Genomic DNA, 53,163 nt, shown 5'->3' with positions numbered 1-53,163 from the left:
TAGCCGGTTTTTATTAAATCTTCCATTAGAGCCATTAGCGCGATCTAATTTCCCGCCCAACTCACGCGGTGCTGCGCTAATTAACTTGTCAAGGTGCGCTAGAGCCGATGGCCGAAGGAAATACGCGGCGGCCGGCGTAGGTAAATAGGCAAACGGGAAACGTCGGGATTTCAATAAATTTTCATCCGAAGGACTTCAACCTACACACGTACGTACCTAAGCTTAGAGCTATAATGTCATACCATCACTACCATCACTACCATAGAAGAAATTGATTCATATGCAGTTGACACTTGACGGACATATACATTACTTGGTCGGATTATGTGCTGGGTTTGACAAAACTCGACCAACATACATAAGGACCATGACCCATGTTTTTTTTTTATGAAATAAGGGGGCAAACGAGCAAACGGGTCACCTGATGGAAAGCAACTTCCGTCGCCCATGGACACTTTTTTCTTATGGCCCCTTATACGGGACCTCTTGTTCCCCCTTCATAAAAAAGGGACACTTGTTTACTAGCCTAAGAAAATTAAGCCAAAAATGGACGATCAGCGGAAATAATTCGTGTAGTTTTGAAAATCGCTACAGTTATTCCTTGAGATATCCAGATAAACATATCGAAAATCCCCAAGGGTGGGGGGTGAGCTAAAGGTGTAGAGGGGGGTCAAAGGACCCTTTTTTTAGATTTTAGCTCATAAGTCTAAAACCTGCACAAATAGCGTAACGGTTACTTCTAGGAAAACATTCTACATAAAATTTCCTTTAAATTTGATCCTATAATTTTTTTTGTATGGTCGATACTTTAGAAGTTACAGAGTGTTCAACTTTATATAGGTATAAAAAATGAGACGGTTTTATAAATAAAATAAAATTGGTATGTTTTCAAAATGTATTCAAAACTAGAAAATAATAATTAGTCAGTCTTAATTAAATCAATAATTTTCTTCTATTACATCATCATCATCTTCACCTTCTATTCTATATCTACCAAATCTACAGGTACGCCATTTGTACACGAACCCAAGCAGCCGTTGCATACTAGACTGCACGTGATACCAGCTTTTCGGCATCCACAATTACCAGTGCAATCACTTTTGCAGCGACAAAATATTGACTTCAGCACGGTGTCAGGAGCTGGAGGATCATGAGTGGTAACAGGCTCGAGGTTTCCATCAGCTCCTCGCTTCCATCCCCACATTTCAGGAGGCAGTGCGTTACCTAACCACTCTTGTACTTGGTGGAACACTCGGAATGAGTGAAATTTTGCTGATCCTTTTGTAGGTGGGAGAGAGGAAAGATCTGGTTTGGATTTGACAAAAACTGAGTATCGATGTCTGTTAAGATCAAGCTGATCAGTGGCTGCACGATACATCGTCAAAAACATCCTTTATTATTGAAATTAAATAATATTAAACTAAAGCAGGAAAGCGCAGTATTAAAACATGTCGTTTATATAATATTTATGCCTTATTTTATCGTTTTCTACGAAAAATGCTTTTTTCAATTTACTACCAATGTATTATCGTATATTTTACATGGCAATTGTGCGAAAGGGACAAACCAAGAAAATCGATTTCTCGCTCGTGCTCGCTACTATAAGGAGATATTAGTTAATAAAAATAATAATTTAGCACATGGAAGTAAGGTTCATTTTAATATTTCAAAATGATGAAGTAAGCGTTCCAGCTGTATAGTACTTCCTAATTCCATGGTGTCTAACGTTTTGTAATAATAGTAGCTAGGACAAATAATTATCTGTGAATAGCAGGTATTTGAATCAAAATAAGTTGTTTTCTTAGTCTCGGACGTTCGATGCGTGTTATTTTCGCGATTCGCACTTTTGACGAATTTGACCCCCCCTGTAGTTCCTAAAGTATCGACCGTACAAAAAAACTTATAGGACATAATTTAGAGGAAATTTTATGTAGAAAATTTTCCTAGAAGTAACCGTAATGCTATTTGTGCAGGTTTTTTACTTATGAGCAAAAACCTAAAAAAAGGGTCATTTGACCCCCCCCTACACTCTTAGCTCACCCCCCACCCTTGAGGACTTTTGACATGTTCATCTGGATATCACAAGGAATAACTGTAGCGATTTTCAAAACTACACGAAATATTTCCGCTGATTTTATTAATTTGATCGTATTATACATGGTTTTTGACATTTCTACTTACCTAACAATAATTTTTTATGTTTATTTACAATATAAGTACATTCTTGCTCACATATTCCCATTCCGTCTCTAGTCACTCGGCTCTTTTATATTACAATTTTTTATCATGTTTATATTTTGGACACTCGAAGCATCAGAAGAGCTGCAGGTGCGTTGCCGGCCTTTTAAGAGGGAATAGGGTAATAAGGCAGGGTAGGGATGAGAAGGGAAAGGAATAGGGAAGGGTAGGAAAGGGAATAGGGTAGGTGATTTTGGGCCTCCGGTAAACTCACTCACTCGGCGAAACACAGCGCAAGCGCTGTTTCACGCCGGTTTTCTGTGAGTGGCCATGTAAGGCCACTCTAACGGGAAAATGCTTTTTATTCGTTTATTAACTAAACTAAGTAGCTATTTGACCGAGCTTCGCTCGGTATTCGATAAAACAGGAATAAAATGACATTTTCTAAAAATGATTCCTAGCTAGTTGGTTTTATCGCCCCCTAAACCCCCTATAAGTACCTACACTAAATTTCATGAAAATCGTTGGAGCCGATTTCGAGATTCTAATTATCCTACAATATTATGAAGGCGAAAGTTTGTTTGGATGTATGGATGTATGGATGTGTGGATGTATGGATGTATGGATGTTTGTTACTCTTTCACGCAAAAACTACTGAACGGATTTTAATGAAACTTTACAATAATATAGCTTATACATCAGAATAACACATGCCTATGTGTTATTCTGATGTATAAGCTATATTATTGTAAAGTTTCATTAAAATCCGTTCAGTACAATTTTAACCGACTTTCAAAATGGGGGAGGTTTTATGTTCGTTTTCTTATGTTCAACGATTACTCCGTCGTTTGTTAACCGATTTTCAAAATTTTTCTTTTAGTATATAGGAATAGGGGAGGGTAGGAAAGGGAATAGGGTAGGTGATTTTGGGCCTCCGGTAAACTCACTCACTAGGATATCATCCCAATTTGGTATTACACTCGTATTCACAAAAGTGGTGATCTGATTGAGAGTTTGTTTGCTTGAACGCGCTATACTCAGGAACTACTGGTCCGATTTAAAAACTTATTTCAGTGTTAGATAGCTAATTTATCGAGTAAGACTATAGGCTATATATTACACGCTAAGACTAATACGACCGAAGAAACTCAGGAAAATGTGGGAAAAACGGGGGAAAAATTAGAAATTACGAACTACTGGAGCAATTTTTATGGCAATATTTGGCACAGATATAGAGTAAACCAAGTGAAGGGAGTAGGGAGCGTAGAGGTCCCCCCAGTAGAAGGAGGATTGTCAAAGGCTAAGAATAAGCCTTTCACTAGAAATAGGAAAAAGGCGACTACGGAAGCGGCAGGGCCGTCACAGGCTTCCACAGGAAAGGAAAGGAAAGGAAGAAGAGAGGGAAAAAGTCGTTGGCCGCACGAGAGGCCGAACAGGCGAGGGTACGTACACCCGTCCCGTCTGCGACTGACCCTTCGTGGTCCACAGTGGAACCGCGGGGGCGAAAAAAGAAGAAGGAAGAGGGAGCTGCCAAAAAGGCAGCCCCAAAGAAGAAAAAGAAGAGGAAGCTGCGTTCATCCAAGACCGCTGCCATCACTCTAACGATGGAGAAGGGGGTAGACCATAGTCGTGTGTCCTACGCCTCCATTTCGGAAGAGGCGCAGAGCCGGATCGACCTTGAAGAGGTAAGAATCTACCAGAGAAACAAGGTTCGATTCCTTTTCGATTTCGATTCGATACTCGAAGTGACCGGGGAGGACGCCCTCGCCAACAGGATGAGAGAAGTCCTTGACAGGGACGTCGTTAGAATAGCCTAGGGTCGCGCGGAGTTTGTGGCTCCACGTCCCCATGGCTGCTGCCAAGAAGCTGATGGCTTCTGGGCGACTGCAGGTAGGCTGGGTCATGACGAAGGTGGTGCTGCTGGCCGCGAGACCAACACGGTGCTACCGATGTCTTGACACCGGCCACTTGGCGCCGAACTGCCAGTCCCTGGTGGACCGTAGCGGGAATTGCTTTCGCTGCGGTAAGCCGGGGCACAAGGCCACCGACTGCGCGGAGAAGCTCAGATGCTTTCTATGCGTCGAGCTCGGCAAAGAGAGCAACTACGTGCTGGGGTCTAACGGCTGCATCACAGTAGCCAGCAAGTCGCCCGGCACGAAGAACAAGCGCAAGGCAAGGCTTAGCCGCGTAAGCGGTCTGGAGCCGATAAGGCCGGGGCCAGTGAAATCGCCCCCGCCATGGAGATTGAATCCTAGACCGTTGATCGGGGGATCACCGCCCACAAAACATTGACCCCGAGGAGATAGGCTCCCCCGATGTCCGGGGAGCCTATCTCCTCGGGGCCTCAGCTGCTGCAGCTGTAGAGATGCCGGAAGCGGCAAGCGCTGCGGAGGACGCGGTAGAATGCGTAGCGATCCCGCTCCTCCCCGTAGCGTTGATGAGGGGCGAGGGCATGGGGGTTTTAGTCGGTAAACCTCCTCGGAGGGAGTCCGAGATACCCCTGCTCCTTCCCCCGAAGGGGCAGGGGGTGCATAATTTTCCCCTCCTCAAACAAAAAATGACCGCATTGCAGTCGAGACCGACTGCAAGATGCGGTTGCCGTACGGCGATCTGCAGTAGTCCGTTAGTAAGAGCGTAGACCGTTCACCGTAGTAAATTCATATCCGCATTCTGCAATACACGGACCGCTCGAGCAGTTCTTAAGCGGGCGGAGCAGTCGCTCTGCGGTAGAGTTTCGCCATGCGGTCGAACAACAAAGGTAATTTTCGAAAGGAAGTGTTCGATTGCATGATGCGGTCGTGTTGCAGTCGTGTACGACTTCAAGTTTCAACTCGACCGCTCTAGAGCTGATGTCGGTCCCGACTGCAACTTGCGGTCCGTCTATGGCCGGCCTAATACATAATATTTATATAGAGGGTAGGTAAGTATCTAACTGTCTCTCAGGGCCCCCGCTACCATATGTGTGTGCAATGCATACGGGCGCCATCCTCTAGAGGCGCTAAATCACCATCTTTAGGGGCGCCAAAACCAAGGATCCAAAAAATTTGCCTAAAGGGGCGCCAAAATCTTTTTTTTGCACACAGGCGCCAGTAGGTCTTACGGAGGCCCTGCTGTCTCTTGGACATTGTAATATAATATGAACCGGTGTCATAACATAACTCAAAGTAACTCTAATACAACAAATTGCATTTGATAATTTCGACATGCCTGCCAAGTTTAATCACTTGTAAAAACAATAATTTTGTGGGTTGTGTAATTGATGAGACGGTAAATATTTAAAATTGCACTGCATTTATTGCTCAACATAAGTACATAATTTTATTACTGTTAAAATGTATTTATAACTGTAATGTAAGCCATACATGCTACGGTCTACTGGAAAGGTCCACCTGTGCAGTGTGCAGGTATACCTGCGCAGGTAGACCGTAATGTGTGTGGGAATAGACCTGCGCAGGCGACTGGTGCAAAATCGAAAATCAATTCTTTCGACTGACAATAGGGATGATGACAAGGTCAAAGATTAGCGAATTTTGTTAATAAAATAAAGAAATCACGGTAAAAATAACACGACACACGACGCGTCGCGGCGACAATACTGTCATGCAGGATTTTTATAAAAAAAAATCCCTCCGCATCTAGACATGTAGCTAGTTAGGGAGTTTCAGATAACAGACATAAGTCCACCAATTTAAAAATGAATAAATTTCTTTGAACTAAAGAAATACAACACTTATTAAAATTTCTACAGTTCTACAAAATGTGTAGGTACTAAGATATAATCATAAGATCGTAATTTGTGTGTAAAACAAGTCAATTACAAAATATTTCATAATCACATAATTATAGAAACTTCATTTTTTAATCAATGGTTTTGAATGACTAAAGAATTATAAATAACATTTAATAATGTACTGGCTGTTCGAACTCATCTTTAAGCACTAAAATTCAATTACTCAAGTTGGTAATTTTTTATACTTACTTAAAATTAATTTTTAGAAAAATATTACACCTAAAATTACTAATCTATGCGAATTTTTAATTTACAATAATTTCGTGATTTTCATTACAATAAAATAATTTGAATGTCACCTTTAAAAACATTTGCTAAACTTTTATCTAAAATTACCGCTTACAGTACAAATTACTTGTTATGTCGTTTATTTCGACCTGCAATATTATGCTGCAAATCAGTGCAGTTATCATCAACTAATACAAGTAACTTTACTTGAACGAGGACTATCTTCTATGGAGGTAGACTTATCAACATCATCGTTATCCGGTGTATATAAAGCCAGGTTGCGTCGTTTGAATGTCTTTTTAGTAGTGCTCGGCTCGCTGCAGTCTGAGGTATCTAGTATCGAGTCAACACTGTTGTAAGGAGTAGTCGGCGTTCCCTGAGACTCAATGTGACTGTCGGGTTCACTCGGCGTTACTGGAGCAGGTAAAGACAATTTAGAACACTTTATGGGAGTCCTTTCTGGGGTTTCATTCTTCATTTCACAATGCTGCCTCAGTTCTTTCCCTGAGCGTGCCATCACCACTTGTAGGGGATCATCAATACCAAGTATCTCACATAGGCGAGCTGTTTGTGGGTTCTGAATCGGCTCTCCCAGTCTTCCCCGAGGAGCCCCAGGTTTGTATACAGGAGCAGTTTGTACAAACTGGTCTTCCCTTATTACCAAGTGGTCCATTAAATTCTCTATGTAGCTGGTTTCTTCTTTTGTTGGAGTAAAATCATACCTGCAACAACATTTTGTTTGTTTACATTTTAGACAAAATTAATAATTTTTGCAACTACAAAAACTGAAAATAAAAAATGTTGATTATTTTTAGTTTTATTGAGAATTTTTTTTACTCTCAATGAAATGTTTTACTTTTTTATACTACAAAATATAGTCTCATATTATCTTACCGTTCATTACCGCCTGGCCCAGGCAAATAACAATCAACATTTTTGACACTGAGCAAGTGATTTGTACTCTTCAGTACTGCCAGCCACTCTGCGTCATGTTTGAGAAGCTTGTCTCCATCATACTCCTCAGGTAAATCTAATATCTGTAAGTGCCTTCTCTTTGGCAAGCACTTGTCTAAGGCAAGGAACTTAGTTTCTTCATTATTGTCATGTTTTACAAGTGCTGCAAACTGACAATGCATATGTGCAGCAAACCAGTAGTCTGGCTTCAATGTCTTTAGCAGCTTTTCAGCAGGTGGACTTCCCAGTTGATTTGCCTCTATTTCATCTCTGTAATTTTTTTTGAATAATGTGAATGCTCAGTAGTGATAGCAGCAAGGTGATATGAAAAAAAAAGTTTATCTACCAAGTGGTAAACTAGTAATTATGATGTTAAAATATTTTATATTTCAGGCAGGAAAAAAGAACTTGTGATTAAAAAAAAAATTGATGAAATCAAATTTTTAAAAATCTTTACCAATACCTTAGAAACGGTTTTCTTTTCAATAATTGCTCTTTATTGCCATAATCCGTTATTCCTCTTGGCCAGTCATGCGAGAGCATGACGTGTACTTTATCCTTCAACTGACTGAGGCGGAAGACGTCCAGAGACCTGATGTGATATACAGATCTCAATGAGTTTGGGGTGTACGGTGGACACTCCCAGAGGCCCTGCAAATAATCACGTCCCTTAAATATTCCTGACAGGCCTGAAAAGAGAAAACAAGTAATCTTAGTTAGAGCTACACCTCCTAGAGTCTTTTGATTTGGTGTCTCTTATAATTTTGACACTACTTTGTACTATAAGAAGCTTATTTGTTTAAATATTTACCTCCAATTCTTAGATTTCCAAATTGAATGACTCCAGCTCGCCCCATGTAGTATATTTTAGGTGCCACCCAGCCACCATAAGGCAGTTCTTGTAAATAATTAGAAGCTTCATGATTTCCGCCAATAAAAATAGTCAAAACTGGTGCTACTTTCTCACCACTATAATATCTGGAAATATTTGGTAATATTTTAGAAAGAAATATATATGGGTAGTTACATAGGTCATATTAATTTTATTGTACTGTCTTCATAATAAATAATAATAAAGAATTTATTATTAAAAGAATCTGAGTATACTAACTTATAAAATGTGCAAATGTTTAGATATTTTTCTGGCACTGCCATTGCCCGGAGATCATCATTGTTTCTTACAGATTGGAAGTCACCACAGCAAATAAGTAAATCAACCTGAATTCCCTCCCTGTCTTGTAAAGTTTCTATGCATTCATATATCTTATCTAACTCTCCATGAGCGCAACCTTCTACTGCTATTTTCATTCTATAATTTAATGCAAAAGACATCCAATTTAGATCGAAAAGAACATTTAAAACACATGATAACATTCAACGAGTGATATAACGTATTTTTTTGGGTATATTACTCGCAGCAAAAACATACTTACTTTTTAAATAAATAGAAATGATTGTATTCAATAATAGCAGTTACTTTTAATTCAAAATGCTGGCGTAATACCTACTTAATATATTTTATTGTCGAGAACAAGTCGAGAACAGATTACTAGTATATGGTCGAGAATTCAGCAAGCATCACGAATTTACGAAAACATATTTTTGACATTTGACAACTGACAAAACAAATCACCACTGCATTCCTTCTTCTTCTAAGCTATAAATAAAGAAATGGGTATTTGGCCTCAGCTATAGTCTGTCAAAAAAGTGAAGAAATTAAAAAGTGGCAACATCGTAGTGTCATCCCTTTCAAATCAATCTAAGGAAAAAGGGATGATCCCTTTTTCCTTAGATTGATTTGAAAGGGATGACACTAAAACTATAACAGAAAAATAAGGTCGTACCTTTAGGCTGGGAATACACGTCAAATTTTTTCATCCGCTAGTCTAGTCTGATGACTGATCCGATTGTCTGATCAGACAGTCTGAAGGCACTCGTGCCATACATTTATTTGAATACAGTAAGTAATACACATCCCATCCGATAGTCGGATCGGACGTCCGAGTCGGAAACAGTGCTGAAGCGTTTACTACCTACTTTACTGCCGTTCCGATTGTCTGAAGGTGCGGTCTGCATACTTTTGTACGGAGACCCAATAGACGTCCGATTCTTTCTTCCGACTTGCCAGTTGATTCTCTAGCATGACACTGAAAAAACGTATCGCATGGCTGTGGTTCGGACTGAATTTCACTTGTAAACATTAAAGATAAAAGGAATCATGTATGATGTAGGGTGAATAATATGCCCAATACCAGCCTCCCCTCAAAGATGTTTCAACTTTGAATCTCTGTTTTTGACACAATTGCGGCCTTAAAAATATTGCTTTCAATACAGTTTCAGTCTGCTTTAGGTAGGTTGATTATTCTTCAATATGTAACTAGATGACGGGCGCAACTCCGTTGCGCCAAAATTCGTTTTTCGCGAAGGAACCGTACATTTTTCCGGGATAAAAAGTATCCTATGTCCTTTACCGGGACTCAAAGTATGTCCAAGCAAAATTTTAGCAAAATCAGTTCAGCGGTTTGAGCGTGAAGAGGTAACAGACAGACAGACAGACAGACAGATAGACATACTTTCGGATTTTATAATATTAGTATGGAAGTATGACAGTATGGTGGTATGGATGGTCTCGTTAGATTGAGTTTTTTCTTCTTTCTCGCTAACATGAGCGAATATGCCATAAGTACCTAACATTAGTTCGTAGTCCATCTTCTAGCAGTCAAGCTCGCAGATAGCTCGAGAACGACTGAGTTCAGAAAAAGTCTAGCGCAATAATCGGATCAGATTATCTGATCAGACAAACGGAAACAAAATCTAACGTGCCTTTCCCAGGCTTAAGGTCGCTATCACAAAAAATATTACAAAAATTAGCAGGTCAGTAAGAATATCGACGTTAAGTATATTCAAATATCATTCAATATCAGCGCGCCTTGTACAGTGGCGGTTACGACGCTCTTGATAGGGCGAAAATGTATGAAGAAATTTGAGAGCGTTTCTTATTTTTCTTATAAATGGAAATGGTATTTATTTTTTAATAAAATATTTAGCTATTCGTACAGGGGACTGAATAAGCAATATTTTTTTTGTATATTTATTTTCCTTAGTTCAGTGTATTTAGCTATATAATGGTACCTAATCAAACCCCATTTTTTAAGGTGGGATTTCACCAAACACACACAAAACTTAGTTTTATAAAACTTAGTTCCCATTGAACGCGTTCCTGCTGCGACGTAAATCTCGTTTTGTTTCGATTGGATTTCACAAACTTCTTTTGATCGCGATTATTAAATCTAAGTTTACGTGACGTCACGCGATTATTTTACATGTTTTCATCATTTTAAAGCCTTTTCACGTTAATTTAACCACAAAATAGCAAGAAACAATACATAAACTAACAAACTCATGTGTCAAAACTGTCATCTTGACATTTCTTTTGTCTATGTTTTTATGACGTTAAACTTCGGACTTTGGGCGTTCAAAAGATAAAACTCGGATTTGCTGTGAGCGCGTTCAGTTTATGCTGGTGAAATGCATTTCGATGCTATAATCGCGTTTATACGTTTTGAACCGGTTCAGAGTGCTTTGAACGCGTTCCATTTCTTTGGTGAAATCGCCCCTTAATCTTTTGCGATTATCGTGATGGTTAAAACTTATTTTAAATGAGAAAATTTTGTGTGCGGCTTTAAAATTTTTATGGTGTAGACGTGGAGATGAATATATTATCTTTCATTTGAAACCAAAATATCTTCGCAGTGTGACTCCTAACTCTTTAAAATGGTACTTACTTGAAAATCGCTGATATTTGTGAAATAATGTGATAGTGTCCTTAACCTATGCTATCAATAAAAAAGACGGGTTGCACTCCGAGCGTGCCGGCAGAAGTGAAAACTTGATTATTAACGTTGTGCAATTTTTTTTTAACCCATTTTTTATGAAAATCTATTTTTAAAATATCGATTTTTTTAATTAATCGAAACCCTTACAATTTTTTAACCCATTTTTTATGTAAATCGATTTTTAAAAAATCGATTTTTTAATTAATCGAAACCCTTACAATCGAACAAAAAATATCGTCAACACTACTCTCCAACTGTCTTACAGTTTTTCGATTAGCATCTGACGCGAGTTTCACAGTTTTTACCATAAAGTTAATATACCTAGCGGAATAGAGCAACAATCTCGAGTTGTCAAACGAAACCGAAATTGGTTTCATCTGTGTATAAAAATATGTGTACGTATACACTTACACAAGCATGATTGAATATGATTTCTATGAGATTAAATTCTTCTTCTTTTAAGTCAACGTCTGCAAGTGCTGCAGCTGTCATGTATCACACGTCTCTTTTTTTCCACACAGTGTTACTGATAGTGATATCTCTCTTGCTCAGGCCTTTGTTTCTCTATTCCGCTAGGTATATTAACTTTATGGTTTTTACCCATCCCACAAAAGTGCTCAACGCCGCTAAAGAAGTTTTCACTTCAAAAATTATAAAATAAAATAATAATATTTTCGTGTCATGGGCCATGATCTATGGCCCATGGGCCATGGCATGAATCATGGGACGATTATTAAAATATTTTGTCGACTATCTATAGTCTGTCAAAAAATTGAAGAAGTTAAAAAGTGGCAACATCGTAGTGTCTTCCCTTTTTTCTGAAAGGGATGAGACTACGATGTTGTCACTTTTTAATTTCTTCACTTTTTTGACAGGATATACATCCTAGGTCAGCTATCCACAACCCGTGGTCCGCGTGATGTTAAACCATTTTAAAATTCACGCCCACCCGCCGCAAAATAATGTTAAGTCATCGTGAAAGTCGTAATTTTTTTTTTCACTTTTAAAACTTTATTTTTTAAACCTAAAAATTTTTGTTGCGGCCCGCGTCACCAAGACCAAAACATGTTTGTGGCCCGCAAGGAAAAAAGGTTGGGGATCACTGTCCTAGGTCCTAAGAAGTAACAACTTATTTTTCTAATTTCTACAAAATGTCTGATTGGCGATTTACGATGGAGATATTTTTTCGAAAAAGAAGATGACAAAGAACTGTCTACAAAAAAAACTATTTTCTTCCGCGAAACTCGAAAAGGTATTTTAATTTACAATATTCTACAGAAAACTCTGCTTATTTAGAACCAAGAATACTTCGGCAATTTGAAAGTGCTTTCAAAATGAGTAAAAGAAATTATAAATCGAATAATGAATCTTCTTCATTGGCTAAACAACCAAAAAAGCATTGGTCTCTCGGCCTCTTGGATACTATGAAAGATCCAAAATATGTTTACAAGGACTCAGAAAGAGTAGTTGTAATAAAGGATAAGTATCCTAAAGCCAAGGTGCACTATTTGGTGTTGCCCCGTGAGCAGATTAGTAGCATTTTTAGTCTTAATAAAACCCATCTTAGTCTCCTTGAAGAGTTTGGAACTTTTGTAAAAGATATCAGGCAGGAGCATAAAGATGCTGATATAGTCGCTGGTTTTCACGCTGTGCCAAGTATGCATCTTATGCACATGCATGTCATTAGCAAGGACATGATATCTGACTGTCTTAAAACAAAAACACATTGGAACAGTTTTACCACCAAGTTTTTTATTCCATATGAAGGTAAGATTCTAAAAGTTTAGTATTTCCTATATTAAAATTAGTTTTGTTGTTAAATGTATGCATGCTGTAAGCAATCCATGCTTTGATTCTTTTGCTTTATTGAGCTCTTTTCTCAAAAAATTTAACCGTCTAAGTATTTTTGCCTTCTAATCTTATGAATAATTTTGTTACAGAAATACTAGAAAGAATTAGAAATGATGGAGCCGTAAAAAGAATCTCAGATGAAACTCATAAACAATTACTGGCAATGCCGCTTAAATGCAACCAATGTGAATTTGTGCCAAAAAATTTGCCTATTTTAAAACAACATTTACTCACACATAACTCATGACCATGAGTTACTGAATTATTCTGGATAATATTCATATTATTATATTATGAATTAAAAGTACAGTATTTTTTAAACTAATTCATTGCTATCTGTCTTGTACATGTTAAAATAGTTTTCGTTGATCCCAATGAATCCTGATTATGACTATTAAGGCAATCTGTGATAAATAATAGAATATATATTATAACAGACATTTTAATATTAATATGTCAAGATTTTAATATTTTGGAAAATGAATATTTTTTAACACGTCTTACACAGGAAGCAATTCTTTATTTAAAAGTTAAAAGAATAAAAAAAGAATTGTGGGTATTGCAGACACAATAGATTTTCAATTTGGGGATTGATAGGTTAAATCAGGGTTTCTAAACTTTTTTACTCAAGGCACACAGTAAGTTGCCTGAGAAAATGTTATTTTATTTATCCAAACACAAAATAAATCACACCTTATACATTCTTAAAATGTTTATTTAAAATTACAATACTTTGAGAGTAAAACATTAAAGCTTACTAAATGCTAAGAATTATTTGGCTATCACTTATGATGGTCATGACTGAAAAAATGTTCAAGTCACTGTAACTTTTGATTTCTCAGTCATAAGATCAATCCTTATTTTAATAATAAATAGTAGTACTTAATCTAGAGGTAACCTAAGGCAAGTAGACATTGCTAAGTGTTGGGAAAAGTATGAGGGTAAAAACTAATTCAGACTTTCAATATTTAAAATATTTTTTTTCATGTTTGTATTTTTAACTTCACAATGTTGTTGTCTGGTTATATATTATAGGTAAGAGTACTGGCTCTTGAATTCTATGAATTATCATTGCCCAAGAATTCGGTCAAACTTAACTTAGACTATTTTCTAACTATAGGTAAAATAAACAGCTACATTAATAAATTAACAAGTACACAATCATTGTCCTATCACTCCTATCCTTCTGTGTGTCACTGCACTGTAGGGCGGCCAGCGTAGCCGGTTTCTGGTAGGTTGTGGTGGGCAAGCTCTCGCAAAATCTGTTCAAATCCCTTCCCCGTTGGCCCCTGCAGGCTGCTGTTTTTCAGCAATGTTGAGTTTAGTTTCGTCGCGAGGTAGCACATCTGTAAAAATATTTTTTTTATTAAAGTTTCACGAAAATGCAAAAATGATATAAAATTTTTTTTAAAATGTTTTATTCATTTGAAGTTAATTTTTATAGCAACTTTAAAAAATAAATATTTAAAAATTATAATATGGTGACAAATCGAACATGTTTCACTTTAAAAAATTGTCATAAAAATAGCTATGAGCATTGCTATATAAGCAATGCATATAGCAATGGATGAGTGGGAACAAGAGAGGTCATAGAGGATAATGTTCTAATTGAGAAAGGTAGTATGACCAATCAATGTTTGACAGACAAAATGTGTTGCATTTAGGGAAAGGAAAATTAAAAAAATAATTACCAGGAGCGCAGACATAAACAGCAAAGCGCCAAGCGCGACCGCGACCATCATGGACGTGGCGCAGGTGCCTTCTATCGGCGTCCTGTGGAACAGCTCTCCCGGCATCACTACGGTGTACTCCAGGTTCTCCTTGAACCGCGTGAACGGAGTGGAGCCGTTGTCGGCAACCAGAGAGTAGCTGGTCAGGTTGTGGTCGCTGTGAGGTACCGATCTCCTTCGTCGTCCATGTCCTGTAGATTTCCAATTACTGTTTGATTGTGATGACTTGACGAATGCGAGTTATAATTGCATAACTTGATAAAAAATACTATGCTAGCTTTACCGCGGCTGTTCCCGAGTGCCACACGTATTTTTGTGTTTTTTTTCGGTGAAATTGTAATAGCTCTGGTCGTTCAGATGAACCATGAAATCTTTATAGGAGGGGAGGTGATGCTATTTTTTGCAAAGTCATTTCATACCGACTAAATTTTTGTCCAGTAGTAGATTAATATTTAATAATCAACATAGTGAGCGTCAGTTGCCGCACCCGTGGTGGGTTTGTACATTGAGAGCGTCTCAAATTTGTCGAAAAATTTTTTGCTAAAATTAATTTTATACCCTATGAAAGTTTGATGGATACGGCTGACGGTGATTTTTTGGTTAAACATGACCTAAATAACAGGTCATGTTTAACCAAAAAATCACCGTCAGCCGTATTGCGGATGAGGATTCAACGTCAGTCGCCTTACTGATATTATGTAATTTTTTTTAAATATCTATAAAGTCATTTCATACCATACAAAATCTATACAGGCGAATGTTTCTACTTTGTAAATAATAAATAAAATCGTCAGTCATCATTATGACGGCGGAGAAACCGTCAGCCAGCGATATAACCAATTATTACCATACTTCGAGCTCAATGTAACTGAGGGCTTCGTGTAGAGTCTACACGACGCCCTCAGTTACATTGTTGTGGAAATGTCGTCTACACTGTAGACGAAATTTCCATCAACAAACATTCAGCTGACGACGATTTTCGTTTGAATTAACTATAAAATTGTATCATATTATAGCAATTGTATACGGTAGGTAATTAATTCGATAGTCAATATTAGTTAGGGAGGCGAATAGGGGAATTTTCGGTAAAACACGAGCGTGGCAGTTTAAGATATGAGAGATACCTTGGCCCTAATAGAACAACCTTGTAAAGTATTTAGCTCTATATGTAGTGACGCGCGCCTACGATAGACGATCAGATTAGTAAAAAAAATCGATAGTCTGAAATACTCGAGCGCGTCAGATTAAGATATTGGGGGGTTGATTTTAGTGTTTTAAGACTAAATTTAACTAATCTGACGATAAGTCCTTGACGCCGCCGAGTTATAAGGTCGCAAACTTGTTAAAAAAATCGTTAATCCGGCATTCTCGAGCGCGATTTTTATTTTGAAGAATATATTCTAAAACTTATTAAAAATACAAAATCTGCCGGTTTCCTCATGACCGGAAGTGTGGAGGAGCCATTTCGTCTTCCGAAAAACGCGTTGCGGCATATAAGTCGCGAACGATACATTTTACAAAAAAAGGGTTAAATAAACAAAAAAGGTACTTAATTTTATTTTACACAAAAAAGGTATCTTTACATTTTTGTCCAAAGTTAAAACTTTTTGACTTGAAGCATCATAAAAACTCAAACTCCCGGTTTTTTGAGTATATAATATATATCTCGAAAACAGAGGGTGTTAAAAAATTGATATGAAATAACGATGATTAAATTATGTGACTTTTGTTATATCTCAATTTTTTTTTCTAAAGCTTCTCAACAATTTTCGTGGACTCGGAAAAAGTTACGCGTATCTGTATACGATAAAAGTATTATTAACATGTACAGTTTCATTTATGTATATTATTCAATAGCCTGTTGGACCTCAAATTGTTTTTTGGACGTACCGTAAGCAAAACGAAGTGAAGAATAGAAGCAAAAAGAGGAATTTGTAATAAACATGCAATACAGACTGAGCGCTTCGCGGAAATATGCCGTCCTACCAGTAATCAGTCAGTTATTCTTAAATTCCCCGTTTTATCAAGGAGAAAGAAAGGAAAAAAAGAACCCACCAACATATTTGTCAGATTAAGAAAATATGCTTTCAGGATACCGAGATAAACCTCCCCTATGAAAATCTGACGCGCTCGAGTATTTCAAAAATCCTTTTTTTTTGCATTTTCAAAAATTCATCGTAACTTATCGTCACGCCGAAATCGCCAGTTTTTTTTAAAGGGGCTTCCTTGGGGCCTACTTAACACCCCTTCCGAAAATCTGACGCGCTCGAGAAATTTTTTTTTTTTTGCATTTTTGACTACTTTATATGCCTACCCCCACCACGCAAACCGGCAGATTAGTATACCGATGTTATCAGAGGCACTTGGGGCATACGTAGTATGAATATCTGACGCGCTCGAGAATGCCCAAGTAAGACTGGATTGCACCAACTAACTTTAACTTTAACTGTAACTTTGACTACAGTGCAAAATGTCAAATCTTTGGGTAAAGTTAAAAATGGACGCCATCAAGACGCCATATTTAACTATAACCATAGAGCTCGACAAGGTTTTAAATGCATGTGGCGAAAAAAGGAACTAACGCTGTCATCATACAAAAACCGCCATTTTTGACAGTTCTCCTTTACCAGCAGCGCCCCCGCCCACGCGCATGTATAACCTTGTTGGATCAGCTGTCATCTGTCAATTTCTCCGGGCAAAGTTAAGGGTAAAGTTAAAGTTAAAGTTAAATTTACCTTAACTATAACCATAACTTTAACTTTACCCACGCCTCTGGTTAGAGATGGGCGATGGGTAAATACCCAATCTACCCACCTGGGTATTTACCGGGTAGATTGGGTAAATACCCAAAAATGGTGGGTATTTATAATTTAGCGTACGTTTTCACATATTTTTTTTTAGTAAATCCTTAGTAAAACCTCCATTAAATAATGCAAATTTGGTCACTAGTTCGTAACTGTTCGAATAAGCCCCTTTAAGTCTTAAACTAATGTATGTTTGCAATACAAAACCATGTTTTTCATTAATTTCGGCCGCATGTCACGCTGTGTTTTTGAACTTTTTTCCTAAATTTTGGTTTTGTATGTGTGATATTAATATTCTTTAAAGTATACTGCCTTTTAATGGTGATAAAGTTTTGGGAATTGAGTAAATCGTCTTAGTGGACCCCTTCATCGTTAAGGGAAACACGCGTGCGAAATTTCAAAACATTCATCCCTCCTTTAGGCTAAACTTTGAAAAATTCTAATATACATAGGTTCTCGTAATTCAATATTTGTTAGTAATTGTAGGTACTTAATACGAAATATTGTTGTGTAATTGTGTCTAAGAAATTATAAGGTTCCACTAACTAACCTTGAGCCTATACTATTACAACCTCAAGGTATAAAACCTCTTTGAGGTAAGAATTTTGTGAAATACAATTATAGTGGATGCCTACTTTATTAGAGGAACACGTGTGCAAAATCTTTTCTCCTATATAACCAGTACACAATGTCACGATGACCCACTGCAGGCCACGCCATTGCCCGCCACGCCTGAAAATCGTCCGCCATCATACACCATTACTCCGTTTACACAATGGCGATGGCTAGTAGTGGGCCAGTATGGTCAATTGTGAAGAGGCACCTTTACAGTCTTGACACCTATATATTATGTACATGCAAATTAATGTATTATGTAAATGAGTACTGTTTTTGTATAAACGCAACTAATGATCAAATATAAAAAGTTCTTGGCCTGTGCGTTACTTAAAAGAAAAAAATTCCCTTTTAACCGTGGGAGAGCGATTCTTCGGTACGAATGGGTCGACTCCGAAAAAACCGGCGTGAAACAGCGCTTTCACTGTGTTTCCTTCAACACGCAAAAGAGAATGCCGATCTTATGACATGTCCTGATGTCGTCCAACTCGACTCTTTATGATGAGGGCGGAAACCGCCAACCGGTATGGTTGGTTATGGTAACGAAGTATGAGCGTCATGTCGGATATTCGGTTTTATCAGCGCTCAGTGCAAGTAGCTCCAGTGAGTGCTCCAGAGTTGGCTCCGGTCTTTACGCGTCTTTTTTGGCTCAACTATCCTACTCACATAGTTTCGGCTTCTTGAAAGACAGCTTTTTGAGAACCCGATACTTAAAAAATGTGACCGTTCCAATTCTTCCAACAGCAGATCAATCGCTATAACCTTCTCGAAGATGATGGAGTCCATCATCAATAGCCAGCCCCTTCGACACTTGGACGCTCAGGGATTACTAAGGCTCGGCTCGGCTCTCTTGGCGTACCTAACTCATCGTTGGCTCAGGCGATTGAAACTATGGGTATTAGCTGTCAGTTTGGATATATACAATTTCACTATTATCCAAGATTCCATACATCCAAGAAATAATGCAAGAGGGTCACAAGTTTCTTAGCAGTCGTAGTTGATGGTGAATGCTCTGATACTCTATCTGTTGACGCTGGTATCCCTCAGGGCTGTGTGCTATCGCCTACCCTATTCATACAGCATATCAATGACATGTTACAGACCAACGGCATTCATTGCTATGCAGATGATAGTACAGATAATGTGACTTCTCGCATATTTCTCGGGGTGGAATGGGGTAGACGTAACTCAGTCTAATTTAACCGCACCAAAACACAAGTCAGCGCGTTCACCACAAAAAAGTCACCAATGGTATATCCTCGTTTAAGGGAACCACTTTAACAATCTTCCCCAGCATGAAAATTGGCGTAAACATTTCACCAAAAATACTAAAAGAGCTACCAGAAAGTAGAATCAAATATCTCACACAAATCCGCGTGTATTTAAAAAAAAATTGTCCCCCCGCAATGTAAAGTAGAGATTATAATATTAATCCCCAAACCCGGAAAAGATCCATAGGATGAAAAATCTCACCGGCCAATAAGTCTTCTGCCAGTGCCCTCCAAGGTCTTAGAAATACTCTTCCTGAAACGCATGATGCCAGAAATCAGAGGGAGTAAACTGTTATCCGATCACCAATTCGGGCAAGCCAAGCGCATGGGACCGTGGAGCAGGTACACAGACTGGTAGAAGAAATTCAAAAAGCTTTTGAAAGCAAATCTTACTATTTTTCTGGACATATCACAGGCCTTTGATCGATTATGGCATCTTGGACTGTTGTATAAAGTTCGTAAAAAGCCACCCTTAAACTTCTACCTCTTTATAAACGCGTACCTCAGCAATAGATATTTCTATGTTGAGTACGGAGATAGTGTCACATGTCTCCATGAAATCGAAGCAGGAGTGCCGCAAGGCAGTATATTGGGCCCTTATCTCTACCTTCTAAACACATTAGAACTTCCAAGTACTGATGAAGCTCTGACATATACATACGCAGATAACACAGCAATCCTCGCAGTAGACCAAATAGCCCATGGAGCATCGGCAAAATTGCAAAGAACCTTAAACGAAATATCATAGTGGTTAAAAGATTGGAGGATAAAAGCCAACGAGAATAAATCTGTCCACGTAACTTTCACATTAAGACACGAAACATGTCCAAAAGTAGAACTTAATCGGATAAAAATACCACAGTCAAAGGATGTTAGATACCTAGGACTTTATCTCGACAGGCGATTAACATGGAGAACATGGAGAACACATATATGGAACAAAAGAAAGGCTTTAGACAAGCAGCTACGAAAGCTTTACTGGCTGATAAAATAAACTTATTTTGTATAAAAGCATACTCAAACCCATCTGGACCTATGGGATGCAGTTGTGGGGCACAACCTCCACATCAAACACAGAAATTCTACAACGATTCCAATCTAAAACCCCGCGTTCAATAACTGGAGCCCCATATTATGTTACGAATAGCCAAACCTACAATGATCTAAAAATCAAGTATGTAAAAGAGAAAATTAAAAACTGCCTCCAAAACTATTATAAAAGGATAAAATGACATCCCAATATATTGGCAAAAAAAATGATAAAAACTCTACCAAACCAAACATTCAAAAGATTAAAACACGAGCCCCACAAAATCTTCTGTAAATAAAGATAAATAGTAAATATATAGACGCATCAATGGATGCGTGCCATACAAAGAAGAAATTCAAAACGACTAGTTCAATGTCTAGAAGTCAGATCGCTAGCAGAATGAGAAGTTAAAAAAATCAGAAGCAAATCAAAGCAAATCAGATTTTATATAAGATAGGACGTGTTATATGTATAAATAATAAAAAATTATACCTACATATTTTTTTATATAATTTCTTTAACCAGGTACTTATACATTGTCTATTTTAAAAGTAATTTTCAAGGGTCTTCTAATATTTTTTCTAATATATTTTTTTAATATTTTAAAGGTTTTTCAAATATTTTAAATTATTAATAAAATAATAGAATGTAAATAAAAAAAATCGGCCAAGTACGAGTCGGACTCGCGCACGAAGGGTTCCGTACCATTATAGAGAAAAATTAGGACAAAATTTGTGTTTTTTGTATGGCAGCCCCTCTTAATTTTTTTATTTTATATTAATATTATTATTAAATATTAAAGTTAACATCCATCTAAAGACTGTGTAAAAATTCAAGTACCTACATTTTGCTATTATTGATAAGATAGCAGAAAAGGCCAAAAAAAACACGTTTGTTGTATGGGAGCCCCCCTTAAATATTAATTTTATTTTGCTTTTAGTATTTGTTCTTATAGTGGCAACGGATATACACAATCTGTGAAAATTTTAACTCTCTAGCTATTACCGTTCTTGAGGTGGTTGTGACTTAAGTATTGAATTTTATCTACCCGCCCTTTTGGGTAGATACGGGTATTTACCGGGTACGTGAGGGTAAATACCGGGTAGATGGGTAAATACCCAGGTACGTGCCCATCTCTACCTCTGGTGCAACCCAGTTTAACTGTTTTTTTTTTAACATTTTTGAAAAACCGTACACGCCAAACCCACCGCTAACATGGTTTTTACCATACGAGCTTTTCTTTTCGAAATTATTTTATCTTTCGATTTTGATAGGTCTCGACAGCGCTGTTGAATTACGCCATTTAGCTACCTCGCCTCCAGTGGCGAAGGGTGAAATTTTCGGAAGAAAAGCCGGAGTAAAAAATCTACTTACCAAAACGCTCAGCACTGATGTTCAACAATGTTCGAGTTTCAAGTTTGATAATGATGCCTTTGAAAAATGCCTTCTGAGTTAAGTTGTATGCGTGACGGCACATACGGTCATTCAAAACTAAGTTTGGAAAACGAAGTTTTCTTCGACAGTAAATAATCTGTCAGACAACAGTCTCAGCTTCACTCAGCTGTACGAGTCACAATTAACAAATCACAATACAAATTAATTTAAATTCGCGACACTGCACTCTTCTTAACGCTTTAAAACAAATGACATTCAAAACAACACAAGTTGCTTACAAACACTCATCCGCTATTTGACTCATAACAATTTTACTTCATGAGTCATGACTCATCTTTCTCGCTCGCACTTGTGCGTTGCTAATTAACCTTTCTCTGTAATAACTCGCCGAGTATCGGCTTATTTCCGAGTATATTGGCGCGTGGTAGAACGAGACAGAACATAACGATCAGTCCACAGGAATGAAAAGGACAGATGCTTACTATGAAATATCGTTGTATGAAGAAATAACCCGCTAATTTATCGGCTTCTATCGGAGATGGCCTGCACGTTGCAGTGCCTACCTATATAAATTTGTAGGCGATTAATTATTAATTCAAACTATTTCAAGTGAGAGAAAAATTTATTGCATATAAAATTTTGTAGGCGTTTAGTGAATTCAAAGTTTTTTAAGTACTTATGTAAAATATTTGTTAGATAAAAATGTATATTTTGGCCCATAGATTCGATTTTCCAAAAGAGAAGCCGACGGGAATCGGGTTATATGGACTCTTCGCCACTGCTCGCCTCCCTAACTATATATTTTGTGAGGAAAAATTATATAGACTTTACTTTTAAAGCGCCATCTGTTATTACATAATAAAACAAAAATAACACCTATCGAACCTAAATGTCTATAATCTACATATAATCTAGATATGAAGTATGAACCTTTATTGGGTGCGAATTGGGATCTTCATAATGTCAATACAATATTATGTATTCCTAACAACAACTTTGAGATAATTAGTACTCTCAATTTTTATTCCACCCGTTCTGAAGCATCTGACGATCAAAACTCCTATGTATGCAGGGGTTCCTAATGTATGGGTGGAATACTATTTTTGTAACGATTTTCGCTCGGTATGAAATGACTTTTCAAAATGAGCACCACCTCCTCTACTATTAGCTTTAACAGCTATCAGCGTTTCTTCAAGAAGTGGTTCTATTCTAATTGGATACACCTTAACATCTTATCTACACCTATTTCTTTCTTCGTTTGTTACAAATGTTCTGCGTACCTATTTAAGTAAAATCAATAGGTTTCCGTACCTGATGGCTCGAACAAGTCCAAGCAGTAGTCTGGTTGGCAGTCAGCAGCGTCCATGCAGGCTTTGATCTGCGAGTGGATCCACAGCGTAGACCGTTCCTTCATCGACGCCAGCAGGAAGGCTTCGAAGTCTAGGAACACCTCGTTATGTCTCTCCCTGTACCTCGCGGGCTGGTGGGGGATTATCGAAGCGAAGTCGCGATTGCGGCAACTGAAATGTTAGAATTATAGATGTAGTTGGGTGTAGCTGTAAGGCTTGTGTTTATTGCTGTACGTCTTAAATGACAAGTGCGATAATGTCCCCTGTTATTTTAAATGTATCACTTATGGACATAAGGTACAAAGCAGCTATTGAAAATAGACGTTCACCAGGTCTGGACAAGTGTTGTAATACATCGGGAATAGTCCGACAAATGAGGTTTGGGTGAAATGAGCTTATCCGCTGACTTCTAACTTTGCTATTGTTTTTGCGGTATATGTTAGGGTAGGGGGACACCGGTACTTCTTGCGGTCAGATACGTACCCGTCTTTGACGAGCAGGACGGAGCCAGACGCGTGTGGTCTGTCGGGATCCGGCGACACAGCCACCTCCAGCAGCTTGATGTGTCTCCACGCGGAGTCGGGGTTGATACGCGCGCGCAGTTGTAGCTTAGTTCCGATTGGAACCGCCTGCAGCAAGTAATTTTCACATTTACATACCATGGCATATTTAGTAAGTTTTTGAAATGTTACAGGGTCTTAAGCTCTAAGGACATTATAAGGACAGTAGAACGGACTATATTCCAATCTAGAAGTAACTAAAGATTTTTAAAATATTTGGTAAAATCAATAACAATAATTACTTCACTTTATAGTAATAATATGTTGGCTGTACCTAGCGTCTAGAGTCTAGATTTTAGTCAGTAAACCTAGGGGCTAGGCTAGGCGCTTGTTTATCTGTTGCCCTAGAACTAGTGATCCTAATGATAGCTTGAAGCGCACCTGGCGATTATCGCTAGAATTTAAGTGCAGATAATTACTAAGATGTAAGTGAACCTACGGCCAGTGATTATTTGATAAATATCTTCAAACTAACTGACTATTTTTATCCTAAGATCCGACCGTAAAATCCTGCATGAATCGTTTTTTTCGATCAAATATATTTTAAAATAATCTTTAGAACGTATAGAATGGATTAATGTTGGGTTGCCTTGTTAAAAGTAGCCGCAAGTACCTCTAATTGAGCAAAATGAAAGCCCGTAATACAAACTTGCGTGTACCTATTCAATAGAAAAGTAAGAACTATAGTTTGTGCGTTTCAAGATGATATGGGTGACAGTTTTCATATTCCTTGCTACGGGTTTTTTTTACAAGAAAACAAAAAAAATCAAAATGTAATAAATTATATTCCATCTACAAAAACAAATATTTCCTATTATTGTAAATGAATAAAAATGAAAAGTTGCTAAATGCTAACTTATTAATATAAAATTATAAATATCAACTGTGAAATAGGAGTATAAAATTATTGTTACGAAAACATTTCGACGGCCGCTACTTACAGTATCGAATCTGCAAAAATGTCATTTTAGTTTTATTACATATTTAAAAAGATATAATGACGGTGCATTATCTGTATAAATTTTATTTTATAGGTACTTGCGGCTACTTTTGACAAGGCAACCCGACATTAATCCATTCTATACGTTCTAAAGATTATTTTAAAATATATTTGATCGAAAAAAACGATTCATGCAGGATTTTACGGTCGGATCCAATACTATTTGCTTTATCTAGATAGATTTTAGATAAAATATCGTACCCTTTTACTAGCTAGATTTTTTATTTATTTAACTAAATCGATATTGATAGAAGAAATAACTCCGATATTCATACTCTCGACCATCTATTTGTTCGTTTATTTTCTAAAATCGGAATGTGTTACAAAATTCATTATTTCTTCTTATATGTATACTACCAACTACCTATATAGAACTTTCACATTCCCCTCGTTAAGTTTACTCGTCGGCAAATGGCAATGGGCATTATACCTACTAGGTAGGTACCAACTACTAAACAAGTAACCGCTAAAACCTAACCTACATTCGTATAGGAAATGCCTTTATCGGTCTCACTTTCAAACGGGAATAAAATAGGCTTATCTCTACTAGTAGATACTTAACTACATACTGCAAAAGTTGTTGAACTGAACTGTTCTTATAGTTCGCAATAAGATGGGGGTAAATGCAGTGAGTCGTCAATCCAAAAGTCAAAAAGCTTTCTGGAAAGTTACGACAATATGGTAAAGTTTATAACATAGCTATTGGTAAAGGAGATGGCGAAAACCTACGCGAATACGCTCCATTTTGATGAAACTAAAAGTGCATTACTCTTTTCCCCAAAATTTATTTCCATAGCCGAGAATCGAACCGGCTCTTCAATCATGAGGCTATGTGCTATGTGCTATCATTAATTACGAAATTTAAAAGCAGTACAATTTTTGTCACAACATACCGATTTCCAAGTAGATCTCATTTTCACGGTTGTAGGTAACATTTCGTCGAAAGCAATAGGAAGAAATACGCCAAACGTGTAACGGTGGAGTCACGTAAACGTCCTAATTTACTGAACTCTAACCTTTCTATCGCTTCATCGCTTCCGAAGTGGGCTTATCGCTTCATCGCTATCAAATTAACTGTTTTGGGAAATGAAGCCTTCCCAGCCCAGTTGGAGATTTTGTCTTTAAAGTCGTAGGTACACGTTCAATTTGTCATCAATCTGGCGTCAATCTGAGATTGACGTCAGATCGATGGTTATAAAAAGTACTGGAAGTATAAAAAAAATGATCAGTCCATCAAGCCGTGGATTAGACATTTAGTTCGCGTCAATCTTTACCAGATTCATGAGAAACTGAACGTATAACCTCCGAAATACACATTTAGGGAATAGGGGAGTTGTAAAGTCTTAAAATTTACTCTATTTACATAATAATTATGAAGATAGCTCACGATTTCGTTGCGTAGAAATTCGTTTATCGCGCGGAAACTGTACATCTTTCAGCAATTATAACTACATTTAGGTTTCGGGGAAGAATTCGGTTTAGGGGTTAAAGCGTGATTAATGAATATGTTGAAGAATATGCTAACTTCCTACTTCTATTTTCTTCTTATTAATTTCATTGCGGGTCCCAAGACAGCTTTAGCATGTTCCTCGAGCTCCCTGCTATCATATCAAAGGTTTTCGTGGTTGGATACCGCTACCGGTGAGAATGAGTAATGGGGCAAAGCCCTTTAAAAAAAGCAAAGACCGTAAATTGGAATCAGTCGATGGAAAGATAATCTCTACTTAGAATAGACTGTGCTATATCTTAATCAGTGATCGCTATATCTCGGCCTCCAAAGAAGCCCTCATTACCTGGTCAACGGGCATGTCGACAGAGTGGTTGGAGTGTCGGGACACAGGCGGTGCCTCCTTGTACAGAGCCACCTCGTACTCCAGCCGTCCCGGGGTCTCCTCCACCACGCCGGACACTCGGGCGCCGTGGGGGCTGAAACGGTGATAGAGCTAATCAAATTGATAAAGAAAAGATTTCAATCGAGGCTTTAGGTTAGCATAAATTATTACCAGGGAAATTGGTGCATATTTAGCAGTACCGCCGAAACTCGTTTGTGACTCGGTAATTTTTATACCTAAGCCTTATTTGCAACAATAAAAGTATGTCATGGAGGCACTTTATATGGCTATTTGTTGCATTTGGCAAAATTATTGACGTATGTACATTGTACACAAACATGCAAATAAAGGCAAATACAGACTTCCACACATGGACGTCAAATACCAAACTTTTACTTGATTTTGTTTACTTGCCTATTTTACTCTTTTGATGTGCGCCAAAAACCGACAAAGATACGGATACGTGTATTTGGTATTGGTCATATTTGTCAAATAGGCAAATAAGGCCAATAATTTTCAAACATACCGTCTACACATGGTGATTGTTTGGCGAATACATCAAATACGCAAATACAAATAGCCATCTGAAGTGCCTCCTTAAGAGCTCTCCACCTTACTCAAAGTGTATAACGAAGTGCATTCAAATCAGTTCAGTGGTTTTCATAGCGTGATTAGGTGGGGAAAAACGGAAACTCACATTTTTGGACATTTATAGGTGTGGTGTAAAGTGTAAACCACATAGAGATTCTCCAAATTTAAATAAGACTTTTTTTTTTCAAATTTAACTGTGCTTAAAACTCTCAAAAATAATTACACCATCACTAACCTTAATCTACTTTTTAATTTAGTCAATTACACTGTCCAAATGGGTTCCTTTAGTACAATAATGGCCGTTTAAGGCGGTACCGTTGCTCCTTATCCCTAACGACCGGTATAAATGTGACTGCGTTTTCGCCTCACCCACTTGTGCGAGCTTTCTCAGCGGCTATTTCTATGTAAATCCATTAAATAGACAATCTAGGAACTCGGATATTCAATGAAAATATCTATGACGCTAATGGATATCGAACACGACCGCTTTCCTAGGCCTACATAGCTGGAGATTTCACAGTGAAGAGTTTTTGTAGGTAAGTTTGTAAAATAAAGGCTTTGTAAAATTATATAATAAAAAATTAGGGTTTTTAAAATCATATTAAGAACCACTGGCTCAGTTTCTTTGCAACTTTGTAAAGTGCGGACATGGCGATACTTTAAAACTTTATTCCATCTAAGTATGTAGAGTTTATAAATTTCACATTTATTCTTTTCTTGTTTATTGCTAATAATTTGTTAAAGTAAGTATCAAGATTCAAGACTTCTCTTCAAGGACATCGCCAGCCGATGGCGCAGGGGGGGTGGGGGCAAGTTGACTTTACCTATTACAATTCATACTTTTCTCATTCTCTATAAATGAGAAAAGTAGGTATGAATTATAGGTAAAGTCGGCAGTCGAAAGTCGACATGAAGCTTTTCACTTGTACCAAACTTGTACTACGAGCCTTACATAGTAAATGATCTACAGCGATTGTATATATTCTGTGACAGTACAGAGTCCAATGTGGAAAGCTACACGAGCACGAGCTCTTGACTATGCAATAAAAAACTTGTAACTAAATAAGTTATAATATCATTTATTAGAAAAATAGAATACGAAGGAATTTGAATTTGAATAAGTGTACAGCGTACAGCGTATTTTTTTACCAGATTTTAATATTATAGTGGTCGTTGTTTGCATTAAGTATATTTGGCAACTTTTTTAGAATCTCTAGGGGGGGGGGGGGGGGCAGCTGTCCCTCCCTGCCCCCCCTTGGCGACGCCCTTGCTTCTCTTTTATATACAATACAAAAACACTTTATTGCACACCAAAAAAATACAAAATAAAAACAATTTTACATAAAACAACAATGTATAATGAATAATGGTGCACAAAAGGCGAACTTATTGCTAATTTTATAAATATGAACTATGAACAACCAGTAAGATAATATTTAATCCTCGATTAACTTAAACCCAAATGGTCGCAAGAAGATAAGCTTTAGTAATTGCAATTTTTGGCAATCGATATAACTTTAAATTGAAATGAATGTAATCTAAATTCTAATGTAAAAGACCATCACAAACAGCTAAGCAATAACATACAAAACATCTAAGTGTGAAATGCTACTATATTGGAACCTTTTTAGGCTTTGGTTATGATGGAAAGCGTGTCATGCCTTTAGCTTCGCCGTATTCTAAAACTCGTGCATAGATAATCCAACTCACAAGCTGCCCGCGAAGCCGGCGGCCTTGTTCTCGATGATGGTGGGTTCCGGGGGCTTGCACATGATGATCAGCTCTTGGTCCGACTGCATCACCACGCCCGGGAACTGCGGGAACCAGATGCGGACGTGCACGAAGCCCTGGAGGAAGTTGGACGGTTAATATAAGTCCTTGATTTGCATATAGAACAAAACACACAGTGGCAAAAACAATAGAAATAACCATAAATTAACAAAAACAAGTTCCGTAGTACCGCTAGTTTTTGATAATTTTTGTATAGTCAATGAATGTACTACCAGGAACTTGATTCCTAGCCAGATGGCGGACCTAAGTAATTTGGTCGCGTTAAGTCAAACCCATCCGGCCGATTACCTACTGCAGCTACAGCCTACCATACAATTATTGACATAAGCGGACCAAATTAAGTAGGTCCGTCAACTGCCTAGGAATCAATTTCCTCGATGGTACATAGAACCAAACACACATAAGTCGCAAAAATAAAAGAAATAACCATAAATTAACAAAAAAAGATATAAATTAAGAAAAGGCCCTACTGCTTTAGGGTTTTTAGGGTTCCGTACCCAAAGAATAAAAACGGGACCCTAATACTAAGACTTTGTTGTCTGTCCGTCTGTCTGTCTCCAGGCTGTATCTCAAGAACCGCTATAATTAGCTAGACTTCTGAAATTTTTACAAATTGTTTACATCTGTTGTCGCTATAACAACAAATACTGAAAACAAAATAAAATTAATATTTAAGAGGGGCTCCCTTACAAAAAACATGATTTTTTCGGCCTTTTACGCTCTATATCAATATAATGGCAAGAGGTAGGCATTTGAATTTTTCACACCTTCTTTTGTTATACATATTATGTGTACTTTAATATTTAATAATAACATTAAAATAAATTAATAGTTTAAGTGGGGCTCCCATACAAGAAACACATTTTTTTGCCTATTTTTGCTCTGTATCGGTACGGAACCCTTCGTGCGCGAGTCCGACTAGCACTTGCCCAATTTTTTTAGACCATCACTGCTTTTTACCGTTTTCACAAGATTGCAATTTTACCCGATAGGGTTGAATTATTTGCTGTTTTTATTTAAGTACATACAATCACTGCAAATATATAACGACACGATCACGATCATATAAAATTCCGTAAAAATCTATTAAGTCTTGCCGCGTAACAAGACGGCAATATTTCCGTCATTAAAATAGGCTGAGCGCTAACGACGCGAATAACAGAACATTCTAAACTATATCGGAACAATCATTACTGAACAAGACGTCAGAACTGGCACAATGACGATCGATATAATATGTTGTATGACATACTGACTAGTGACTGAACGAGGCAAATTACAGTGGCGTACGGTTTAGTTTTCACCTCGATACTGTCAGTCATCGCCTTACAAAGTGCGCGGTTATTATAACGGCTTGGACTACGCGTTAAATATAACGCTTAGCCACAATGCCTGTGATCAGACAATCCTAGCGTGTAAAGGTGAATGAGGTAGCCGACAGGCTGTAGTAATGTCGGTATTTTGGCTAAGCTAACAAATGCCGGGGTGGGTTGCACCAACTTACTTTAACTATAACGGAATATCTAATGAACTGTCAAATCTCTAGTAAAAGTCAGTAATGGACGCCATATTTGACGATAACTTTAACCCTATAACAACGCCTCTGGTGCAATCCGTGGGTGCAACCCACCGTGTTTATTAAAAAATAAACAAAACCAGGCCCGGCTGTGACCAATATATTATGTATATTATGTATTAATTAAGTTACCAGTCTTAAAGATTTCAAAACATTTAGATTTTAGAGCATTGCAAAATGCAACGTGTTTGTGCCAATATACATAATGACAATATTTAGGGACAAGGGTCTGTATGTGTCCCTTACATAGAAAATAGCCAGTAACTACGTAAATAGGGCGGTGCCACCGTGCCCAGGCACAGGGCGTAGACTCTGGGGGTTCGTAAGAATGGCCGGACCAGGGAGGACTCTTATTTTTTCGGTTTGCTCAAAATAAGTTCCCGCTGCGCCCCAGAGATGTTTCCCAATGTAGTAAAAAATATCCACAGCCTTACATAATATAATCTCCTCGTTTTTTGAAGTCTGTTAAAAGATAATGGTGCAGTTATAGAAGCTCGCACAGGGCGCAAAAAAGACTATTTACGGCACTGAAAATAGCAATGCGGAAACAGCAAGATAAAAGATACCTACTTATTTGATATTCCGAAAAATAATGTAACGATAAATCAAACTTACATTTCTCTTCAACACTCCGCACTTGGAAAAGTCAGTGATCTTCAGCCTGTATAACAGGCCAGTGGGGTCTTCAGCCTCCGGTCGGATCTGGCACACGGGGTCCGCGATGGGGTCCGTGGCGCGGTCGTCGGCGAACAGGGGTCCGCCCCGGAAACCCTCCGGCTTCCGGAGTAACGCCGACACGGAATCCCGGATTCCGGAGCCCCCGCTCGAAAACGTGCACTGGATGTCCGTAACTGCAATTAAAATTTCCGTACCTACAATGTCAATAAATCCATACTAATATTATAAATGCGAAAGTGTATTAGCTTGTCTATCTGTCTGTCTGTTACCTCTACACGCCCAAACCGCTGAATCGATTTTGATGAAAGTCATGGAGATACTTTGATACATAGGATACTTTTTATCCCGGAAAATGTACGGTTCCCGCGCGGTAAACTAATTTTGGCGCAACGGAAATGCGGGCGTCATAATTAGTTAAATGTACTAAATAGGCCACATTAAATATGTAGGTACTAAATAGGCCACATTTAGATTCGGTAGTTTATTAAAAACACCACAAATACTACATAACAAATGGAATGCATGTGTATTAGACAAAGATAAAGAAGGCGAAGCAGCATTGCCTATAACTGAGACTTGAGAAGTCAACGCATGGCAAACCCAGTGGCAGTGCGCAAACTTGAAAGCTTAATGCACACAATATGTTCCTCTTATGATCCTGTGGCGGTACCCACAATTCGCCTAACATTCCTGCATCGCGCTATCGAAGTTTCGGAGAACGGCAAGATATATACAACGTCTGAAATGACGTCAGTGGGCTTCGGCCTGATCGAGCATGCTATCTCGCTCGGTCGGAAGATCTTCCTTTTCGGCCGCCACGAACAACGTTAAAATCCGATAGCTTTTCATCCAATTCCACCCGATGAGCTTATACAAGGTGTAACAAAAGTAAGTGATAATACTTAAGTGTTTGAATGTGTCCCTTACATAGAGTTCACTGTGAAACTATAGCAGCACTGAAAGATCATTTTTTGTGAGTTGTATGGGCAAGCGCCCAAGCGAAATGAATTTTCCCATACAAAAGTAAAAAACAAAGTTACTCTTTCGGCGCTGATACTTTCACAGCGAACTCAATATAGGATACCCAAACACACCCTTAAGTATTATATCATAGTTTTGTTACATCCTGTGGGTAATGGGTGATGAAAAATTAGGATTTAGGAATAACATTTCTCCCAGGCGAAGCATTGGGACAAAGCTAAAGACAATGAAAACGCAAGGACACACCGATGACCTATTTTAGAAACACTTCCTGCTGATGGGGTACTTACCATCGTAGTCTTGCGCGGAGATCAGTTGTACCTGCAACAATGAACAAGTAATTATCCACTTTGTTCTATTATCTCATTGTTCGCACTGATTAACGATGTGTTTTGTCTTAACTGTTAACATATGGGTCAAGTAGGGTTGCCAACCATACTGTTTTAAACAGTATTATACTGTTTTTCATTAAATTATACTTTTTACTGTTGAAGAAAAATAAAGTATACAAAATACTGTTTTCAGCATCAAAATGTCAACACTTTATTATGGCGTATTAAACCAAGACGCTCAGACTTTTTTTTTAATTTCAAGTTAGTTTTGACAGAAGCTCTAATTAATTCCTCGATCGTACTGTTCATTTTACTAAAATACTGTTGAAAATACTTCAGAGATCTGAATATACTTTATTTCTTGCCAAACAAGATGGCAACCCTAGGGTCAAGGTTTGAAGAGCTGACTGCTATAAATTCATATTTCATAGCTATAGTACGCTGTACGTTATGGCAACTATTATCTATTCTGTGGTTATGGGTAGGCGATAAGAAAACTTTTTGATATACCTACGCTGTTACAAACAGGACCTTACAATTAATAAATAAAATCGGCCTAGTGCGAGTCGGACTCGTGCACGTAGGGTTTCGTACCGTTGTAGAGCGAGAGTAGGGAAAAAATTGTGGTTTTTGTATTGGAGCCCCCCTTATTTATTTATTTTATTTATATAAGTAATATAATTAAGGATTTTGTGAAAATTTTAAGTGTCTTAGACATGTTGCCATTATGGATCACGAACAAATAAGGCGAAAAAATCACGTTTGATGTATGGGAGCTCCCCTTAAATATTAACTTTATTTTGTTTTTAGTATATGTACTTTGTTGTTATAGCGGCATCAGAAATACATAATCTGTGATTTGTAAAAATTTCAGAAGTCTAGCTTATCTAGCTACGGCGCGGCGGTTCTTGAGATACAGTCTGGAGACAGACAGAAAGACAGACATCGAAGTCTCAGTAATAGGCTTCCGTTTTTACCCTTTGGGTACGGAACCCTAAAAGAAACATCCACACTAATATTATAAATGCGAAAAAGTGTCTGTCTATCTGTTACCTCTTCACGCCGCGCGCCGCTACTGAACCTATTTTGCTGAAATTTGGTATGGAGATACTTTGAGTCCCGGGAAAGGACATGGATACTTTTTATCCAAGTAAAATGTAGGTACTTACGGTTCCCGAAAACGAATTTTGGCGCAACGGAGTTGCGGACGTCATCTAGTTATCAATATGTATCAAAATCGGTCCAGCCCTTTCGAATTGCAAATCTAAACCAATCTTGAACCAGGTTTTCAACATTTTATTTAAAACCTGACTAAAATCGTTGAATCAATTTTCACCATCTCAAAGACTCAATGTAGTGAAATCTATGATTCCAAGATATGCCTCGCTTTTACTTATTAAACGGATATAAAACCGCAAATCGCTTCTATTATAATAATAATATTTAGAATTGAGGTTACTCACTATTGAGATTCAGGTTTTTACTTGCATTTGTAATTTAATTTAGCCATCGTGACTGTACGTGAATCATTTACTCGTAATATACTTTTTATCTATTCTGTGCTTATGGTACCTACTCTCAGGGCCGGTTTAGCACTACCAGTGCCGTGGGCGACATTTCTTTGGCGCCCGGGGTGCTGGTGCCTGGTAGTGTTAAAAAAAGGCGGCACCCCTTTGGTTTGCGTAGATCAACTACAAAAACGAAAAGGGTTTCTACTTTCTTTACAATATAAAATAAGTGCCGAAGAATAATCTTATCACAATGCAATGTAATATGAAATAACTTAAATATCGACAAACATTGACTACAAGATAACTCCAGATGATAATATCTGAACCTGCTAAGTATAATATTATGTACTAACTAAAGTCAGTAAAGACATTGTATTACGCGTCAATGTGGATTAACCATAATTGCCAGTTTCCACCATCAGAGCGAAGCTACCTATAGCATGGACAATCGGTGATCATGGGCAATCATAATAATTCGGTACTCGTTCGTGATCGCCTGTATTTGTCCATCGTGGGTCAACATCAGCAAGAGTACCTTAAGATACTTATTTCAATATAAGTATTCTGTGGAGAGAAGCCGCGTAGCAAATACTTAATAGAGCGAGTTTCTTACTTTATCTTTTCGTCAGGTTAGTTCCCAAACCGGTGGTAGGCATCGTAGACTTTCCAAAAACAGTTACTTTGTAACCTATTCGGAAAAATAAAACTCTTTTCTTTTAATATCCATTGAACATTTGTGATAGTACTCACTAGTAGGAGTTCTTTATTTTTTTCTGCGGTAGTACAAAGCGATAGTGAACGCTGACACGATGTTAGTTAAACGATGCGGTTACCAGTCGTTTAATTTAACCGACTGACACTTAACCTCCGGGTTAAGCGGTTAGCGCTGAGGTTAATGTGGTACTTTAGTAGTAACGACTGTCGAATGTGTACACAAAAATCATAACAGAAAAATAATGTAATAACTTCGTGGCTGAAATAACTTTTTAAATAATAATTAATAACTAATTTTAGAACAGAATTTAAAAAATATTTGTAAGATACACATTGACATATTAGCTGTATAAGTCTTTGAAGACAGGTTTACCGTAACTTTAGTCTTTGTACAGAGATTATAAAATTTTCCTTTAGTTTCAGATTTTGCATACCATACTGACCGTATGCATGATCCGAAAGAAGGCGTCTGAATAGCGAAAACGTTTAAAATTTTTGCGTGCTTGATTCTAAAACAGTCCAAGTTTAACTTTATACTTGTCAGAAAATCGATTTGTCTTGCAGGGATTAAATGGCTCATTTAAAAATATACTCACCGTATTATACTTACTTAATATACATAAGTAATAAAAAAAACCTGGAAATTAATATAATCCATGAATCTCAACTTTGCTACACAAATCGATTAGCTTTCGTGGAAAACTAATTCAAAGTCATTCTAGCAAAGTATCTAGTAGGAATTACTCGGTTTTTGGTAGATCGGTCGGAGTTATTTTACCCATGACTAGACCGTTATTCCGACCGCATAAGGTTTAAAGAAATTCAGCGGTAACTGAACGGTTAAAAGCAATTTAATTCCGTTACCGAATGTATGTAAATTCCAGCAGTAACGTTCCTACCGCAGTTGCGCTCTGATTCGAAGTTCGTAATTAAAATACTTTTAAGTTTTAACACGACTATTTTCTAAAATTTTGTATTCGGCTATAATTTAAACAAAAAATTTCTAGAGAAAATTTCATAAATGTGAAATTGAGAAGGGAAAATATAGAGTTCTTATGGTTTTATAAACTCGGAACTTTCTTTACGTGTTTTAATTTTCAATTTTATAACCTTTTTTTCACTTTCGTAGATAATTTAAAGGTACCTGTAATTTTTTATTTTCTATTAAGTAATTATAATAGCTCCCACACCGGTTTCGGTGACGGTGGCCGGTTTCATTGAAACCAGGCCAGCTACGCAGGAGTAATTTTATAGTGCCCAAGTGTGTGCGCAGTACACAAGAGCACTCTCTATTCCTTTACTCTCATAACCCAGTGGGACGGAAGACCGACACGACCGGCGAGAGATCAGGCGCAGGACCGACTTTTTACATGCCCATCCGACGCATGGATCATCTTACTTGTCAGACAATCAGGTGATCAGCCTGCATTGTCCTAACCAAACTTGGAAATAACATGTTTCCAACGCGGGAATCGAACCCACAACCTCCGAGTCAAGAGCCGCGCTCTGTACCAATTAAGTAATTATACGTGTAATTTCCAGAAAGCCAACATTAACCAACTTCCAAAAAGGAGGAGGTCATAATATGTTCTTCTGTATATTGTTTTGTATGTTCAACCATAACTTCGCCGTTTGTGGACCGATTTTTATTATTCTTTTGTTGGTGTATAGGGTTTAATCCGAATTTGGTACCATGTTCACAAAAGTGGGGATCTGATGATGGTATCTATGAGAAATTGAGGTGACTCTTTGAAATTTGTATGGAAGCCTAATATAGTGATTTCCATTTTTTCTGAAGTATTTGAGGCATAAGTGAAATTTCATCCGAAGGTGTCTTTGTATCCAATGGCACTGAACAGAACTCCTGAACCTTTAAAGATAAAAGTTCGGAAATTTTAGCGTCGCTTAGATATCTGCAAATAGGGTTTAACAAAATTTCACTTACAGTAATTTACTTACAGTAAGTTAACTTTTGTAGTGGTTATCTACTCATACATAAAACCCGGTCTTGTAGATAACTAAAAAGATTAAAATTATTATTTTTTTAACAAAAATTTAAACTGGCTTCCAAGGTAAAGACAATAGTAATAATCTTAAATAAACTAATAACCGGCCAAGTGCTAGTCGGACTCACGCACGAAGGGTTCCGTACCATTATAGAGCAAAGTTAGGCCAAAATTTGTGTTTTTTGTATGGGAGCCCCTATTAATTTTTTTTTAATATTTATTTCATTAATTAATATTAAAGAACACATAAAACTAAGGACTGTGTGAAAAATTCAAGTACCTACCTGCTGCTTACGTTGATATAGAGCAAAAAAGGCCAAAAAATTCACGTTTCTTGTATGGCAGCCCCCTTTAAATATTAATTTTGTTTTGTTATTAGTATTTGTTGTTATAGCGGCAACAGATATATACAATGTGTGAAAATTTCAACTCTCTAGCTATTACCGTTCTTGAGTTACAGCCTGGAGACATACAGACGGACAGACAACGAAGTCGTATTAATAGGGTCTCGTTTTTACCCTTTGGGTACGGAGCCCTACAAAGTATAAAGTATTAAATTAGTATTAAGTAGTATTAAATAATTCTTATTCTATATCTACTCAGTATTTCTGTTCTCAATCTTCATTATTTTGAAGTCGGTATCAGCTAACTGCTAACCTGATGGCCAGTTATATGACAGAATATAACTGCAACAAGGACTGGTACCGACTTCAAAATAATGAAAATTGAGAACAGAAATACTGAGTATAGAATCCCACCAAAACATTAAATGTAAAAAGGAGCCAAGCAAAATATTGCATAGCCATGCTATATATCTATCGTAAAAAGTTTTCAGATCACATTCAAGCCAAGCCTTCAACTTATTTTGTAATTTAAATCAACATTCAGTGAATTTATCAATAGTTTTCTTTATTTTATAATTGTTATAGTGGCTCGGCAATGAGCATAAGAAAAGCAAATATAAAACTTCATATTTGGGGTACGGGTAGTTCATACTTACACAAGCGGCATGCGTAAAGTGTTTTTAGCATGTAACGACGCATGTGGACGATGGTACCCAATAAATCCAATCAGTCGCTGATTATTTCTCTAGTGCTCATTGCCAAGCTACTTTGTTGCCAAATTTCAAGGTTCTAAGTCTGTTAGAAGTACCTTAGAATTTTGCTGATCTGTCAGTCAGTGAGTGACAAAATGTAGTAACTTTGATCATCCGTAACTATTAAACTATTTATCGAAATGTTATGTAATTTGGAGGTTAAGCTAGTTTTAATACTTGCTTCTAGTCACCGAAATTCTAAATCCCTAGCCTTGTTAACATAGAAGATAAAGGGGGTGTAAAAGAGCCGCGAACCACTTCGAGAAAAGTATGCTACGGCCGTGCAGATAAGAATTATTTAATACTTTTTAGTTTATTTAAGTTAGTTACTATTACTATTGTCTTTACCTTGGAAGTCCGTTTCAATTTTTGTTATCTCGAAATAAGTTTGCCTATATTGTGTTAAACCTACTAAAATTATGTCACGAATAGTAAGTCGGACATAGTAAAAGTAGCATTAGAAATTATGTGCTTATAGTGCTTACGGCCCCAATGTAGCGGGTTATAACTGCATAAGTGTTGCTAGTTGCTACCCATAGTATATCATGCTGGCGATTCTCTTCATGATATATTTATTACTGCCGCCTGTTCTTAGATATTATTAAGATATTACTAGAAAGCGGTATAATATTGTACATTGTAGAAGAAAGATTACATTAAGGATGGTATAATATTCAAAATATGTATGACATTTTAGAATTATAGCGAAAAACTTTGGATCCCTTTTAACGAAAAATGCGAAAATATAGGTGAATGAAATTTTGCACAGTTATTTTACTTATATGGTGAAGGAGTGCATCGAGCTAATATTATTTTGAAATTATGCTTTTATATACATTTTTATAAAAAATAAAACGCTACACACACTGCAATGTGCATACTAGCATCTTTTTGAATGACAAGCCTATACATACGAATTATACTCTTTTGTTTATGGTTGAAGTCTGTTGTCAAATAAAAATCTAGATGATATAGGATTATTTATGTTATAGCTCGACTTGGCTTTAAATGAACGTGGCAAAAATGAAACTAACGCTTAAACGTAATTTTTGACAGTTCTCCTTTACCAGCAGCGCTCCCACACTTTAAAAATGGATTGTTGTTTTTTTAGGGTTCCGTACCCTACCTTAAAGCGGGACCCTATTACTAAGACTTCGTTGTCTGTACGTCTGTATGTCTCCAGGCTGTAACTCAAGAACGGTAATAGCTAGTGAGTTAAAATTTTTACAGATTGTATATATCTGTTGTCGCTATAACAAAAAATTATAAAAACAAAATAAAATTAATATTTAAGGAGGGCTCCCATACAACCAACTTGATTTTTTTGGCCTTTTTTGCTCTATATCAATAACAGAAACAGGTAGGTACTTGAATTTTTCACACAATCCTTAGTTTTATGTGTAATTTAATATTTAATAATATTATCATTATTAAATAAATAATTAAGAGGGGCTCCCATACAAAAACACAAATTTTGGCCTAATTTTGCTCTATAATGGTACGGAACCCTTCGTACGTGAGTCCGACTCGCACTTGACCGATTATTTATTAAATCTGAAATAGTCATGGACATAATCATTTAAAGGTCTTTGGAAATAGTCAATACTTTAAACGGGGAGCCGAAAGAAGAAGATAACTAAGGTTGAATTTCGACCATTGGGCGATCTCTAGTATAAATAACTAGATGACCCCCGCAACTCCGTTGCTCCAAAACTTTCGCATAAATTATAATATTAGTATAGATAGAAATCGGTCGACGTCAAAAATTCTACCATTGTAAAACGCTCTTGATATTCAAAAAAACCATCAGAATCTGGGCACAGGTAAAGTTGGAAAACATTAATTTTAAAAGTAGCAATGTAGCACATTTATTTTGTCACAAAAATCTCTTCCCAAAAAGATAAGATAGGATACCTTACAGTACTTACATTGTAGAAGCGGCAAATAAATTTCACTTCCTTGCGGTTTCGTCCCACGCTCGGTAAGATGGTATCTCAGTAATTGTGGGTTACCATAACATAGTAGTAATTAAAACTTATTATATTATCGCTTTACGACCGTCTCGCGGACAAGTGCGAGTTAGTTAACTTAGTACTTTGTACTTAATCCTACGAACAGTAAATCTTGAACGTTAGGAAGCTCGTTAAAATATGAGTTTCGATGGATAAAGGGTTAGGTAAATAATAAATGTGGACAGAAAATTTTAAGGGTTAAATATGCATAGTAGAGTCAAGACTCTAGTACTCTTAGTACTTAGTACTCTTAGTACTTTGTACTTAATCCTACGAACATTAAATCTTGAACGTTAGGAAGCTCGTTAAAATATGAGTTTCGATGGGGTTAGGTAAATAATAAATGTGGACAGAAAATTTTAAGGGTTAAAAATGCATAGTAGAGTCAAGACTCTACCACAGTATAGCAATATAAGTCCCTGTCATATTGCTATACTGTGACTCTACTATGCATTTTTAGCCCTTAAAATTAATAAGTCTCATACTAGACCAAGGTCTTGTATGAGACTTATTATTTTTGCAGAGTAGATGCTTTTAACAAGCTTAATATGCAATAAGCAAGTATAGGTGCTTCCGAAGTACGGATGGACTTAAATTATTCGATCGGACTAAACCTAGTCGTCGGATGACGCTTAACATTGATATATCCGACCAAAACGTAAGGTTACCTAATAAATTCTTTCGAATTAATTTCTTTGTTGATGGCCCATAGGTCATCATCAAAGATATAATTTTCGTTTCACAAACTATATTTTCACTTACAAAAACTCTCTTGATGAACATTAATCGATATTTAATGGGAACTGTATCTCCTATCAGTATGTTTTGGTCCAAATAACACTTTCTCGTGAAGTCTAGCTTGTAACTGGCACATGGCGGATTTAATGGAAATCATTTATTGCAAATATAGTTCTGCGTCTCACAAGTCACAATAAGGTCTGTGAATAATGTCATCGCGCGTGCCAGTACTGTTGTCTGTTCCATTATTCTACTGTTTAAATCCAACATTAATCTTTACATTAAACCATACAAATTATAATATGTTTGGTTTAATGCAATCGACTTTTTTAGCAACGACTGCAAATATTACGAACGATCTATCCGGATCCTAATTCTTAAATCTTATCAAAAATTATAATAATTTTTGGAGGCCAGTGAACGCGATTGAAGTTGCTCGATTTGTCATTTTATGAGCATCTGTTAAAAAACAACAGCATTTACAGAGTAGACAGAACTAAGGAGTCAGAAACTTGGAAATTTAAAATCCCACCAAAACATTAAATGTAAAAAGGAGCCAAGCAAAATATTGCATAGCCATGCAATATATCTATCGTAAAAAGTTTTCAGATCACATTCCAGCCAAGCCTTCAACTTATTTTGTAATTTAAATCAACATTCAGTGAATTTATCAATAGTTTTCTTTATTTTATAATTATTATAGTGGCTTTGCCATATAAATAATTTTTAATAATGTGAACAACCCTTATTACTTAGGGGTATGAAAAATAGATGTTGGCCGATTGTCAGACCTACTCAACATGCTCACAAAATTTCATGAGAATCGGTCAAGCCGTTTCGGAGGAGTACGGGAACGAACATTGTGACACGAGAATTTTATATATAAGATTTTCCAAGTATTTGAATTCCTATGTAATTCGTTTCCAGTGTACGGAACATCTGACAGTAACGTTACAGAGGAAGCTATATGATCTGCGCGCACGCACGCGGTAATGAAAACTTCACGCCGATTCCTATCATGATTTATTCACTACGGTGTTCATATTTTCATCACTAAGTTAGTGACTAGCTGTTGCCCGCAACTCCGTCCGCGTGAATGTATGCTATTGTAATCGAGATTAATATTATTATTTTTTAAACGAAAAATTGAAACCGACTTCCAAGGTTTGAAGTTAGAGGAGGGGGGGAGGGTCACTTTTTACCACTTTGTAAGAGCTCTCTCTCGCAAACTATATAGGTTAGAAAAAAATGATGTTAGAAACCTCAATATGATTTTTGAAGACCTATCCATAGATACTCCACAGGCATAGGTTAGATGAAAAAAAAAATTGTTTCAATTGTACCTATGGGGACCCCTAAATTTTTTAATAATTTTTCAATTTTTGTATCAATATCCGACAGACAGACATGACGAATCTATAAGGGTTCCGTATTTTGCCATTTGGCTACGTAACCCTAAAAAGCTAAGAGATTTTAAAGGCGCCTGAAATACATTTTCATTTTATACTGCGTGGAAAATCCCCCCTGTTTTCAGCAGAAAAAGATAATTTTCTATGTTAGTCATGTTAACCGAGTTTAATTTTTTTTACTGATCGAGTACCTCAATATACAAGGCCACTAAAAAGATTTTACTTCAAAAATAAATAGTAAAACGTACGACACGACATAGTAGTTTATTAGGTCAATAACAACAATTTTGAGTTTAAATTTCGATTTCAAAATCAGAAAAGCGAATCTTGTAACTGTTAGTACACGTCTGGTTTTTCTAAATTGGCAGAATAATTCAGTATATTATAATTGTTATTATAATATGATAATTAGCTTTCTTCAAATTAAAATATTAATTTGTTGCACCGTAAAGAGATACAAAGTACCAAAATAATATGTATTTACATTTCTCAGATGAGTCACTTCTTACGGCCGCACTAAGAGGTAATAACGAAGGGTAATAATGCTTAAACTGAATATAATGAAGAGTTTGAAAAGAAATGAATAATAGATCTAACCCATAAAGTTAATATACCTAGCGGAATAGAGAAACAAAGGCCTGAGCAAGAGAGATGTCACTATCAGTAACACTGCGTGGTAAAAAGAGACGTGTGATACATGACAGCAACACTCTTTTTTTTTTACGTCCAGTCGGCACGTGCCGCACGTTGACAATTTAATCTCATAGAAATCATGTTCAATCATGCTTGTGTAAGTGTATTACGTACACATATTTCTACACACAGATGAAACCAATTTCGGTTTCGCTTGGCAGCTCGAGATTGTTGCTCTATTCCGCTAGGTATATTAACTTTATGTTCTAACCGCCGCAGGTTAAATGTTTTAAAATGTGCGGATCGAATGTGGATGTGTGTGAGTAGATAAAGATAAAAACACAATATGAAAATCATTGACAGTGTTTAATTATCATAATATAACACTGAAACAGTTTAAAGAACATTAAAACAAGTTTTGAACTTCGCAAGGAGCGAAGTTCCTTCAAAAGGACCACAACAAGCAACTATTTGTAAAGTCCGCTGTCATCTATGTAGACTACATAATCTCTACTACAAATGGAAAACGTGTAACACACATAATATAGGATATAATATACTGTACAGAAGTCTAGTAGTTTTTTCCAAGTAGCGTTCGCTCTACATACAGCTCCCAAAATTGTACGTTCTACAAAATCTGCGTAAGATCTGCGTGCTAATTAAAATATTTAGTATAAAACTGTATTATACAGTATACATTTTATACAGTTAACTCAATGTCGACCTACAAACGTGAAATTTTTGTGCGTTATTACTACATGTGAATATAGTAGAAGTAACAGTTCCGAGTGCCCCATGCTCGTGCGCCGTGACGTCCCATACACCACGTACACTACAAATGTGTCTAGTCGACCTTATTACAATAGTAATAAAGTCGAAAAGTGTGCAAGGGTCGTCGGTAGGTGATCCAGTCTTCGGCGACACTGCTTAATGACCTACTCTACTGTATATTATCGCTTGATAAATTTGTAGGATTGAACTTAATCTGAGAAGATCTACTTGACATTCCATATGAAACTTAGAGTGGGACTACATACCTATAATAGATGGCCCGGTAAACTTCGTATCGTACTTTTCTCCTAACATAATTTTTTCAGCCTACAAACTTTCTCTAGACCTCCACGAAATTTTATTTTCAAGTTTTGGCTAATCGATCCAGTCCTTGTCGAGTTAAAACTCGCTAAAGCGAGACTAATAAAATTGAACTTAATTATTTACATATTATGCATAAAATTTTGAAAATCCGATTTCTCGACAAATTAACGAGTTCTTAAAAATACCAAACAGGAATAGTAATACATACAGTTAATAATATAATACTAGCTAGTAGCTATACAATAAAAGCAGTTGTTGAATTGTAGAGCAGTTTTATAACCAAGTGCGAAGAAATGTTAATGGGTTTATGCAATAGTTTACTGCACCTAACAGTCTCGCTTCCATAAACGCGTCCTAATAATAAATGCATACAGATAAAAACAATGTTGTCGGTTGTGAGTTGTGACGTCATGGAGAACGTAAAGGGATAGGGCGCAAAGGTAAAGAATTGCAGTTAGTTATTATAAGTTCCTAATTCTTAGGGAAAGATTTTTCATTTACTGTATCAGAAAGATTTTGTCAGATTTTTAGATATTTCAGATAATAGTCAAATGCCAGATTTCGTTAATGTTTTTTTTTTATGAAATAAGGGGGCAAACGAGCAAACGGGTCACCTGATGGAAAGCAACTTCCGTCGCCCATGGACACTCGCAGCATCAGAAGAGCTGCAAGTGCGTTGCCGGCCTTTTAAGAGGGAATAGGGCAATAGGGGAGGGTAGGAAAGGGAAGGGAAGGGAATAGGGGAGGGTAGGGAACGGAATAGGGTAGGGAATTGGGCCTTCGGTAAACTCACTCACTCGGCGAAACACAGCGCAAGCGCCGTTTCACGCCGGCTTTCTGTGAGAACGTGGTATTTCTCCGGTCGAGCCGGCCCATTCGTGCCGAAGCATGGCTCTCCCAGATATGTGTGTATGTTTTAATGTAAACACACTTTAATATAAACTTTAGACGCTATCACTCATCGTGTCAGATGCTTTAAATTATGAAATATACAACATCTAGACTCACGGGAAGAGAAGAGTAATGGTGATAGATATATTCACAGAGACGCGACATGGTGTTGAATGGTATCTATAAACATTGGCAATAAGCTATGTTAAAGAATCGACAATCTGAAATATGCCACAGTCGCAGTCTGAGGTTGGTAGATATTTAGACAAAACTCCAATAAACAATATCGGTGCTTCACCTATTGGGCTATTTCTGAACTGCTTCATTTTTGCTATTGTCGTAGAGAAGGATTATTTATCAATAGATTTGATCAGAAGCTATTATATTATCAATATACAATGTTTAATAACTGATGCCGCGGTCGCGATCCGCCGCTCTAACGGACATTATGTACTAAATAGAGAAAAATTTGAAGGTTTCATAGGTTTGATAACCAGACGATGTAGTGTGTAGTAATGGTTGATGTTAATATCATATTATAGCAACAGTATATTTGATTCAGTGCCGGGTTTATATGTTTTAAACTGTAGGTCACTTTATTTCCGCCGCCCATGAACGAAATATGCCGCTCAGCCTATACGCCCTATTTGGAAATCCAGAGCTGATTTGATCATCAGAAGTTGGTGTCAATGCTTACTGAGTGATAGAGCGGTCGCGGTCCGCCGCGCTAATGAACGGCGCTACTCGCTCGAGACGATCGCTTGCTCGCTAATCACCCTCTTTACTGTTATTACCTCCGAGTCGTGGTCGATCAATCAGAATAAGCGCAGATTAGAGGAGATTTCAATGCTCTTTATAGTTTGTTTTAGGACCAATTTTGATAGTATGGGTTAGGTTTGTCGTGGTCGGCGAATTAAATATATTGTGGCTTAACAAAAATTTCAAGATGTTGTACTACAAGTAAGTGCAAGAATAATAACAATTTAGCTATTGACAAGAATTATTGGTAAAACGCTTTTCTGTTGTAAACTGACATTTTCGTTAATTATCATGTAGTTCAGGTAATTAGTCTAATGATATTCTTACAGTGTGATCGAGTATTGTTTTCGATTGCTAAACATACACTAATGAATAGTGCTAAACATCCAAATAACTGGTCTTTATTTCATTGAAGGTCCTTGTGAAAGGACTTGTGGTGCGATGCAGCCTGCAGGTTCCAGGTAACCTGCAGGCTGCATCGCACCACAAGTACCACTCCGTTATACGTAATGTTAGATACTTTAATAGAGAGATCCGTACTCTGAGTTCTGACCATTCGTCCGTACACCTCATGTCTGCAGTACTTCGTGATAACTTAAGGTGATGTAATGATCTCTCTTCACTTAATTGAATAATCAATAACTAAATACTGTTAAGAAATAATTTACTTCCAGGTAGTAGACGATAATAATAATTAATAGTTTATAAATATTTAAATGTAGCTTAAACTTTATATTTAAGATTAATATTATACTTTATTCAATGTAGCTACCGTTAAATTCAAATATTGATTAAAATTACACTAAATGTCGTTCTGTAATAGTGTTAATAACTGCTATGGATAATAATAATAGCTGTAAAGCTTTTTAAAACTTTATTAACTTTACTGTCCACAATGATGACCATACCTTTACGAATAGTAATGTTTAATATTTAAATACTAGCTGTTGCCCGCGACTTCGTCCGCGTGGACTTCAGTTTATAGCGCGCAACAAAATTGGTGTCAAAAGCTTTTATAAAAAACCCTGGTACCCCTTAAATCAATACAGCTGTGCAGTGTGCACACAATGAGTATTTCATTTTTTTATATTAAACTTTATATTTTATGCCAAATTTTAAAGCTTATTTAGCCCTCCAATTACACAACTTTACCCATAAACTATTTATCATTGATAGATTTAAGGTTACGTCACTGCACAGATAAAGTACTGAGTTATTTAATACCGTAGAATAGATATAACAATCGAAAAAAATCGAAACTTAAATGTAAGTCGATACCACGTCTTATATGAAGACTTTTGAGCAAGCGTTAGCGCGATGTAGAAGACGCACGGCGCCATCTATTATGAATTGTTGGAACTAACTTAATTTGAACTTTACGCATTTTCACCCCCTTACAACCCTTTTTTCCAGTAAAAAAGTAGCCTATGTCCTTTCTCAGGCTTTAGACTATTTGTATACAAAATTTCATTACAATCGGTTGGGTAGTTTTGGCGTTTGGCGTGAAAGCGAGACTGACAGACAGACAGACAGACAGAGAGAGATACTTTCGCATTTATAATATTAGTATAGATTATGTGCACACTGCACAGCTGTTTTTGGGTATTTTGATTAATTAAGGGCCGCGCTACACCGGAATGGCAGCGGCGAGGCGAGCACTTTCAGCGCTGCCATTCCGGTGTAGCGCGGCCCTAAGAGGGGTACCACTTACCAGGGTTTTAAAAAGTTTTTAAATTTGACACAAATTTTGTTGACATCGCGCGCTATAAACTAAAGTCCACGCGGACGAAGTCGCGGGCAACAGCTAGTATTATACATAAATTAATACATTTAAGATTTTTGAAATTTTATTTTAATACACATCCAAGACCCAGGAACATTGAAAACTTTTTGTTCCGCCTGCGGGACTCGAACCCAGGACCCCCGGGATGAGCGCTGGCCACGTGCAATGCGAATTCATTTTCATCGATATTTTCATGGAAATAAGATATTTTCCCACATCAAAATGTAGCCTATGTCCTTTCTCAGACTCTAGAATAACTGTATACAAAATTTCATTGCAATCGGTTCAGTAGTTTTGGCGTGAAAGCAAGACAGACAGACAGACAGACAGACAGAGATACTTTCGCATTTATAATATTAGTATGGATAGTAAGGATTAGAAATGCAGTAGGAGGTCTATAAGATAAGATAGATTGATTATTATTATACCAAGTGATAATATGATTAAACATAATATTCTAACGTATTAAAAACTATAAACAAAAACATAATAACTAATAAGTAAGATTAGTTCTATGTTAAAATGAAGTAAAAAATATAAAACGCCATCTGTTGAATTGTATTAGAACTAAAATGTTCATTGCATCGATATATTTCTGGATTTTTTATAATATTATACATAAATTAATACATTTAAGATTTTTGAAATTTTATTTTAATACACATCCAAGACCCAGGAACATTGAAAACTTTTTGTTCCGCCTGCGGGACTCGAACCCAGGACCCCCGGGATGAGCGCTGGCCACGCGCAATGCGAATTCATTTTCATCGATATTTTCATGGAAATAAGATATTTTCCCACATCTAAATGTAGCCTATGTCCTTTCTCAGACTCTAGAATAACTGTGTACAAAATTTCATTGCAATCGGTTCAGTAGTTTTGGCGTGAAAGCGAGACAGACAGACAGACAGACAGAGATACTTTCGCATTTATAATATTAGTATGGATTTTAAACCTCTATCTACTAGTAAATGAAACACTAATTTCGTGATTAATTTCTAACTACCTTCATGTTTATTACTTCCGTACAACCCTTTTTTCCAGTAAAAAAGTAGCCTATGTCCTTTCTCAGGCTTTAGACTATCTGTATACAAAATTTCATTACAATCGGTTGGGTGGTTTTGGCGTTTGGCGTGAAAGCGAGACTGACAGACAGACAGACAGACAGACAGAGATACTTTCGCATTTATAATATTAGTATAGATTATGTACACACTGCACAGCTGTTTTTGGGTATTTTGATTAATTAAGGGCCGCGCTACACCGGAATGGCAGCGGCGAGGCGAGCACTTTCAGCGCTGCCATTCCGGTGTAGCGCGGCCCTAAGAGGGGTACCACTTACCAGGGTTTTAAAAAGTTTTTAAATTTGACACAAATTTTGTTGACATCGCGCGCTATAAACTAAAGTCCACGCGGATGAAGTCGCGGGCAACAGCTAGTATTATACATTAATTAATACATTTAAGATTTTTGAAATTTTATTTTAATACACATCCAAGACCCAGGAACATTGAAAACTTTTTGTTCCGCCTGCGGGACTCGAACCCAGAACCCCCGGGATGAGCGCTGGCCACGCGCAATGCGAATTCATTTTCATCAATATTTTCATGGAAATAAGATATTTTCCCACATCAAAATGTAGCCTATGTCCTTTCTCAGACTCTAGAATAACTGTATACAAAATTTCATTGCAATCGGTTCAGTAGTTTTGGCGTGAAAGCAAGACAGACAGACAGACAGACAGAGATACTTTCGCATTTATAATATTAGTATGGATAGTAAGGATTAGAAATGCAGTAGGAGGTCTATAAGATAAGATAGATTGATTATTATTATACCAAGTGATAATATGATTAAACATAATATTCTAACGTATTAAAAACTATAAACAAAAACATAATAACTAATAAGTAAGATTAGTTCTATGTTAAAATGAAGTAAAAAATATAAAACGCCATCTGTTGAATTGTATTAGAACTAAAATGTTCATTGCATCGATATATTTCTGGATTTTTTATAATATTATACATAAATTAATACATTTAAGATTTTTGAAATTTTATTTTAATACACATCCAAGACCCAGGAACATTGAAATTTTTTGTTCCGCCTGCGGGACTCGAACCCAGGACCCCCGGGATGAGCGCTGGCCACGCGCAATGCGAATTCATTTTCATCGATATTTTCATGGAAATAAGATATTTTCCCACATCTAAATGTAGCCTATGTCCTTTCTCAGACTCTAGAATAACTGTGTACAAAATTTCATTGCAATCGGTTCAGTAGTTTTGGCGTGAAAGCGAGACAGACAGACAGACAGACAGAGATACTTTCGCATTTATAATATTAGTATGGATTTTAAACCTCTATCTACTAGTAAATGAAACACTAATTTCGTGATTAATTTCTAACTACCTTCATGTTTATTACTTCCGTACAACCCTTTTTTCCAGAAAAAAGTAGCCTATGTCCTTTCTCAGGCTTTAGACTATCTGTATACAAAATTTCATTACAATCGGTTGGGTAGTTTTGGCGTTTGGCGTGAAAGCGAGACTGACAGACAGACAGACAGACAGAGAGAGATACTTTCGCATTTATAATATTAGTATAGATTATGTACACACTGCACAGCTGTTTTTGGGTATTTTGATTAATTAAGGGCCGCGCTACACCGGAATGGCAGCGGCGAGGCGAGCACTTTCAGCGCTGCCATTTCGGTGTAGCGCGGCCCTAAGAGGGGTACCACTTACCAGGGTTTTAAAAAGTTTTTAAATTTGACACAAATTTTGTTGACATCGCGCGCTATAAACTAAAGTCCACGCGGACGAAGTCGCGGGCAACAGCTAGTATTATACATAAATTAATACATTTAAGATTTTTGAAATTTTATTTTAATACACATCCAAGACCCAGGAACATTGAAAACTTTTTGTTCCGCCTGCGGGACTCGAACCCAGGACCCCCGGGATGAGCGCTGGCCACGCGCAATGCGAATTCATTTTCATCGATATTTTCATGGAAATAAGATATTTTCCCACATCAAAATGTAGCCTATGTCCTTTCTCAGACTCTAGAATAACTGTGTACAAAATTTCATTGCAATCGGTTCAGTAGTTTTGGCGTGAAAGCGAGACAGACAGACAGACAGACAGAGATACTTTCGCATTTATAATATTAGTATGGATTTTAAACCTCTATCTACTAGTAAATGAAACACTAATTTCGTGATTAATTTCTAACTACCTTCATGGTTATAACTTCCGTGATTCCGCAACTTTTTCTGCATCACAATTCACAAGAAGCGTGAAGCTCAACATTTTTTGATATAATTACATTTAACATAAGTAAAAAGTGGGTACGAAGCCTTTTGTGCATCTCCAGGTTCGCAGACCGTGAAATTTTATATCTTAAACGGTTCCAATAACATCAATGAATCTAATGGTCGTTCTGGATTTTATGGTCAAAATTTCACACATGCTAGTAATTGATATTAAATGTGGTGACTTGCTAAACGGTAGAACTGTTACGCATTAGAAGTTGAGTGATTTAGGTTGATACTAGTAAATGTAGGTATGTAGTTAATCTTAGCTGAATCGAGCTCCGAGTGTGTATCACGAGTATGTATTCCTCTAATAGAGAGTTTATAGGTGCAACTCTAAAGCGGTTGGCTTGTTGATGTAGAATTTAGAAATTTTACATCAACAAACCGACAATGTAGACTGTAGAGTTACTACAACTATATTTGCGTTTTACCGAATTATGCAACAAGTTAAATGTAGAGTTCTAAAAAATATTATTAGAACTACGAGATGTGAAATTCTGCAGATAGTTTTAAAATGTCTTTATTTTTAAATACTTCTGACAGAAAAAAATGTATGACGACGTCTCATTTAAATTACCGCTAATAACAGAGCAACAGATAGGTAAGCGCCGGTAACTTACTACTAATAGGCCGTTGCACCTTCAAAGGTTATGCATAAAAAACACCAAAAAACATACCAGAAGCAGTGCGAGAAGAGCGCAGTCTGTGGCGCTCGTCATGCTTGCGGCGCACGGACGTCGAGCTACCGTTAAGCCTATCTGCCCCGATTACCCTACTAATACTGCACCAACAAAAAGATTTTCAAAAAATGTTCCCTTCCCGAACACTCGCACCGTCTACGAAAATATGCGAAACTTCGCTAGAGCTTTCAATGCGCGCGCGCTCGGCCGCGGTCTCTGCTTCAGACTGGTGCGTCGCTCGCGATGGGGAGGGCCACCTGTACCCTACCGTTCTCACGACTGCTCCACATCGCCGTCGTTGGAGGGAAATAGGTTCGATCGATGTTTTTGGAGCCGTGACATTCGCGTGGAGAAATCGCTCCGGCCGAGTGACGGCGGGTCGCGGCGCTATCTCAGATCCGATCGACGGATACCACTAAAGACTTCATTCGATATCTATCCCGGCGTAATTACCGACGTTGTAGAAAGTCAATCATCTCCGAGATGAATATTGATAACGATTTGACCCGGTCGGTGTCGACTTAGAAACTATTGTCGAAAAATTAGGTCCATCAAATCTAGAGTATCATTTCAATTGAAAAGTAATTTGGGAATTGTTTTGCAAATTGCGGCCTTTGTTGTTCGAAGCGATAAATTATTTGTTACACTACCATTAGTTTGAACTCTCCATAAGGCTTAGTTTTCATAAGATGACTCTATAGTTTGTGCAACATTCAAGCTGCAAAATATAACTTTTATACAAGGTGTAACAAAGCTATGTGGGCGTGTATGTGTCCCTTATATTATAGAGTTCCCTGTGAAAGAAGCAGCGCTGAAAAAAAACTTTTATTTTTTATTTTTGTATGGGCACTGCAGCTCTATGATGCTGGGGCGCTTCCCTTTTCAAAACATAAAAGAAAAATACTCTTTTAGCGTTGAACTGTTTTAACAGTGAACTCTATGTAAGGGGCACAATATGCACATTGCACATCCTACTATTATTATCACTTAGTTTTGTTAGACCCTGTATAGCACAACCATAAATGATAAACTTAAATTTTCCTGGCAAGTGGGAATTAAAATCGTGTTACCTACTCTGCGCAAAATGAAGTGTTGAAAACAAAATATTTTTTAGGCCCGATTCGACCAAACTTGAAGTTACACGAGTATAACTATCATGAGAATAATTTTACTCCTTTAATTTACTCTAGGGTATTATCGTTTGCATTTTACCAAGTTACTCAATGTATGAAATAAAATGTCAATTATAGTTCACAATGACACCGACCGTGACAGTTGACACCCTGTTGTGCAACTATTCTCAGTTTAATATTTACTCCACCAAAATAGCCCGTGTAAATATTTACTCCCGTGCGGCCGTGTAATTACCTCATTCTTGGATTAAAAGTTGGAAAAACGCAAAACCAGCTTACTCTTAGATTAGGAGACAGCTTTATACTCGAGTAAAATTTTACTCCAGTTTGGTCGAATCCGCCCTTAGTCAGATTAATAAAAGTCCCTCATTTTTTATTTCAACATACCAGAATAACAATATTCTCGAAACAGGTATGAGCCCCTCCCCTCCCCTCCCCTAGGTGAAATCCTGGGTATGCCCATGAGCACAACTTAGATATTTTGACATAAGTTCGCTTATTAGGTACAACACAAGCCATCATTATTTTCTTCCCATCATGAGCTTACCTTTGATATTTATATAAGTAACAATATGTAGTGATATAATACTCAATGCAATGCTATATTACATTACGCACAATCGAACACGCCTACTAAGTAATATGGATATTGTTTTGCTCATTAATAAAACTGAATTAATAACCAATGAGAGTGCATACGTAACAATTTTACATTATCACATACGCTGAACTCTCTAAATGAATTTTATATCATGAAAGTACGTTTCATAATATGAAATTTGTTTTTTGATGCGGGCTTTATAATGGGATTGCGAAAACCTATCTATTTTTACGACGTACGAGAGAAATCAGCTTTCCACTATAACTCTACATTTGATAATCTCTGACTATGTTATTATATTCTATTCAAACGACTAGATCAACTTTTATTGATGTACATAAAAGTGTACTGCGTTAGATGTCTTCAAACTAAACACGAAACAAATGATATGAAAATCTTTGAGAAATC

At 37.0% G+C, this 53,163-nt stretch overlaps 4 protein-coding genes across 4 annotated transcripts; 2 read left to right on the top strand and 2 right to left on the bottom strand.

Moving 5' to 3' along the window:
- The first annotated feature begins 4,026 nt into the window (after nucleotides 1-4,026).
- On the top strand, nucleotides 4,027-4,470 carry LOC121739494 (DNA-binding protein HEXBP-like). The gene has a single exon (XM_042131981.1). It carries the CDS (start codon nucleotides 4,027-4,029, stop codon nucleotides 4,468-4,470), a length of 444 nt encoding a protein of 147 aa, XP_041987915.1.
- A 1,781-nt stretch (nucleotides 4,471-6,251) lies between these two features.
- LOC121738681 (lariat debranching enzyme) lies at nucleotides 6,252-8,696 on the bottom strand. The gene is made up of 6 exons (XM_042130900.1): nucleotides 8,584-8,696; nucleotides 8,262-8,459; nucleotides 7,962-8,128; nucleotides 7,614-7,839; nucleotides 7,091-7,420; nucleotides 6,252-6,918 (listed from the first exon to the last, which is right to left on the bottom strand). Exons 2-6 carry the CDS (start codon nucleotides 8,456-8,458, stop codon nucleotides 6,381-6,383), a joined length of 1,458 nt encoding a protein of 485 aa, XP_041986834.1. The 5' UTR covers nucleotide 8,459; nucleotides 8,584-8,696; the 3' UTR covers nucleotides 6,252-6,380.
- A 3,454-nt stretch (nucleotides 8,697-12,150) lies between these two features.
- LOC121738685 (aprataxin-like protein) lies at nucleotides 12,151-13,096 on the top strand. The gene is made up of 2 exons (XM_042130904.1): nucleotides 12,151-12,753; nucleotides 12,927-13,096. Exons 1-2 carry the CDS (start codon nucleotides 12,321-12,323, stop codon nucleotides 13,082-13,084), a joined length of 591 nt encoding a protein of 196 aa, XP_041986838.1. The 5' UTR covers nucleotides 12,151-12,320; the 3' UTR covers nucleotides 13,085-13,096.
- A 744-nt stretch (nucleotides 13,097-13,840) lies between these two features.
- Nucleotides 13,841-51,096, bottom strand: LOC121738682. Its single transcript, XM_042130901.1, has 9 exons — nucleotides 51,019-51,096; nucleotides 32,331-32,361; nucleotides 30,997-31,232; nucleotides 28,725-28,861; nucleotides 26,385-26,517; nucleotides 23,515-23,660; nucleotides 22,994-23,202; nucleotides 14,529-14,758; nucleotides 13,841-14,183 (listed from the first exon to the last, which is right to left on the bottom strand). Exons 1-9 carry the CDS (start codon nucleotides 51,058-51,060, stop codon nucleotides 14,031-14,033), a joined length of 1,317 nt encoding a protein of 438 aa, XP_041986835.1. The 5' UTR covers nucleotides 51,061-51,096; the 3' UTR covers nucleotides 13,841-14,030.
- Nucleotides 51,097-53,163: the final 2,067 nt, after the last annotated feature.

The sequence above is a fragment of the Aricia agestis genome, chromosome Z (assembly GCF_905147365.1).
Source record: "Aricia agestis chromosome Z, ilAriAges1.1, whole genome shotgun sequence".
Lineage (NCBI taxonomy): Eukaryota > Metazoa > Arthropoda > Insecta > Lepidoptera > Lycaenidae > Aricia > Aricia agestis.
Note: the sequence above shows the minus strand (reverse complement) of the source record. Positions and strands in the feature narration are given on the sequence as shown.

Coding starts and splice junctions, on each gene's coding strand:
- LOC121739494 (XM_042131981.1), top strand. CDS start 4,027: ATGGCTGCTGCCAAGAAGCTGATGGCTTCTGGGCGACTGCAGGTAGGC.
- LOC121738682 (XM_042130901.1), bottom strand. CDS start 51,060: ATGACGAGCGCCACAGACTGCGCTCTTCTCGCACTGCTTCTG. Junction 31,233..32,330: donor CTCCGCGCAAGACTACGATG/GTAAGTACCCCA, acceptor TTTTAATTGCAG/TTACGGACATCCAGTGCACG. Junction 14,184..14,528: donor TGTTTATGTCTGCGCTCCTG/GTAATTATTTTT, acceptor ATATTTTTACAG/ATGTGCTACCTCGCGACGAA.
- LOC121738681 (XM_042130900.1), bottom strand. CDS start 8,458: ATGAAAATAGCAGTAGAAGGTTGCGCTCATGGAGAGTTAGATAAGATA. Junction 7,840..7,961: donor TGGAAATCTAAGAATTGGAG/GTAAATATTTAA, acceptor TTCTCTTTTCAG/GCCTGTCAGGAATATTTAAG. Junction 6,919..7,090: donor GGGCCAGGCGGTAATGAACG/GTAAGATAATAT, acceptor ATGTTGTTGCAG/GTATGATTTTACTCCAACAA.
- LOC121738685 (XM_042130904.1), top strand. CDS start 12,321: ATGAGTAAAAGAAATTATAAATCGAATAATGAATCTTCTTCATTGGCT. Junction 12,754..12,926: donor GTTTTTTATTCCATATGAAG/GTAAGATTCTAA, acceptor ATTTTGTTACAG/AAATACTAGAAAGAATTAGA.